The sequence below is a fragment of the Bemisia tabaci genome, chromosome 2 (genome assembly GCF_918797505.1).
Source record: "Bemisia tabaci chromosome 2, PGI_BMITA_v3".
NCBI lineage: Eukaryota > Metazoa > Arthropoda > Insecta > Hemiptera > Aleyrodidae > Bemisia > Bemisia tabaci.
The window spans coordinates 7,219,222-7,291,310 of record NC_092794.1 but is presented as its reverse complement, the minus strand read 5'-3'; the positions used below and the strand labels follow the sequence as shown (position 1 = coordinate 7,291,310).

Genomic DNA, 72,089 nt, shown 5'->3' with positions numbered 1-72,089 from the left:
TTTTTCCTCGTGGGCCTGCACTCACGCACAGAAATTTATGTTTAATTTTCCAGTTGAGCTCTTTCCGTTCCGCGAGCAGCGGCATATGCAAGGTTGACATTTTTATGCGAGAGTGAAGCGGGGCAATGCAGTTGAACGGACAAGGTATTTCTTCGGTTTTTGAGAGAATGTCCCGGGCTCCCGACTCGACTCCAGGTTAAGAGTCAGCTTTCCAGGGTATCGCGTCGTCACGTGCGTTTGATGTGAATTACTTCACTCCATTTACCTTCCTGTCGCGGCTTGAATTCATTAAACAAAATTGCTCCCGTTTAACCACGATGCCAAATTTGAATGAATCCAAATTTCCTGAAAAAAGAGAGAGTAGCCCAGAGTACACTGAAAAAAAAATCTCGGTGTATTTACTAAGAAAAGGGTAAAATTACCAAGAATTCAGGGCTCTATTTGATCCCAGTTTTTCTTGGTAAAATTATCATTTATGGAATTGGTAATTTTACCGAGAAATCTCGGTAAAATTATTGAACTTTCTCGGTAATTTTTCTGGGCCTTGGTAAAACGCCAATATTTTTTTATCGACTGTGGTAGAATTACCGAGATAAAATGGCAGAGTTACCGGGAATTGATTACCAATAAAAGTGGTATTCTTACCTGAAAAAAAAACAGTAAAAATACCGGTTTTTAGGTAAGCTAACCAGTCTGTCTTGGTAAAATTACCAATAATTGGCAAAAAAAAGTGAGATGGTAAAGGTACCAACGGACCTTGGTAAAAACGCCGAGAATTTTTTTTTCAGTGTAAAGTAGGTATGCCCAAAGAAAAGAGACCCTCCATTCGCCTCTTAGCGACAGGTGGGAGCTTTTACCTTTGGGGACTCAACATTCACTGGAAAAAAGAAGTCGCTCGGATCTAGAGTCCATACTCTTAAAAGCATTGACAAGAAAAACTCTTGCTTCGATCGGACTTTTTGCTTGAATCAAAAAGAAATCCGCCTACATCAAGAGGCTCCACTTGCTGATTCAAGGAGAAATCGGATTGAATCAACAGTATTTTTTCTTGTCAAGATTATTTAGAGTTGAAACTCTAGATCCAAGCGACTTTTTTCCAGTGTTCCCCTATGGGCAAATATAAGGGGGCAACAGTCATCTTCCTTTTTTCGACTGTTGACTTACCTACCAGGTGGATGATGAGCTTCGAGTGACGTCATGAGCCAAACAAGTTTCCCAAACTTTGTTTTGTTTGCAAAACGAAACTCCCAACACGTTGTTGAACATCAACCACGTAGGTAGGTCAACAGCTGAATTTTGAAGTCCCGAAAGTATGAGCTTCCACCATTGCCAAGATACGAGTGAAGGGTCTTCTTGTCCCCGAGTATGCCAGACATGTCGGTAATTTTGAGGTCAGGTGATGGAGCTCAACACCCAAAAAAGCAGTAAAGCGATGCATTCAAATTAGAGTCCCTTTTAGGGAGAGTATTGCCATCACGGTTACCATCTCTGATTGGCTCAGTCATCTTAGGCTTAGTAGAGTCTTCTAGGGCCCAAAAATGACGGACGCTGTAAGTAAATGCAAATACAAAATGACTCAAAATGTAGTTTTGCTTGCATATCGTAACGAGAACTTTACTCAAATGAATTATTTACGAAGCATTTACATAGTTTTACGGCTAGTCGCGTGCTTTTTTCGAGAAAAATCATCTTGGACGTAGTAAGGTTGGCAGCATTTGCCCGTATTAACCAAAATTTTGTACCGATTTTCCTCTCTGTGCACAGACATTGCGTTGAATGCTTATCTTCTTGAGCCATGGAACCTAATCCTATTCCACGAAAAAGACAAAAGAAGGAAAAGTGAAACTTAAGCTGTAATATAATGATTTTGCTGGTCCGAGAGATAGTAAAAACGAAGAAAACAAATTCATATGTGAACTTGAATGCAAATAGTCGACTTTAAAAGTTATGCCGTGTCTTTCGACCCGCAGGTACCTAACAATGAATTAATAAAAAACCACGTCTGTCCAATTTTCTGGAGATGTATGATCGGGCGCTTACATGTTATTGATGAAAAAGAGCGGATGCAACAACTTTAATTTAATATATAATCCGAAATAAAAATAAGATTTTGAAAGAAGCATCGGCACTGTACTTACACAGGCCTACGATATTCTGAATCCTAGGTGTCTGCAGTCTGTGAGCAGATGCAGAGGATTCATACGAATTTAACAAAACGCTCTATTACAACCGTGCGATCGACAGAATAATAATCGCATCGAATTTTTCTCTCCTTTCAATAACAGTGTCATCCACAGATATTATGAAAACTTTTGACGCAAGAGAAAGCGGCCAAGAGGTACCCACGGTCTTTTAATAGGTACCTTCCCATGATACTTTCAGCAGAGTAAATATATTTTATCAGTTTCTAGCATCACCCTTCCATTCTGCGCCAATTCTATCCTAAGCTCTAATTTCACCCCACACTTTGAATAGGGAAGTTTCATTATTATTGGCTTCCTCAATAATTCTGAGCATTTATTATTAATTTTGTATCATTGCATATATCGACGGTGTAAGTCGGCAATCACATAACTCGTTTGCGGTGTCTGAAAATCTCCGCCTCTATGTTATTTGTTTTAAAGGAGGACAAATTGACATCATTCTTTGAAGTTTTTTCAGAATTTTTTTCGCACACAGACAGAAAATCAAGGCCGTTTTAAAGAATTACCGTTGAGTAGTTTTCCGTTTAAAAATAAAGTATGACAGGAAGTCTGCGACGTCTCAAACCGAGTTATGTGATTGCGGACTTCTACCGTCGATATATTTCATCTCATTTTATATTTTTGCAAATCGTTTTTGTCTATCGATAAAACCTAGTCCCTAGATGAACCACCCTATTTAGACGTTTAACCCATGAAGGGTCCGCGAAGCGCCCTCGGGGGATGGGTCGCGGAGGGTGAGGTAGCCCCCTAGTTTTGATGGAAAATCATTTCGTAGCTTTTTTAAGAGTCAGTGTAACCAAAGATTACTAAGGACTCCAGATACCGCATTGGAATAAAACACGGCCCCCTAGTCCCCTGCAGCTCCAGGGTAGGCAACCTGTTTAGCGGTATGCCATACTTCGAGCTAACGAATATACTGTTTGCCGTGTGTTTGACCGGTTTCGCCGTGCTGTGCTAAGTTTGGTTAAAGATTCACTGTATTAAATTTTCTTATGTCTTAAATCGTTAAAAAATGCCGAAAAAACCAAAAAAAAGAAAGAAAAAAAAATCAATGCAAATAACTCTGCTCAATTTTCTGAGTCCATTTAAGTCCACTAGTGAGTCCACTAGTGATTAAAATGAACAATTTTCGCAATTTGCCGTTCATGATCTGCACATTCGAAGTGCAATTTCCCAATTTCCCATGCGCTTCCATTACAGGTGGGCTAAAGTATGGCATACCGCTACACAGGTTGCCTACCCTGGCGCTGCAGGCGACTGGAGGGCCGCTTCTTTCCTACGGCAAGTATACGGCGTGCGGTATCTGGAGTCCTTAGTAATCTTTGAGTGTAACCACGGCCGTTACGTACAAAAACGAAAGTGAGATCAGAAAAGTTTTGAGCTCATAACTCCGCAAAGCATCAATTAGACTTGACACGTTCCGCCAAGAGTTACAATCGGTCGGGGTTGTTCATTCTGCACGAGCATGCTAGCAGATGTGGGGTAACTCTCCCCCTCCCGGCAGAACTTACTTGAAAAAGTTCTTGCAAGATGAGCAATCCAGACAATCCCCGGCATAATTGAATTGGCGTGAATGTTGAAGCAAGGCAGAGCCCCCTGCACCATCCCCGGTACCCCTCGCTCCGCCCACCCACCCCTCGACGCACTTGACAGTCATATTTCGAAAATATCTCATGCTCCTAAGCCCAACATTGCTTATGAGCTCTCTTTCCAGTTAACTAAAAAACTCGGTGGGATTTTCTCCGCGTTATGAAGTGTATTGGAAAACTTCCATGCGACGGCTTAAAAACGACCTCGCTGTGAGAGTGTTTCGTAAATTCTGAGTGCGGATGCGGATGCTGCGCTTGGATTACATACTTCCTCGACAACTCTCTCAGCTCCGCTCCATCGCACTGCGCTCGGCTCCGGCGGAAAATTCTCGGAGAAATACCGACAGCGATGGAATAATAGTGGGGCTCTCGGAAAAATCAGGGGAGGAGGAACTGATGTCTTTCTTGTTACGATCGTGGGCTGTTGATTTCTTCCTTTTGATTAAAAAATATACGTTTTTTAAAGATAAAGCACAAAAACATAGCCCTAATGTACGAATAAAGACGAGATTTAATTAAAATATGGGTAAACAAGGCTAAAAAATTATTAAAACACTAAAAGGCAGGACGTTTCGAGCTGTTACCAGCTCATTTTCAGCTGCAAAAACACATAAAACAAGTAAAAAATTGAATGGCGACCTGACCTCAGCCGTTATCACGTAACCACATCATTGAGTCATTGAGTATCATTTGAGTGGTTACGTGATAACGGCTGGGGTCAGGTCGCCACTCAATTTTTTACTTGTTTTTATGTGTTTTTGCAGCTGAAAATGAGCTGGTAATAGCTCGAAACGTCCTGCCTTTTAGTGTTTTAATCATTTGTTAGCCTTGTTTACCCATATTTTAATTAAATCTCCTCTTTTTTCAAAGTTAAGGTGATTCGTCTCGGGTTTTGGATCGAACGGCGTGCGATATGTCGGTGGTAAAACTGCAGAAATAAGGGTCTTGGAGGACAAGGCGCAGAAGTGCAGTTTTCAGATATTCATGATTTCAAGTGAAACTAGTCTTAATGCGCATTCTGGGATTTTGCTCCCAAATTCAAATTTTTAAGCATCAAAAGGTCAGTTTAAATTTTCTTTTTGCCGTAAGGATCCTTGTAATTTCGAAACTTCAAACACGTATTTCTCGGAACAGCAAAAAGTGCGCTGATACGCCCTGTCCTACAAGCCCATCGATTGCGCATCTGGGTTTCCCGCGTTATTTCGACCTACAGGACGATCCTCTTCAGTTGAAACCAACGTTTTTTTTTAATCCATTGTAAATTATCGATACCGCTCATTTCGATTTATATCGATTGTTCCCTATGCATTGGAATGGGCAAAGGTTAAACTTGCCAACTTATGAGCTCGTAACTGCGCAGCGAGATCTAAGAGCGACTGACGGTCAACAACATGATGTACGCAAGGTCCACGCATAGCCTTTTCTCTAACGTAAAGACGTGACTTTATCCCCGCATGAGCCCTAGAAAGCATGGACGTATATTGAGAATAGGGCTCACCTTTGAATGTGGTTACATCCCGACGTCAAGGTAGGAAGGATATTCGGGCGGCTCATTTTGCGCCATGGTCATACTTGTAATTTTGATGCCATGTTACGAGTGACAGGAAGAGTTGTCCGCCGGGGTGACCCGGGCTCCGGCGACAGCAATTCACGTCGACAAGAATGCGATAATGCCTCGTTTTGCTGGTAATTAAAACTGCGGTTCTAAGCAGGATGCCATTCGGGGTCGCAGCGTACGCTCGGCGCCCCGGTGATTTATCTAAATTTCGCGCTGCGAGGAACGTCATCTATTTGTTTCGAATTAGGGGAGGCTCCACGGCGAGCCACGCTCCCACAAGCAGCGCGCGACGCCAATTTCAACCCCCCGAGGACTCGAATCTCAAACTTGACGAAGTGAAGTGTGAGGGCACTTTGAGAAAATCCGGCTACTCGTGACTCAATAGCCGGCCGTTTCATTTAATCGCGCTGCGCCGTAGCCGCGAATAATAAACACATTATTGATCTAGAGTCCAGACTCTTGAAAACATTGACATGCTAAGGAGTCTTGATTCATCAGATTTAAGCTTAATCACGAACCAAGCCTCTAATTTGAGCGGATTTCCTTTGATTTAATCTTAAATCTGATGATCAAGAGTCCTTTTTCTTGTCAATGTTTGCAAGATGTCTGGACTCTAGAGCCAATGTGTTTTTGTTCCGTGTAGCCGTATGTATACTTTCACATCTAGCAACTGCAAATATTTTAACTCCTCGGAGATCAAATTGCATAGTTACGAAATTGAAGGAGTTTTGAATACACGCACCGATTTGTAGCATTGCGCGGTTAATGCGTGGTATAGCCTCCTAGAGGTGTGTTTTTACGTGCCGACGAGTTCATAAAATGACCAGTGGCGAGGTATGAATGATCGATTATCGATATTTCCACATTCGAAGCCATGGTAAAGAATCGATTAATAAGGTATTCGTTGCGAACACCTTGTTTATTGATCCTTTTCTATAGATTTAAATGACAGGTCAATCGATATAGCACAAAAAATGCCGCGCCCTTAGAAAATGACGTGAATTTTTCACAATTAGACTTTCACTCGGTGCGAGTCTGATCGTTCTATAAATGTAATTATTAACTGAGAAATGTTGATTTTTCTTCCGTGTTAGCAGACAATCTATCCATACTATAAGCTCTGAGACCTCCTAAATTCGCATACATGATTTGCTTAGTTCCAGCGTTCTACGTGCCACTTTTCATGATTTTTGCGCGGCTTTCGACAGGCAATTGTCTTTAAATGAGCCCGTTATATTCAAATTTTGAAAATATGACCCAGGTTGTGTTGTATTACCTGGTAAAATTGCGAATTCTCCCATTTAGACGATGTAAATTTTTATTTTTTGTCACATTTCGTTTGAGCGTTCTACTGGACCTATTGCCGTGATATTTGCAGTCATCGACAGGTGATTGTCCCTAGATGAGCCCGTTGTAATCAGATTTTGGAAATAGTTCTCAGGTTTTTTATACAAGAGTGGATCAGAAAGCTTAGAAAGGGGGGCAAAAGTTGAATTTCCCGCCATTGAAAAATGGTGGGAATTTCAAATTTAGCGGAAAATTGAAAAAAGTGCGATTGAGGACAGGGGAGAATTTCACAAGCCGCCGCCCGCGGCGAACCATTGTCCAGAACTCAAGAATAGGAAGAAATAAGTCGGTTAGTGATTGAAAGATGACGAAAGTTTTGCCACTGCTGTTTTTTGAGTCGCCAATTTCGAATTTAATGTCAAATTGCCAAGATTTCAACACCCTGACCTATTATATGTGGACAAGTCTATGGCACGTTGCGGCGCGGCGTGCTGCCAGCTCGAAACGCGCACTGACGCCTACAAACCTAAGGGGATACTTCACGCATTGCGCAATGCGTGAAGTATCCCCTTAGGTTTGTAGGCGTCAGTGCGCGTATCGCGCTGGCAGCACGCCGCGGCTCTCGCGCGCGGCGGGTGGTGAACTATTTCTAGTGGGGGGAGCTCCCTGGCGAAGAAACTCGTATAGCTAATTTCATAGCGAAAAAAGGAGGTGTTTGCATCTTGATGAGGATTGTTTATCCCGTGACATTAGGTCGGCACAGCATGACCAGCAAAATCCGGAATTCGAGGTATGAAAAACGGACCATAAAGTCTGATTTTTTTGCTTAAATAAACTCATGACAAAAATTTCAAACGCTTTATATGGAATGACTCTTTTCCATAAACTAACATATTTCCAAGAAAATTGATGATAAAAGTCGTCCGTACAGACCTACGTCATCAAACAAATCCAAGATGCCCGAAATGCCAGTTCCCATGGTTTGACCCTTTTGAGGCGTCTTGACTCATCAGCGTTATCCAATAGCCGTATTGCCTCCATATTAACTGTGAAATAGAAACTGTTTCCTAGGCGCTGCGTATACAACTGACAACGATTATCCGAGAATTTGTTTCGGAACTTCAAAATTTGACCCTCCTCCCCCCCCCCCCCTTCAAATTTCAACAAAAAGATTTTACTACTGCGTTTTATGTCATATTGAGCCTATTCCAGGGATTGTAAAAAAGAAAGAACAAATCATAAAATTTCGTGAAATTCCATGAAATTTTACTTTGAAAAGTTTCATGAAATTTCACGTCTCTGGTGTCAATAGCCAAATTTAAAATCATGCTCTTCATACCCCCACCGTTCACTTCGCGAGATCATCTTCGTCGCGCGCGCTGCCTGTGAAACCGTGGCTTTAGACCAGTTTAACGCTCCACCCCTTCTTTAACGCCGTGCTGAGGTAAAACGCCGTATTGACATACAGCCCTTGCCGAATTTCCTCTGATAAATATCGAATTATCTGAAAACTTCGAGACCTTTTCTTTTAGACTTTTCAGAAAATGTGTGTCCTAGTTTTTTCTGGTGTCTCAGAGAATTCCACAAAAAAATATTCATAACTTTTCTTATGAATTAATATTTTACCGAGGGGGATTTAGCAACGTTAGGACACTCATATGTTGTTTTTCCTCAGTGATATCACCCACCGCGTTCGGGTTTCGGCAGCAACTCCATTCTCCAGTGTGCAGTGCTGTTCGGCCAAAATATCAGCGTGCTCCGCGGAACATTATAATCTGGAGCCTTATAGCGTATGTATGGCACAGTGTTGCCTAAGTGATGGAATTTTTTATGGAAATAATGCGTTAAATAGGTGAATTTTTACACGAACTGCCAACGTCCTCATAACGTTAAACGTCTAATTACTAGGTCCATATTTTAACACGAAAATACGACCGCGGGCCATCTCTCGTATACTTTGAGGCGAATTATTGTTGCATGGCTATGAGGGAATGAAAAAAAATAAAATAAATAAAACTCGGTTCGAGGCGAGAGGGGTGGAACCCTCAACATATTTTGCAGATTAAATTATTACCGAAAATTCCTTCTTTTCAAAACCGCGACTTATTCACTGCGCGCTGGAAACGGATTGTGCCTCGATGCTCGCAACGTGAGCAGCAGCGTGGCGTGCTATGCGATATATCGATTGATCTGTCATTTGAACCTAAGGAATAAGATCGATAAACAGGGTGCTCGCAATGAGCACTTTAAAAATCGATCTTTTACCATATCTTTAAATGAGGAAATATCGATAATCGATCATTCACGCCTCGTCTCCGAAACAAAATCCCATTGATATGAATCTGATGTGACCGACTCGGCTATAATTGGGTGGAGCGAAACAATAGGGTCATACCTACATGCATGGGGCGATTTGTGAAAAAACACTTATCGACGGTGAAATTGGAAAAAATGCGTTTTGCGGTTGCGATGTTTTTAAATCTCCACTCCTCTTTTATTTCATAAAATGAAATGCAAACCAGCACTGTATACGTATGGAGATGCATTATGCGTGGCTTTTACACAAATTGATAGAGGATCAAGATATAGCCGGCAGTGGCGTGGCGTGAATGATCGATTATCGATATCTCGCCATTTGGAGCTATGGTAAAGAATCGATTACTCAGGTGTTCGTAGCGAACACCCTAATAATCGATCTTTTTTCATAGGTTTGAGTGGCGTATCAATCGATATATCGCAAAGCACGCCACGCCACTGATAGCCGGACTATGGAATTGGTTGTTGAATTAGATTTACTATGAATGCATTTCAGAATATTAACTCCATCTTCAACATACTGAAAAATAACGAACCATAAACTACAATAAAATAATATATATTTATTATTGTAGTTTAATTTTTTTATTTTATTGTAGTTCATGGTAGTTAACGCCGTATGAGCCTTCAACCGTTGCCACATTTCCTTTGACAAATAAAGAATTTTTGGAAAAATCGTGAATATTTTTCGTCCAATCTTTTTAGAGAATTTTGTTTATAACTTGATCTAAAAATTCTGAAAATTTGAAAAAAAAAAAAAATTTAAACTTTCTCCAAAAATAAATATTTTCTAAGAGGAAATTTAGAAACATTTGAATGCTCATACAGTGTTCTTCTTTAACACGGTCGTATGGCGGAAAACTCCAAAGATACAATAAAAATGTCAGATATTTACGAATCAGAAATAATAAAAAAAGAATGAGAAACAGCAAAAAATGAAGATTATGAAAGAAAATAGCAGGAAATGAGAACAAGAGGAATTTGAAGAGGAAGAAGAAGAAGAAGAAGAAGTAGATGAAGAAGAAGTAGAAGAAGCAGAAGAATCAGACGAATGAGAAATTCTCATTCCTCCTGCTCCTCGATTTTTTCTTCCACTTCCTGTTCCTCTCCTTTTACTGTTTCCCCATTTTCCTATTCCTCTTCATATCCTTTATCTCCTACTCCTCCTTACCTTCCTCTCCCCTCTCGTTATCCTCCTCTCATTCTTTAGTTTTCTAATGTAACCTCATCTAGCGTGTGTCGGGAGATCAACAATTTTATTACGTTAAATTAGGGTTTAAATTCGTGATTTGACATTGAGAATTACTCTCGAACATAATTTGGAGGTCTTGTCGGACTTCCAGCATACAACATTTTGAAAAAAAATCAGTGGCTTCCTCCTACTGTGAGAGAAACGTTGAATTCGGAGGTTCAGCTGAGCTAGTAAAGGTGCATTGGTACTTTGCCAAAAAGCGGAACGGACGAGGGTAGGAAGAGGAATCGATTTTTTCTTTGAGAATGCGCAGGGTCCACGAGCTCATATGCTTCAATGCACGGGGAAAATATTCGGCCATTCCTAATACAGTGAGCTAGGTTTTTTTCTTCTTATTTTATCATTATTTGTAAACCATTAATTCTTAATAGAATGGACCATAGGACAGGCCACGAAATTGAGCACCACAGTATATAATTCCTTACCGAAATTATACGTGGAACGCGAAGGACGTATCATGGAAACTTTCCAAATTCAACTCGGATGAGAAGATAGCGTTTTCTGGTGCACGACTACACAGAGAGAAATGTCAGCACAAAAGTTTGGTTAACACGGGAACAGTTGACAGTTTCAAGAGAAAATGCCAGCTAATTTTCTTGAAGAATTTACTAAAAAAAACGATTGCTGATGAATACTAACGTCGTATACTTGGAATCGCAGGAATACATTTTCCCAGTCTCTCCATTATTTTCTGTGCTCAATTCGCCGCAAAATGTACTAAAAATGTGTGTTGGTTTGTGTTTCACTTCCTATATGAACCAAAAGTAACACAGGAAACACAAATATGTTTATCAGCGTATTCGCGATTTGAGGCAAATCGAGCACTCAGCTAATTTCGATCCATTTTACAACGGAAAAATTTTCTTCTGTGCTAAATTCTCTTTTGGACTAAACTCAACGTTCGATTAAACAAACCGCACATCGGCATTTTGTTTTATCGAAGTCGTCGTTAGATAAAGTGAACCTAAATTCTAAGGGATAGTCTAATTTTACTTTGAGCATTTTATCCATAACATCACCTTTGAGGGCTATTCGTTAATGATCCTTTCCTCTGTGTCCCTTTCACTATCTTCCCCCATATTAAGGTCCTTTCTTCTCCCCCTTCTCCCTTATTTAACGGATATTTGTTTAACAGTCCTAGATCCCCCTCTTCCTACAGTATCTGGTGTCAAATCATAAACTGTTGAACTGTATATTTCTTATGTGACGATGGACTAATTTTGATTAAACTGTAATGTGAAAAAGTCTGTTACTAAGAGAAAAGAGCGCTTTGAGAGTCATTAATGGAGTGCTCTGAAGTCTTTTGCTTTTTTTATTCTTTTTACAGAGAAGAAACGGTTGCACAATCTTAACATTCCGATGCACTTCGCTCCTTTGTATCAAAACTGGTGCAATGAAGAAGTGAATTGACAGAGTAATATGTAAATTCATTACAAAGCATTGAATTGCCAAGTTGTGCAGTTAAATGTTAATTTGCGCATTTTCCATTCAAGTTTGGGAACGGATATATAAGTTGATTTCAGTAATTTTCGTCGTAAGAATCGTGTTTTTACGTGAAATTCTGGTCAGGTAACATGTATTAGAATGCTTAAATTCGTACCTTGTCTAGTGTCCATTCTCCACGGGGTGTTGTTCATTCTCGTCTTTTGACTTTTAGAGAAATCGCGTACAATAAAGGTTTGGATAAAGTCGGTATACACAGGATCGAGATTCGTCAATTTAGTTCTGAAAGTGTATGTGCGGGTTTTTTTTTTTTTTTTTTTTTTTTTTTCTTTTTTTCTTTTAATAGAGACATAGCGATAATTTGTTTACTGCTCCAGCTGCTGTATTCATCTGGAACCCATTTTCTCCACCCATCGTGTTTCTGTCGTTTTCACGGAAACAAACATATTGAGTAGCACAAGCTCTCTCGCGAGCTAATGGAATTGAAAACTTAGCTTATTTGAATGTCATTCAAAATACATTTATTCATTCAGCTGCAGTTCCAGTATTCAAATCGATTCTCACCGTACGCCTGTGTCTTACTTGGTGTAATATGACTTTCTAGTTATTAAATTTTGGGGATTTTGCGAACATAACATAAACTACAATCTCAAAAGCAGTGGAAAATGCATTCGATTCGCAGCATTTTCCTCTCGTAAAAAAACAGACGGGTCTACCTCTTCTTAAAAGGCGTCAATCACAATTTTGAAGATGTTGCACAGACACGGTAGTTCCATACTTTTAAAAATTTTGAACAAATTTTGGATGCCTTTGGGTCGCACAGTGAATCGAGTCAATCAAAGAGGTCGGATGTGAAATTTTTGACTTAAATTGCAAATTTTGATGTTTAATCCGCCACATTTTAAATTTTAAGAGGTGCTGCGAGAGGAATTTTTCACGAGGAAACCAATAGAACCACTTTTAAAATCTCAATGTTTTGCTTTAACGAAGTTATACGCGTTTACAATTTCCAAATTTTGTCCAACCTCTTCCATTGAATTGATCCACTATGCGTCACTTTCGTCGAGGTTTCGACGATGCCTCATGTCTCAAACAGAAGAAAGAATTGTCCTCATCCTCGGAAAAAGGAATCTTACTGTTGAGTCAGGGTTTTCGGGGGATGGGGGGGGGGGGGTGTTGACCTCGTATCCTCAGAGATCTACTAGAAATTCTTTATATAAAAAAAAAATCTAAGGGATTTTATGTGACAAGTGTCTGACATTTTTGTCATAATTTGATATTGTATTCCAATCATTTTTTCCGCAAGAACAGTTCGAAGTTGTCCCTAAGACGTTTCAGTTTTCAAAATTGTTTCGCATAGGCAGATCCAGGGGGGCTTAGGGGGCCTACGCCCCCCCCACCCACCCCCCATTCGCCAGAGAAGAGGAAGAAGAAAAAGAGAAGGAGGAGAGAAAGAAAAGAGAAGGAAGGAACATAGGAAAGAGTAAGGAAAGATACTTGCATTTGATAATTATTCATGACAATATTGACTTAAACTGCACATCAGGTGCTTCAAAAATTCAAATATTTTCTGAGGAAGGCCCCCCACCCCCTTGCAACCCTCTCCCCCCTGTTTGAGGTGTCTGGGTCCGCCTATGCTTTCTCGGGGGAGCCTTCAGATCCCCCTTGGAAAGTTGCCTTCTTGTTCCTTTACAAAAAATATCCGGAAGTTCAGGCCTAAAAAGGACCCGTACAGTTCACAAAAACTCGAAATCGACTCATTGATTGAGTCTTTTGCGAACATTTTGGAACCGCACACGTTTAAATAGTCAAATCAAACCGGAGTTATGGCGGTTCAAAGTTCGCATTTAAAAGAATGTGATTTTGAGAGAAAAAAAAAAAACTATTTAAAACTTTGGTCAGTCGTGTTTGGGGTACGAGACTACCGGAGTATAGTGCAGATTTATGCTTTTCACGGAAAAAATAGGATAATCGCCACAACCAGCGGCTGGTCAAAAATTCGGTAGCTAACGTGCGGTAGTCGTTGCGATTACCGGGTTAGTTAAGTCCTCTACCGCGATATTTATCGTAACTACCGCACGGTAGCTGCCGCATTTTTAAGCAGCTGCTGGATGTGACGACTATCCTATTTATTTCCATGTTTTTTGACGCAAAAATGAACAGAAACGCTTATTTAAGACTCTTAAAGAATGTTCCATTGAAATCTCAAAATCCAATTATTCGACCGAACTTGACAGAAAATAATTTTACTGAAAAAGCTTCCTCTGTGGACTAAGGTCCCTTTCCCGTAGACGGTCACAATTAAGCATTCATATTATGCAATCGCGACAGAGGAGGAAAGCGTGCATCTAATTAAAAGGTCTGGACAACAATGTACACTGTCGCACATACTTTCAAGGAAAGTGAAACATTAATAGATGACTACTCCTACGTGAAACATCTTATTCATCCGATCGTTTAAATACTGTGTGCAGAGTGTGCTTTTCTACACGTAAAAAAAACCCGGAATGAATATAATCACTTTTCAATTTTAGCAGCGTTGGCCGAAGTGATGTTGATTTTAATACCTATCAGTGCATCGTTGTGTTATTTACGCGTGACATTTTTAATCACTTAGTGTTCCTCTGTTCTCTTAGAAAGCACTGAGTAGCTTGAATAGGAATATAATTCTTTCGTAACATTATTTAGTGCAGTTTTCGTTTTTAATTTTGTTTTCATCTTCGCATCCTTAGTTCGAGTAGTGTTGTGGATCCTATACACTACAAGACTGACTGGCGGTGTTGATTGCCCTGATAAACGTTGGTAAGTTCTTTTCCTGCTGCATGCCTAAAGCTGATTATTAAATAATAATTTTGCCTTTCGCATCTCAACCTACATTAATGCAAATATCGGGACTCCTTCAACCTCTGTAGTTTTTGAAAGATTCCGATAATTTTTCTCGCACTTCAGTATTCAGGAATGTAATGACCATGATTTAACACCTCTGTAGCAAATATTGAACACTCTATGATGATTAATTCTTGTTTTTTTTTTTTTTTTAATTTTCTATTCTTCTTCAATTTCCGTCACTAGAATATCGGCGAAAGCTCTGTTAGAAACATATCTTAGACCCAGATGCAAGAAAAAGAAAGGATACTGACCGATTTTTGTCACCAAATTTCAATTGGCCTTTTCGCTAATCCCACGCTTATTATCCCAGCCAAAATGACCGGATTAAAGCAAGATGATCTCCCTTGTACATGAAAAAATATTACATTTACTGCACTGGTGCACTGGTGCAGCCTCAAGTAGCACGGTGCGATGAAAATATTGAAATAAAATTGCGATTTAATGCAATACAAGTGCGATTTATTGGAATACAATTGTAATATTTTTACATTATTTGGTTAAGAAATGCTAATTTTAAAGAATCAAGAAGATGAGTTCCATGTTTTAGGAAGATACGCTATTCTCGATACACTAAAAAATTGCATCTTATTTCAATTTTATTGCAATAAATTGCAATAAGAGGTGATCCTTCAATCGGTAGATAGGCAACTTACACGACACTCCGACGCAGTAGCAATAAATTTACCATGTAATTGCAATTTATTGCAATATGTATAACTTGGGGTGTTCATACTCTTTAAAAAAAGATACTTAAACCGTAGTCAATGATTAATTACTCACGAGAGACTGTCTGATGTCAAAATTTGTTCAAGAAGGGGGGGGGGGAGTAAAAAAGTTAAAACAATCTCTAGTGATGGGTATTGACGTTGAAGAATTTCGGTTCCCATCTCCCTCTCTCAATATAATACTTGAATACGTAAGAATGAGACCGTGAATAATTTCTCTGCCGAGGTTAGGGAAAACGCCGTATGAGCCTTCAAGCGTTGCCAAATTTCCTCGGATAAAATACGAACTTTTAAAGAAACTGTTGGATATTTTCCTTTCAATTTTCAAGACAATTTTGAACACAATTTAATCTAAAATATCTACAAATTTCACGGGAAAATATGCATAACGTACCTCAAAAATACATGTTTCATCCGGGAAAATGGCAACATTTTAATGCTCATACGGCGTTTTTTCCGTTGCATGGCAGTTCTGACCTTAAGCTTGGAGTGCAGCCCGACCTTGTCTTGCATTGCGTCGCGTCGCGCCGTGACGAGGAATCGAAATGACCTGCCTTAATTTTATTCGATTTTCTTTTTAGACTTACCATGGCGACGTTCGGGCCGGCAGTGCATAAATTTTAAGTCTCGAGCGATTGCCCAGTGCTCATCCGAGCTTTGCATTCGTTTACACGTCCATTACGCTCAGAGTTGCTAAAAGAAATTTCATCGAATGAAATTTCATTAAATTTCACAAGAAATTTCATGAAATTTCTTTTTTCCCAATGAAATTTCTTTCGACCGACAAAATGTCAAAAATGCTTATTTTTTCTAACAGAATTTGTTTTTATTTTCAAAGAGAATAATATTCGTCAATTAGACCAGTTGGAGCGCGGTCTTCTCTCAGCTCTTCTCTTCTGGTCTTCTCTTACTACTCTTTCTCTTCTGGCAGTTCTGGCTCATCATGGGGAGGGGGACCAGGGACCCTAACCTCAAATTTCAAACTGTTAATTTCTGAAAAAATCAGAGACAAATGAAAAAATCATTTAAATTGTTTCAAAGATAGTTCAAGATCCCTCCCTTTTGTACCAAAAAAGAACGATATACTATTAGGGGGTACTAGGATTCTTTATAGTCAAGAAATTTGTTTTGCTCCAAATATGAAAGCTAACGTCTTACTTTATCCGTAAAATTTATTTTGGTGTTCAACCGGTACGGCTGTGTGTTCAACCAAAATTTAAGATAAAAAATTCAAAATTATGTTTTTGCTGTTTTACTCAACTTTCTGGGCATTTCTAAAGTTCCCTTTCACAGTTTACCACGTGCCTATAAATGAACTTAAGGAGATTCATAAGTTTCAAGGGTTTAATCCTGAATTCTGCGTGTTAAATGAAATTTCTTTTTATAATCTTTCGTGAAATTTCTTAACTCTGATTACGCTGCCAGTAGGCTAGACACTTTTCCACAGTAGCGATTTCCGTAGTTGGCAACACTGATCTTCCACCATTAAAACCCATGAAAAGTATCGATTTTAGGTGATGCAAGCTTTTTTGTGCGACAAATTTTCATGGTATACACGGAAAAAAAAGTGTCGGGGGATATCCCCCAAAATTGTTCTACTACCCAAATTTGTTGGATGATATGTACATTTCCAATTAATTTTGGTAGCACCGCAACTCTAGTTGGGGTAGTACCACAACATTTGGATTAGTGACTTAATTTATTGGTAAACTACCAAAATTAATTGGGATACTACTACAATTAATCTGGGTATTACCACAATTAATTGGGAATGTTGGGACAGTTGGGAGTTGGGACTCCAACATTTGGGACTTAACCCCTACCTCTTTTTTTCCGTATATTGACGAAAGGATCTGCAGAGACAGATTCCACTCGTCCTTAATCCCTGAATATTTGAAAGTCTTGAGCATGGATACGTGCACTAGCCCAGACCCGATGTTCATTCAAGGTTGCAGAATAATCAAATGGATTAAAGACCTCAAATAACTTAAAAAAGAGGATGTAGGGAAGAGAGGACTTAATGGTTAACACTGGGACAGTAGGGGTCTAAAATTAGGTCCCATACTTGACACAGGCGGATTCAGCAAAGTGACAGCATTTTCTTTTCTCCATTTAAATCTATGGAAATGCATCGATTCTTGAAGGGGCTAGGTGCTCCGACAAGAATCGATTATTTATCATAGGTTTAAATTCAGGCAATCCGGTGCTGCCAAATTGCTGGATCCACCGCTGATACTTGACGTCATTAATTGATGATCCATTCCAATCTCATTTACCTTTTTTAAAGTAATAAGGGATTTGCCTTCTCTTACTTAAAGGTGATTCCCGCTTCGAGTGGTCTATCGAATCTTCCCTCTCATGATCGGGCCATCACGGTTAATGTTTCTGTTGAAGCCGAGGACTTGGACTCAATATTAACGGGAGCTGAATGCGGAATCAAATCAGAGGGGACACAATCGGCGCGAGACATGGTCTACTGCTTCCCGGACGTCATCGAACGGATCTGCAAAAATGGCGACGAAGAAGAACCCGAAGAGTTGTTCCCTCCGCCGGAGCGAGCTTGCGCCTCTGCGCCGTCCGTCATACAGAAGTTCTATGAGGGCACCAGTGTCTTCGTCACAGGCGGCACTGGATTTGTCGGCATGGCGCTTGTCGAGAAACTCCTCAGGTTCGTTCAAATTAGATTTTGTGCATGAGCAGAGGTGGATCCTGCAATTTGGCAACATCCGATTGCCTCCATTTAAACCTATGTTAAATAATTGATTCTTGTCGGAGCACCTAGAGTCCCTTTATACTGAGAGTCAAGACAATTTGAATCCATTTCTGATTGGTTCCCGTATTTTAGGCCTCCACAATGTCACAAACGGGAATAAAGATTACATTTTCACCAACTGCAAAGATTATAATCTGGAATGGACCAGGGAATTACGGGTTCGGCAAGGAACAAACGGAATGAGAGGAGGAACGGAGAAAGGCATTTGAGAATGGGCCGATCAACGATTACGAAAAACGTTCAATTTCTGTAATCTTTATTCCGGTTTGTGACATCCATGAGCCGAATTGTCTTGACTCTCAGTATAAAGAGACTCTAGGAGCACCAGCACCTGGCCCCTCAAATGAACATATTTCTATCAAACAGAACTATGTGAAGGTGAGAAACATGGAGTGTGATCTAGAAAGCTGGATGAGAAACAATGTGGTCAGTGGGCGTGATTCCTTTCGAAGAATTGGAAAAGCGGGATTTTAAATTCAGCAAAGAGAAGTATGTGCCAACTGAATGCGGGATATATGAGCCGCGGGCATGGCACGAGGACGTTGTGGACAGGGCTCATGAGTTAAAGCGCACTACGAGGAGCCGCATCCATTTCCGTTGACGTCACTGGCGCTTTATTACTCTCATTCACTCATACGGCCAGAGAACTAAAGAGCACACCCCATATTTCTCACCTGCACATAAATCTATATGATAGAAATACGTCCAAATAATGGATACATTTCCATAGCTTTAAATGGAGAAAAGGCAATGTTGCCGGTTTGCTGGATCCGCCAATGTGCATTAGGCAAAACGGAGGGCTTTAATCTGAACTGTGTAGGTAAAGGAGGACATGTCAATGATGACTAAACTCCTCTGCGGGTTGATCATTGAAACTCCCGATAGATAAAGAAGATAATGATCAAATATTATGTGGTTGAGAACATTAATTAATCAACAGAGGCGGATCAAGCAATTTGGCAACACCGAATTCCCTCCGTTTAAACCTACCGTTAAATAACCGATTCTTGTTGGAGCACCTGGCCCCTCCAAGAATCGATACATTTCCACAGGTTTAAATGGTGGGAAACAATGTTGCCAATTTGCTGGATCCACCAATGTTAATTAATAAAAGCGGAATAGCCATATCGACAGCGTAAGTCTGCAATCACGTATCTCGTTTGCGGTGTCTGAAATACTCCGCCTCTATGTTCTTTTTTAATAAAGGAGAGCAAATTGACATCATTCCTCCAAGTTTTTGCAGAATTTTCTTCGCACAGAGAAGAAAAATCACGGCAGTTTTAAAGAATTCCCCGATAAAAATTGGCGGTAGAATCTGTGTTCCAAAATACCATATACCCAAAGCCGGCTGTAATATTTCCAATAGATTCTGTAGCCGGCTGTACAATTTCTTATAGTCTTTTATAGCCGATGGCGATTAAGCAACAGCCAGACGATAAACGTTACTAAACGTTACTAATTACGGATACTAGGACTTAGTTAGTTTTTGGACAACCGCTCTCTTTTTGTGCCGTAGTATCTTGATTTATTTTGCGAGGAAAGCTCCGTACTTTTGAAGGATGACTGTCATTCTTAATATGTTAGAGCGCCTTCAATTTCTTATGATACTGTGCAATACCTCCGGTGTAAAATAGTTGCTTCAGACGCCGTGGCACGCTGCGGCGCGGCGGGCGGGCAGAGAACGCGAAACGGGCATTGGCGCCTACAAACCTAACAGGGATACTTCACGCATTGCGCAATGCGTGAAGTATCCCTGTTAGGTTTGTAGGCGCCAGTGCGTCGCCGCTTCGCTTTGTGTTAGGCTCTAATATTTAATCTTGCGGAGTCAGCGTTTTTCAACTCATGATTTTAAAATGTTTGCACATCCTGTATGGATTATTCTTAATTTAATTGATGAAAAAAAAATATTTGCTACCTCTGCAAACCTCTGCTTTTCGAGACCTTTAAAATACCAATGGAGATGTTGCATGTGTGAGGAATTTGCGATTTGACTGTTGATTCTTCTGTAAAAGTTCGCGAGAAACACGATGGTGCTAGTAGTTTTCTCTGAAATCATCTCCCAAGCTCAAAAACAGCTCTCAAGTTGAGGCCAAAATGGAGGGGATATCCCACGCTATCCTGAGAGTCCACTTCTACATCAAAACAAACTCTCCATACAAAGATAGGGAGCAAATACATTAGCACTGATGTTTTCAATTTTGGAGTCCCCAAATAAAGTGGCAGCCCTGTTAATGTATTTGCTCCCAATCTTTGCATGGAGAGTTTGTTTTGATGTAGAAGTGGACTCTCAGGATAGCGTAGGATATACCCTCCATTTTGGCCTTAACTTGAGAGCTTTTTTTGAGCTTGGGAATAGATTTCAGAGAAAACCAGTGGCACCATCGTGTTTCTCGCGAACTGTTACCCAAGAATCAACAGTCAAATCGCAAATTCCTCACACCTGCAACATCTCCATTTTGCAAAGAACGAAGGATTGGTTCAATAAAGTCCGGGATATCTAGAAAATTTTGCCTCTGCTTTTCGAGACCTTTTATAATACCAATTATTGATGAAGTGAATCTTCAAGTGATGGCGGAAAAGAAAGTTAAGAGCAAAGGGAAAGGGTATATCTCCTGCTTTTTCTCTATTAGTTTAAATTCGCTGGATTAGGTAGATAAACAGGAAAAAAAGGAGAATGAAGAAAAACTTCTTGAGCGATTGGTTTTACGAGCGAATTAAAGGGAATAGTTTCTTCCGAGGAAATCATTTTAAAAGTCTCAGGTTAAGTAACCTTTGAAATTAATGGGAGAGAATATAAATTGAGGAGCTCATTGAAATATCGACGTATAAATAATCAGATTGGCTTGCCTTTGGTGCGCAGAATCTTGTTTCAAGAGCTCTCTTTGACGCAAGGACACGCTTCGCATTCTAACGAAACTTCTCCCGTAAAGAAGCGGATATTTCTCGGGCAAATTAGCCTTTATCAGTCCAAGCGCACTAAATCTTCGGAATACATTAACGAAGAAATATTTACTGTCCGAGAAGGAGCGTATTTTTATAATTTTTTGTCGTATTTCAATAACATTAATTTAATTTTGAAAACACCACAATAAAAACAAACGGGGAAGTTCTAATTATGGTAAAGCGCTCAGCTGTTTTCAATGTAGGCGCGTTTTTAAGTTTCCCGAAAAAGATGAGCAACGATGAGTGAAAGAATTCGCTCACCAAAATTTCAACTATCAATTTTTAGAAAACTAATTACAGAAAAACGATTATCGTCATCCGCTCTTTGATATCAGATGCTTTAAATAAAGGTATTATAGATTAGCTGTGAAAGGTTGGCGACAAGGGGTGGAGGAGGAGATCAGAAGGTGCCAATTGCCTGATGATCTCTGGGAGGATAGGGGGCAATGGCGATTGGGCGTCGCAGAGCGCGAGGCGGCGCTATAAAAGCGACTTTATGTATGTATTATAGATTAATCTATTGAAAATTTCTTTCTTTCCATTCCTTTTCCTTCTCATGGTAAAAACCAATTAACATCCAATCCTCAGTGTGGATGTACAGTTATTGTCACACTGTCACATTGTTAAATTTCAAAAAATTGCAACCGCTTAGTAAATACAAAAATAAAATCTCAAAAACTTTGCAAAATTTTTGCTCGGATCCTTACCCCTTCTTAGGATGTCTTTTCGTCATTCCTTCACATCAAATGCATAAGTAGTAGGCTTTTCATTGGCACGCGGAAATTGACACCAGTCTTCAAAGTAATGCATATCGCGATTTCAAAATTACAACGTTGCCGATTTTCTCTTGCTGAAATAATAATTTTTGAAAAAAATTATGAAAATCGTCAATTGCAATGGTTAAAATCGTCAGACCACATTATGCGAGGAAAATTCTCCTGAAATTTTAAATTACCAAGCATTGCCATAAAAGGATTGAAATTTCACGTGTTTAATTGATTCGTAGGACGATTAAAAGCTGCCTCTGAGAGGTTTAAAGGCCCGGAATATTCTTAATCAATTCTAACTATGTCTGTTGGCGTAAATTTCATCACACTTTCTTGTAAAACATTACGGTAGAATTGATCTAATCAGATTGACTTAATTTTTCAGGTCATGTCCAGGCATTAAAAACATATTCCTCCTCGTAAGAGCGTTTAAAGGAAAGTCTGCTGAGGAAAGGGCGAAAGAAATGTTCTCAAATCCGGTGAGTGCATAACCAACAAAATCCACGCACAGATGAATCTAAAGTAGAAGATGGAATGAAATCAAATTTGCCCAAAAAGTGAAGAGTATCTTATGAAATGCTGTTTAAAAGAGTATAAAAATTTTGTACCTGTGCTTTTATTCACTTGAGTACGTCTCCTATGACTACATTACCAAGGTGTATTTAATGTGTTTTTTGTCATTCAGTGAATCAGCCCTATCGCCAGTGTATGTCTATGACCAAAATGCAAAACTACGTATCTCCATAGCTACGTTTTAAAAGTTTCACTCATATTTTATTGTTTTGAAAAAAAAAAAAAAAAAAAAATAACTGCATAGCTTGAAATTTATACAGAATATTCTTCTAACTTATATGGAAGAAAAATCAAGGAAGTTTTTAAGAAATTACGTTGCCTAGTTTCCCGAAGAAAAAACAAAGTATGACAGGAAGTCAACAACGTTGCAAGCGGAGATACATCGTTCCGAACTTTGGCACTTTTGTGAAAAGATGAAAGTGCTCTATTATGACTGAAAAATGTTTCTTTGATTACTCCAAACATTACCTACTATCAATAATACCCACCCTTTTTTGATCACACGTTAGTTACGTCGATCTGAATTAATACAAGGAAAGGAGAAAAATAAATAAATAAAAAAAGTGAGTAAAAGAGTTTTGGCACAGCTATTGGTAGATTTCTGGTGATTTGATTTCTGAGAGGGGCTGTGCGCGCTCACAGTAAGATGAATGTTCAATTAGTTTCAGGAAACTATTATGTTTTAGTTGTTTGGACCGCTGCTGTCACATCATCCAAAAATCATCGAGAAGGTGATAGTGGTGCCGGGAGATGTGGGGAAAGATGGCTTGGGAATCAGTCCCTCTGACATGAAATTACTTAAAGATGAAGTGAACATTATTTTCAACGTGGCCGCAACCGTCCGATTTGATGAGCCGATCAAGGAGGCATTTTATATAAACGTGATCAGCCTGAAAACTATTTTAGCTTTGGCTAAATCTATGTCAAATTTGAAGGTAATACTTTCACTATACATAATTTCATGACTAACATTTTTACAGTGTCGAGTTTCTCGTTTTTCCCTATTCCCCTTGTAAATAAAGAGCGCACAAAAACACGGTATATATGAATGTGAAAAAAAGGTTTATCTGTTGCTTCATTGCTCGGAAAAGAAATTCACCCCAAAAAAATTTTCAAAGCGTGAATTGAATTCTGAATCAACCAGAATATTTCATCAAGAGCATTATGAAATTAGTAGATATGTATTCAAAGCAACCTTACAAGTGACGTGATATCAATAAGCGATCTATTGTGATACGATGCACTCTCTTTGGCACAGATGTGATCCAAATAAAATTTAAACATTTTTTCTCTTACATTTGAATCGTACAAAAAGGAAAATAAGGTTGTAATCCCGGAAAAAAATAATTCAGATAAAATTTTGGTCACCTGTCAATAGGTTTTCTGAATGAGCTCGAAAGTTTGAAACTTTCCACGGTAACATCAATAGTAAGTTTGAAAATCTTATGATAGGTACATCTATTATTTATTTATTTTTCATTGTTGATTCATCGTAATTTTCAACTGGAAACATCGATGGTTATCAAACGAACGGTAAAAATGTCTCTATTTTCAATTTAATAAATCTACTTGGAATAGTTGGAGATGTTAAAAGTTTATTCTCAAACTCTCTTCGCTACCCCCGTGTAATTTTTAAAAAAAATTCTAGATTACCCATTTCACGCTCTAAGTCAGGCATCAATACATGCCAAACTCCTACAAATTAGATTTTAGTGCTATCATGAACCTCCTAAACCAAATTGTATGTATGAATTTTTTTATTAGTTCCCTCCAGAATGGTTAATTCCTCTCTTTTTTCTGTTTAATCTCAGGCTTTTGTTCATACCTCAACGGCTTTCAGCCATTGTCACCACTCTTCCCGACTTATCCAAGAAAAATTCTACCCAACTCCATATACGGAATCTCAAATTGAGACTCTTCTAAATTCGACTGACGATTACACCGTTGGTTGCCTTTCTAGACTGTAAGTTATTACCACGAATTTTTTTCGCCCTATTTTTAAACTCCAAACTGGTTCAAACACTGCGGTATACAAATTATACTAATATAAATAAAACTGGTACTGAACAACGCTCAGCACCATACTGTATTGCGACGATAAAACGCCGTATGAACATTCACGCATTGCCGGATTTCGTATGATCATCACATATCAGAAAATGTCAGTACATATCTGCTTGAATTTCTAGATAAATTTACAAGGAAAATTTTCTGAAAAATTTGAAGAATAAAACTCATAGTTACCCAGAATATTCTTGTTCAATCAGAGAAAATTTGATAACGTCGGAATGTTTATACGTCATTTTTACTTGGCACAGCATGGTCAGCATTATCAGCTTAGATGGCGCATGCTATGATCTCAGAAATCTCCCAAAACGCCTTCCGAAATTGTGATACCTCCTAGCGGTACTCCAACGTTCGAATAGTTGCATTACGCAAAAAGAAATTGTTATTTTTGGCTCATTTTAGAAACAACTTATGTAACATGATAGTTTCCCATGTGTAGATTTGTGATTTTGTAAATGAGCCAGGAGCAATGATTATTTTTGCCATCATGCATGCCAATTTCAACGCCTCCCGATTAATCATCACCGGAGATTCAACGATGATTCTTTTTCTTCCACTTCTTCTTCTTCTTCTTCTTTTCTTTTTCTTCACGCGACTTTTGTCCTCTTCACTCTGTTTTTGCTCCGGTGTTTCGGTTTGAACCTTGAAAATCTAAAATTAAGTTTAACAAACTTCGAAACCATCATATCGCCTGCCTGAAGGACTATAAAAAGCGCCAGTATTTCAACTTCTCGGGAGTCATCCCCCCCCCCTCCCAAAAAAAAGAAACAAAAAAAAGATTTTTGACGGCTGGTTAATAATCTTAGATGAGGTTGAATTTTTGCACATAGGCGTGAAGTACGCTCAATGAGTGTTAAAGATAACGATTGTTTTTACCAAGAAAATTGAGGCTCGTGATCTTTGTGTTTGGTTCTGAATCCTTAGAATGGAACATGACCAAAAGGCAAAAGAAAAAGTCGTAAAAATGTATCTTCACATCGTAAAACTTGGCGCCTGTAATACTTTTTCCTAGACATTGCGCCTGTGGAACGCATTTTCTTCAATTTAAGTACAGTTCTTCCAAGAAATAAATAATTTTCATTAAATAAAAAGTATTTCCCTCAGATTTAACAGTATGTGAGAAAATTCTAGACGCTCGAGAACTCAATTTCAGTAAAAATCGTGGAAAATATACTTGGCAAGGGACAATGTGAGAGGTAGCAGAGGATGCGGAAAGATTCACAGCCTCAAATCAAACACGAAGTCCTTTGATTTTCTTTAACTCCATCAAGGATCTGAGGTTATGCCGCGGTGCATAATGAGAGAGAAAGATTTGGAAGAGATTACTGCAAAATAATATTTCGTTCTTTGCAGTGACTTCTCACTCCCCTTTTCATGGTAGAAGGAATGCGCCTTGAGCAAGATTCATTCGTAGTGATACAAGATTAGTCATTTATTCAATTTGTTTCAAATGAACATTTCCCTGGAGTTTTTATTATTGTTTTATTTATTCATTTTTCTAACGAAGACTTATATCTCAATGAAGAAAGGTATACTTGAAAGAATATCTGGCGTCTTATTTGACAATATACATACTTTAAAGGGGATATGGGATAATATTATAAAGTATACAGATATGCTTGATTCACTTAGCATTCAGGCTCGTTCTATCTGATTTTGCATGCGGACCATACTGCCGACGTCGGGTTTGTTTAATTCACCCTTGACACGTCTTCGATAACGATTGTTTCAATGTTTTTAAAATCAAATACAAATCATTCAATTACGCAAGGCATGTTGCATGCATGCTGCCTTGTCACAATTGGACTACATTTTGCATTTGGGAGTTACATTTTTTGGCTTACCCGTAAAAACACTTATGTGCATTGGAAAACTAATACTACATGTGTTGTTCCTTAGCTGAGCCAAAAATTATAGTTCCTGATTGCAAAATGCAGTCCACTTAAAAGAGGGTTACTTTGAATCCATCCAACGTCTCACCGAATAGGTGATAATGTATAGTTATGTATGATACAATGAAGTAGAAATATGGTTGGTAGAGTGCTTTGGGTTCATTGTATTTGAAGTTAACTGTGATGAATTAATGTTCAACACCGGATGTGTGTAATCCGAAGTAAAACTGTACTCGGCGGAATATTGAATATATATTTTTTTTTACTTATGTTTCGTCTAGTCATATAATTTGTGCAGACGGTTAGAATTTTAAGAGGAATATTTAATATATTGAAATAAAAGTGTCAATTTCAATAGTTCTTTAACGCGATCTCTCTAAAGTACCCCCACCCTCTCCTAAAATATTAAAACCCCTCAAAATCACGTGAAATGACCCACGTGATGAGTATCCGCGGTCAGGTATGATGCGGGTACAGATGTCACCATCGGTCATTAACGTCTCTTCTGCGTAATAATAAGATATAATATGAGAAAAAATAGTTTCAACCCGTAGATGCACAAACCAGATCGAATTGACCAGAGGCATGCAAAAAAAAAAACGTGCCCCGCAGGTAATTTAGGATCGGTCGGGTACATACGATAGAGTGGAGCATTGCGAGTTCACGCCTCTCGCCATCGCGCCTTCAATTTTGCAGATGCCACACGGACATCCATCAAGTACGAATAGTTGTATCTCTGCGCCGTCGTCAACGCGCGTCCTTTTCCTCGCTCTGTTTTCGTATTGTGTGGGTTCCGTTTGTCTTATTCGGATCGGGGGCTTGGAGGACAGGGCACATGAGTGCTGTTTTTGCTATTTCGAGGAATACGTGTTCAAAGTTTTATAATTTCATGGAGCCTTATAGCGGAAAGGAAGTTAAAAATCACCTTCTAATGCTTTAAAGTTGGATTTAAGTTGTGAATGTTTCACTGAATATACTTTCAAACCAAACTTAGTTGAGTGTATGAATATCTCAATTGTCTCAAAAGCTGCACTTATGCGCCTTGTCCTCCTAGCCCTTCAATTGCATTTTCTACCCTTCAAATATCGACAAAAAATGGTGAAAAAGAAAGAGGAGGAGGGAAAAAACTTCCTGCATTTTTTTTTAATTGATGCAAACTAATTTTTAAACAGTATTTTCTTACCTCATTGCACATTTATTTTTACGTTTAATTAAAAAGCATATGTTCTGTCGATATATTAAAAAAAAAATCGCTCAATGTAAACAATTGCCCGTTTCAGTGTTTACCAGGTGTAACTCAGGGAAAGTAACAGTATACCTGGTTATAAGACTTATCGTTTTTCAGAACATCGTTAAATGACATTACAGGCATTGCTATCGATTCTTCGGTATCTATTTTATTTTATCCTTCGGAACACAATATTGTCATTGTCATTTTAAACGGCGCGCACACTGAACCGAGTCATTAGAAGAAGTCAGACAACATCTGGAAACATTGAAAGCTCATGTTCTCGAAAATATGATAAAAGAAGGTTTAAGAGTGGCTTCGTTGGTTTTTTCGTAAAATCTTCTCTTAGAAAAAAAACGAAATAAACATAAAAATTTGAACCTTTAGCCAAAGATTTCATATCCGACCTCTTCTCTTGGTTCGTTCCACTGTGTGGTGAGACATTCATACCCGGAAAAAAAAGCACGAGGTTGTTGGATAATAAGGACATTTCCAAATAATTATGGTAGTACCCCAATAAATTAGGTAACTAACTCGAATGTTGCGGTACTACCACAATTAATTAGAAATGTCATATCATCTAACAAATTGGGGTAGTACCACAATTTTAGGGGATAACCCCTGACACTTTTTTCCGTGATACGTTAATGATGAGATTTCCATCGTTTCTCCGGTACTATTAATGTCATATAGAAGTCGTCGCTCAGGTGAGCGTACCAAAACGGCAAAATTTTTATGAAAACACTGAAATAATGTAACTCCTGGACGTAACTAATTTACAGTGTTTTCCGCTGAGCGCATTCGCCATGTCCTAAACTTTTAAAATCTTCTCTCCTGGTGGAGACAAATGCATGTGCAATTTTGGCGTGGTGCCACTCTGCTTCTAGCAGTCCTAGCAACGTGATTTCAAGCTCGATAAACTACAAATTAACCAGTTGGCAACAGAGTTGAATCATTCCTTCGCAGTACAACGTGTTTAAACTACCTTGACTTGGACACGAAAAAGCAGAATTGCTGCCCTAAAGTGGGGCAAAACGAAAGCACATATAAGTCAGGAATAACTTGGCCAGGAATTTATATCGGAGGTGCCATCTTTCAGTCCACTAAAAATTAGTGAGGGATGCGGCATTGTACTTAAGTGTAGGTTAAATCGGTAGAAACAGCATAGAAGAGGTGCTAAAGTTTGATGATGAAACTACCGAATCTCGGATTTAGATTGTGGTGTTCACAAATTTCAGCTCTTATTTTATTTTTGTGAAGAGAATACCTATTAATTTTTTTTTTTTTTTTTTTTTTTTTTTTTTTTCACGAAATCTTGGAGAATATATTGTCAGAAAAACATAAAAAACTCAAACGAAATCTTGTACAAAAATAATGACTAGGCCCTTTATAGTGAAGTAATATACAAAACGCTGCACGCACAGGATGGGTGAGATATCAGATAATGCGTAATGTAACGATAACGAGTGACTCTTGTCTGATTTTCAAAGTAATTTTTGCTCTGATGTCTTCAGAGATTTTTATGAATTGGCGTCTGAGAAAGAAAGCTCCCAGCAGAAAACTTTCACGCTGTTCTTTCGTTAGTTCATCAGCTTCAGTTATTTCTGTCATGCCTTATAGATGACAACCCTTCGTTAATAGATCTACTTCAATTTTTGGAGACGTTTGTAATTTTAGTGATGGAAGGGAGGGGAGATCGAGCAAAAGAAAGTTATCAGGGAATAGGGATAAAGATTGAAGAGGTATAAAAAACCATCAATTTATGTATACGTATGTCTCTACTCATTTCTTTCCATCATGGTGTATTATGGTCTCAAATATAAGTTATATAAGAAATTACTAATTTGTCATTTTTTCAAAAAATACAAGTGGCACTCTGCACTGGTTTTTTTTTTCTTTCAAATTTCATCACATAAATATATTTTTGAACTGTTGGCAGAATTCTCGGTAGTATTCCTAACGCATACGCACTAACCAAGGCTATGGGCGAGGAGGTAGCTCAAAAGGAAATGTCAGAACTGCCAATTGCTATTTACAGACCATCGATTGGTAAGATATGAACCGTCGCTGTTACATGTCAGTAGTATGAAAAAAATAAATTAATTAAATTCCAAATTGTTGTAAAAAAGGAAAAGGAATCAATATGATGCATTAAATAACATAATCCTTGAGAAATAAATCGACCAGGCTCAAAATTTTGCAAGCGGACGGAACATTTGCCGCACGTCTTCTTTGCAGTGTTTCGCATTAATGATAACTGAAGCACGAGAAAAAATTCGATAATCAACTCTAAAAAAAGAAGTGATTAAATATAGTAATTAGATAGATTTAAACTAAATACGCTCAACTACATAAGGAGTTATGCCTTATTTCCGCTTAAATTTATTTTTTCAAAACAAGGAAGCGTTTAAAATTCTTTTTGAATTTTTTTTAGTTTATCGTATTTTTTATTATACATATGAGGGAAATCTACAAAGATTTTAAAAGCATTCTGTTACTTCGTCACCTTTGAAAAAATTAAAAATGAGAGGAAGATAGGCTATTAAACGTGGTTAGGCTGATCCTGATCAAATCCTCGCCCCTTTGACTTGAGGGCAAATCTCACACGTATTTCCACATGAACCCTGATTTACTTATAAATCCATGATTTCTGAGGCTCATACGGAAATCGAAATAGGTCCCCGAGTCAGAGGAGCGATGAAATCCGTCCCATTAATATTGATCAGATGTCAAATTTGAAAGAAAATACCGATTTCTTCGTTTTAAGGTTGGACTAAATTTTACGATATGGAACCACTATCTCTTGTTCATTTCAAGAACAGTACATGTGCTATAAGTTTCCCGACCCAGAAAATCCAGAAATATTCATATTCTATCCTACCGTGGTAAGGAGAAACGTCGTATGAACATTCGAGAATTGCTAAAGTTCCTCCGGTAAAATGCTGAATTTTGAAGAGAGTCATGAATATTTTCTCTTGGAATTTTCAGATAGTTTGGATTTGATTGTGAATAAAATTCTTCGAAAAGTTGAGGAAAAACGCTCACAGATTTCCCTTAAAATTTATATATTATCAAAGGAAATTTCGCAGCGTTTAAAGGCTCATACGACGTTCTTCCTGGGCACAGCAGTGTAGCAAACTGAAGTCCATGTAACCCTTTCATTGCTGTGCTAGAAATCCTGACGCTCAGTCTCGTAAATAAAAATGCGCTTTGCATTTTTTTGTTCAAATTTTTTTTATGAATTTTAGCTGTGTATTTTTCCAGTTATGAATTCGAATAAAGAGCCGCTTCGAGGGTGGAATTGCTCATTCCAAGGTGCCGGTGCATTGTTCCTGGGGATCGGGCTCGGCATTCTGCGAGCTATTTACGTGAACGCAACAAAACAAGCAGAGATCGTTCCGGTCGACAAATGTGCAAGCGCGCTCGTCGCAATTCCTTGGCATCTCCATGAATCACGGTGAAAAAAACATTCATAAAATACCTTCCGCAGTAGAGTAGCTATTACATTAGATCGATGTTAAGCTGGGAGCATTCTAAAATTTTTCAATTGTAATCAACGACCACAATGAACCGAAGACCCTTTACGCCATTAAAAATCACCATTCAAATCAGATTTACTCATGAAAATATTATGAAAAATTGTTATATTTAACTACATATCGACGGTGTAAGTCGGCAATCACATAACTCGGTTTGCGACGTCGCAGACTTCCTGTTATACTTTATTTTTTAAACGGATAACTACTCGACAGCACCTCTTAAAAAGGCCGTGATTTTTTTTTCTCGGTGCGAAGAAAATTCTACAAAAACTTCAAGGAATGATGTCAATTTGTTCTCCTTCAAAAAAATAACATAGAGGCGGAGATTTTCAGACACCGCAAACGAGTTATGTGATAGCCGACTTACACCGTCGATATGATTCTTTAAATTTGCACCTGAAATGAATGGAAAATCAATAAATAAGGGCCTTGGAGAATAAATGGGATAAGTGCAGTTTTTGCTAAAATTTCAACATTATATAGAGCTCCGTGGCAGTGATAGGGAAGTTCAAACTAACTGTTTGATACATTAATGGGTTTTGAGGATTGAATTTCTCCTAGGATATATATAGCAACTAGTTTCAGCTGAAATCACTTATTTCTGCTTTCAAAAACTGCACATATCCCACTTGGTCTCTTTGCCCCTTAAAAATGAAGTTTTTTATAGCAGCAACAATGATTCTTATGGATGAATCTTTATGGAAGTGAGGCACAACCAAATAATTACAATTTACCATCAGTGTTCAACCTTTAACCTATCAAATCTCTACTCATTTATTTCAACCTACATGTGATTTATTTGATTTTTTCTTCTTATATTTTTGTACCACAAGAAAAAAGAAAGGAAACCTGACTCCGATTTACAATCACGTCAATAATCGATTTCCAGTGACTTGGGGACAGACGTATTCTTACCTGCTCTATCATATACGCTCACAGAAACTGGCTTCGAAGTTTCAAGTTTGGGTCATGCGCACTTCCTTTGAAAGCAATCGTTTTCTATACAACTTAAAATTCTTCCTCTATCATCTCCTACCGCTCCCCTTTTTAACAATGGTTGAGAGATTGCAAAACCAGCCTGCTAGGTGAGTATTTTGTGCATTAAATTTTGAACCTCTTAAATAAATTTATTTTTCTCTCTAGCGGTCAATTTTTCTCAATAACGATAATTATTCACAATTTCTTGTTATGAGTGGTATTCCTACTTGCACTACTACCCTAGTAAAAGTGAGTCAGCTTGACGTCGAACTTTGGAACAGAGTTATGGGGAAAATTTTGGAGAAAAATCCTCAAATTCGATGAGCTGCAGCGTCGAAAAAAAAGCATTTTCAAAAAAAAAATTTACAAAACAAAAAAGTCTTACTTTGACCCAAAAAATCGATCCTTGAAGACTGGCGAATTACCCTTAGGGCACCTTGTATATCAGATACACAACTTTATCAATTTTGAGAACAATACAATAAAAGAATTTTGAAAAAATAATAGCAGTTATTTACACAACTTCTCCACACTCACAATTCTATAATCTAAAAACTTTATTTTTCAATGTTTTCATTCATAATTTTTTCATTTTAACACTCCTCTGCAGGTTGCATAAAATTTATTTGAAAATGGCACTCCTGGGAAACGTGCTCAGTGATTTTACGCAAAATAACTGGAACTTTGAGGACTCTAATATCCAGCGTCTCTGGGCCAGCATGTCAGTTCCGGATCGGCACCTTTTTGACCTAGAAATATCCAACAACCTGGACTGGTTCACCTACTTCTCGTGCATTAGTAAGGGTTACGGACTTTACGTAATGAAGGAGACGTGGACGGATCTCGAACGCTCAAGAAAAAAGTTCCACACGTAAGTTTTTACCATACTTCATCAGTGGCGTAGCGTTTTTTTCGATATATATCGATTAATATGCCAATTAAACCTATGGAAAAGTATCGATAAACAGGGTGTTCGTAGCGAACACCTAAATAATCGATTCTTTACTATAGCTTCAAATAGGGAAATATCGATAATCGATTATTCGAGCTTCGCCACTAACGTTACAATGGAAAAAACTTGGAGAACATTTAATTGCCATTCAAGAATTTCCTCGAGAAAATTTTAATTGCTTTGCAAACAAACATTATATCTGAATCAAAGGGAAACTCTATTGAGCGTTTTCTGCGAGAAAATTCTAGTTTTTCTTTCTCTTGAATCAAATACTGTTCCTTTCAAAACAACGTAATATGTAAGTGTTGTGTCACAGTCAACGTGAACGATGAGAACCGTCAATCTGCTCTGTTCTGTTTCAGGATTTTAATGTTGGATAAAATGCTGCAATTTTTTATCAAAGCAATCACAATCTATCTTGTGTATTTTGCTGGAGCTCTACTCTACAGGCGGTTCAATCACGCTCTAGCCGGAGTTTGGATTCAGAATTAGTTAACCAGCTAGATTACATTGAGTTACCTCAGCTCTCAGTCTTATAAAATTTGAAAAGTATTCCGAAATAATTCATGAAGACAGTGTTATAGCTGGATAGCGTCAAGAAAATTAGTCAACGTCTACATTGAGAATTTTGAGAAGGACCTACGTGCAAAAATCGATGGCTAAAGTGCGAAGCCACGTATCTTAATTGTGGTGTTTCAAAATGTCCGATCCTATTTTATTTTTTCGAGGAGAAATAAGCCGTTTTTATAGCTTGAAATGTTTACAGGATGTTCTGCTAACGGAGAAGGAAAATTGTACCACTTATTGAAAATAGGAACCACTCTTTCTGGTTCATTTTAGAAACAACATTTATGCCGTTAATTTTCCTTTGCAGAAATGTGCTTTTATGGAAAAGCCAGAAATAGAGGTTCCCCATTGCAAAATGTAGTCTAATTAAGGAAGCTTCCGACGAAATTACGTTGACTCGTCTTTCAAGGAAACCATGAAGTATCACAAAAAGTCTCCAACATCACAAACGGAGGCAGTGGCGGATCCAGGAAGGGGGAGGGGGGAATGTTAGCCCCCCTCCCCTCGGGCCAAAACAGGAAAAAAGAGAGAAGGAAGAAGGGCGAAAGGGGGGAAGGGGGGAAGGGGGAAGGAAAAAAGTGCTCCCAAAAATTTACAGAAAGAAATGGTTTCAAGACAGAACTATATACCGAAAGTTTATCAAACCAAAGGTTACTTAACACCGCAGAAATAAATACCAAGTCCATGTACTAAAATTAAATTACCTTGAGAGAGGTATTATTCGTCAATTTTCAACTTTTACATTACGTACAAAATCTATATGCTAAAACTGCTTAAAATTCAATCTGGGAGGGCCTATTTTTTTTAAAAGTTTCTGGGCCTTCAGCATCAGCAAATGGCCCCCCTGCGACTCACCCTGGATCCGCCACTGAGCGGTGGTACGTGGTTTTGTTCTTCAGCAATCAAAATGTGGGACTGTTCACGTGTATGTTCCATCGGAATTGGGACAGTTTGAGCTTCACCGGGATTTTCAGGGATGCCGAAATCGGGGTGCACTCATTGCAAAAACCATCTTAAAAGGCTCCATTAAACTCAATAGCCACTTTGGCCGCTTTTTAATCTCAAACCCTTTACGGTTAAATGTAACCCAAATTCGTCCACCCAAAGGAGCAGGGTTCCATCCGAAAATGTATCAATTTAGATGTAACTGGATGACTTAAAACTACTCATTTGAAACTCATGTATAATGTTTTTTCAACCAGCGAGGCAGCTAATTTTTTTAACAATGATCAATAAAACATTCCTATCTTATTTTTCAAAATTACCGTGTTTTTTTGTGCTCTCTATTTTCCTTATATTCGCCTCTGAATTCAAAGTTCCCAGTGTAAGTGGATCAACTTTACGTACTATGAGATGTCTTCTTTCGGCTGTTCGTCCCTATAGGTAATTAAAAAAATATCCCTTACAGCTTTGCGCAGCCACCGATTTTGGAGGGTTTAGTCTTATGCGAGCAGTTTAATTAATTGACTTTATTGCGGTCACGAGCTAACTTTAACAAGGCAATTTGTATGTGCACCCTGTCGCCGCTTAAGAATGAAAATGACACGCAGGCTAAAAGAGTGGCAGTAATGAGTGGGGTAGGAGGGGGGAGGGTGGAGCAAGTGGAATCATTCAGCCGTTAAACCCCGTATCAAGGATACCACGGTGTGCGGTGTGCGGTGTAGCAGTACGTACGGAGAGAGAGAGAAAAGAGAGAGAGAGGTTTCGGGGTTTGTGGTCCAGAGCGCCGGATGTCAACTCGACCAGGAAGAAAAATCAACATGCTAAGCTTTACCTCTCGAATTGTTTGAGGTAGCGTCGATGATGAAATAATCACGCTCAGACAAATACTAAAGTTCTCATGCTGCTGTGCTGAGTAAAAACGTTCGAGTGTTGATAAATTTCCTCCCAGAAATATTTATTTTTGAAGGAATTTATGAATATTTTTCCTTGAAATCTTCAGACTTTTCAGATCAAATTACAAACTCAATCCTCCGAAAAATCCGAAAGAGATATTTTCACCTGTTTACACCAGCATACTCAACATGCTTCATATTCGGATCTTTTTAGCTGAACATTAAGAATCAAGCATATAAAAACAAAATCATTTCGATTATTTTAGAATTCTGTGACCAGCGCATCTGACCAATTGAATGAAAACGTATGAAACTCATCTTGTTACCTTCCGGCCAAAGTATCACAAGCACCATGCGTCGTTTCAAAATTTTCGCCGATATTTTATTTTATCGTCACCTCCTTGGTAAAAATTGGCGATAGGAGCTGCGTTTCAAAATACCATAGGAGTTCTTATAGCCGACTGAAGAAGGCGATAGAAAATCATATAACTGGCTGTAGAAAGTGGAAAATATCATACGGCCGGGCTACACGAAGCGATAAAAAATTATACAGCCGGGCTATAGTTCCTATCGCCGGACTTTACACTTTATCGCCTGGCTGTTGCTTTTTTGCCATCGGCTATGAAAGGCTATAAGAAATTGTGTAGAAATTCGTGTGCTTTTTAAATCCTAAAGTTTGTACGGAATTTTCTTAATAATTACAAAACGCACATTATATTTTCCTTTACTACATATTTTTTTTCATCAATTAAAACGAGAATAATCCATACAAAGTGTGCGAACATTTCAAAGTCATGAGTTGAAAAACGCTGACTCCACGAGATTAAATATTAGAGCCTAACACAAAGCATAGTAGCGGCGCACTGGCGCCTACAAACCTAACAGGGATACTTCACGCATTCCGCAATGCGTGAAGTATCCCTGTTAGGTTTGTAGGCGCCCATGCGCGTTTCGCGCTGGCTGCCCGCCTGCCGCGCCGCGCCGCAGCGTACCATGGCGCTTGAAGCAGCTATTTCAAACCAGAGGTATTGCACAGTATCATACGAAATTAGGAATATAGGAAACATATTAGGAATGGCAGGCATCCTTCAAAAGTACGGAGCTTTCCTCGCAAAATAAATCAAGATACTACGGCCAAAAAAGAGAGCGGTAGTCCAAAAACTCACTAAGACCTAGCATCCGTAATTAGTAACTTTTAGCATACACTTTATCGCCAGGCTGTTGCTTAATCGCTATCGGCTATAAAAAGCTATAAGAAATTGTGCTGCCGGCTATAGAGGCTATTGGGAATCTTACAGCCGGCTGTAGGTCTATGGTATTTTGGAACACAGATTCTACTGCCAATTTTTACCAGGGCTTCCAGCCAAAGTATCACAAGCGCCATGCGACGTTCCAAAATTTCCGCCGCCATTTTATTTTTTCACAGAGAAATTGTTGGTTGAATCTGCCTGAAAATTTCACTGAACTTTATCGGCAGCATTAAGAAAGCTCAGTAAAACTTTCGAACAGCCTTGTTGAACGATTTCTCTGTAACCTTCAGATGAGAAGTTTTCTGGTGCCTTTTCCTTCCTTCCCACCCGATGAGGCCTTCCAACTGGATGAGGCTGATTAACCGATCGTAGCCAAGGTGAGGGGGTCAACGATGCGGGGTGGAGGCGGCGAGAAGGGCGGCAATTCGAGGGTCCATAACGGGCTGAATAACTGTGTACAATCACTATTATTCACACATGCCACAACAATATGACTTGGTACACGGACCTCGGCTGCTGGAGTGGTTCCCGAGCTCCCGACTCCCGGCTCGCATGAGCGATGACATGCCACCGGCAGCCACAAAGCATCAATCACCACCACTTCGCTGCAGCATGAACCGCCTCCGTCCCCATCCCGCCTCCTCCCCCCCCCCGCCCCCCGCCCACCCGCTAGCCCTCCACCCGAAAGCAACAGTAATTTCTATTCATTACCGGTATTTAGTTGTTTCTAATCGCTAGTTTCGCACTACTGTCCCCGGCCCGGCCGCAAATTCACGCGCGTCAACACACACTGTGAATAAGAGGATTTGACAAAAATTAAGAGGCACGTGTTTTTGGCCTTGGGGGTCGACAAGTCTAGAGTCCCTTTAAAATGAGAGTTAAGACAATGTGAATCCATTTCTGATTGGTTCCCGTATTTTAGGCCTCCCCAGTGTCACAAATTGGGTTTCAGGACATTCCACGACCACGCTGCAGCACATAATAATATAAAAGAAAAATTGCAGAGGCTTTGGAAATTATTAAATTTTACACGGATCCACCTTAATATTTACGAAACACACATTATATTTTCCTTTAATACATATATATTTTTTTTGCGAATTATCCATGTAGAGTGTGCAAACATTTCAAGATCATGAGTTGAAAAACGCTGACTCCGCGAGTTGAAATATTAGAGCCTAACACAGAGCGATGCGGCGTGCTGCCAGCACGGAACGCGCATTGGCGCCTACAAACCTAAGTGGATACTTCAAGCATTGTGCAATGCGTGAAGTATCCACTTAGGTTTTTAGGCGTCAGTGAGCCTCTCGCGCTGGCAGCACGCCGCTCCGCTCTCTTAGGCTTTAATATTTATACTCGCATAGTCAGCGTTTTTTAACTCAGGATTTTGAAATGTTTGCACACTCTGCATTGATTATTCTCATTTAAATAGATGGGAAAAATATATGCATCAATTTATCAAAGGAGAATAATAATATAATGTGTGTTTTTTAAATATTGGTGGTTTCGTGTCAAATTTAATGATTTCCAAAGTACTTTAATTTTTTCTTTTACATTTTGTGCTTTTATTGTGCTGCAGCGAGGTGTACGCGCAACCAAACGCTCAAAATTTGACGTATTTGATTCTACTAGATCGATGTACAAATGGGTTAAAACTAAAGATTGTGTACTTCTTGGTTTTTTCCCCTTTTATTCATTTTTGCAGTTTCTGGAAAAGGGTTTACAAATATTTGTTACGTTTTAAAAATATAAATATTTTCAAAATGAAGTAATAATTTCGTAAAGAAAAAATTAAAAAAATAAAAAAAGTACCTATACACATATAAGGTACATCGAATATTTTAAGGATAGAAATAAAACCAAATATTCACCAATGACAATTTAAAAAGATTCAAAAGGAGAAAGTAATAACATTTCATTTAGAAAATGAGCAACCATAACAATACCCCCTTCTCTCTCAATTTCTCATTTCCATATTGTGAATATAATTTTACATACCGACTAAAATATAACGCTCGAACCAAGTCACCGTTGCTTATTTTACGTGTGGGCGTAAACTAAAAGAATGTGCGCGGACAAAAATCGTTGACAAAATGTCCTGAAACCTAAAAAGGCAGGCTCTGTTGCAGGCTCTTGATCTTACAGGCTCGCAGTGTGCACTGGCTGGATATTCTGCCGTGCTAAAGAAGAACGCCGTAAGAGCCTTCAGACGTTGCCAAGTTTCCTCTGATAAAAACCGAATTTACTGAGAAAATTTTGAATATTTTTTGTCCAAAATTTTCGGACTATTTTGAACACAATTTAATCTAAAATATCGGAAGATGTTTCAAAGAAAAATGTGCGTGAATGTCGTCAAAAATACATGTTTTATCAAGGGAAATTTGGCAACTCTCAAATGTTCATACGGCGTTCTTCCTTAGCACGGAAGTATTGTGTACACTGCGGGTGGCAGGTCTAAAGTGGCAGATACACATGTGAGTAGAACACGTGTGTGTTGAAAGTGAAACACCAATAAGCAACGAGGATTTTGCTTGACGTCGAGCGATCTAAATCCTAATAATCCTTGGTTGATATCTAACTATGGTAGTAATGTTTTTTATGAATAAATTCAAACTTTCCGCTCACAGAAGAAAGAATATTTTATTAGGGTTAAATTGCACGCTGAACGTCACTATGACAGTCTCAGCAATATGAAAATATGGCAACCTTATTCTTGACGCCTTGGCTCAGCTATAGGAAACTGTACACGCTTTGAACAAAGGAGGATGGAGAAGAAACAATGCTCGATTGAGTAGTTTGCTAAAGCCATTCAAGAGCGAGGCGTGAATGATCGTTTATCGATATTTCTCCATTTAAAGCTATGGTAAAGAATCGATTATTAAGGTGTTCGCTGCAAACACCCTGTCTATCGATCCTTTCCCACAGGTTTAAAAGGCAAATCAATCGATATATTGCAAAGCACGCCACACCACTGAAGCCATTGTAGTGCGAGATATTTGACTCGCGCAGGGCATTGTTTTTCTTGTGACCGGGTAATTCAAATTTCCCGTAACTAATGTACCAAAAAAATGTTAACATCTTGGCTAGGAGTTAATTTCAGTATTTTCTGTTGCGCAAATCGTACTCTACGTAAAATGCTGGTGAAAAATCATGTATTAGTGAGTGCTTAAATTGTAAATTCGTACCTTGTTAAATGGTCCATTCAATCTAAAGAAGCAAACATAGAGGACTTTCCTAATTTTTCTCGGAAAATAATTTTATCGGGAGAAACGATGCAATGTTAGGATGCTCATACGGAGTCGATACACAAAATGGACCTTCTATGCCCCATTGCCCCATGATTCGATGCCGCGATTATTCCAACACAGCGTGGCTGCCGTTACACGCATATTAGGGCTTGCAAGACTGTAGGAATACTTTACGCATTGCGCCGAACAGTGCGGTCGGCGTCAAGCGCATATTAGCGCCTACAAGACTGCATGAATACTTCTCGCATTGCGTCAAACGCAATGTAGTAGGTCAGCTGGCTTGAAATGCATATTAGCGCTATTCATTCTTGACTCATTACTCCGATTTTTACCATAATTCAAGGGAAAATATGTATCCTCGTTGCAGCGATTCAGAAATGATGATATTTCATTTAGTTTCGGTTGTACATACAAAAATAGAACAAACGAAAATATCGCGTCGAAATTTTCTATGCCTTTATTTGAGATCATTTAAAATTCGCGGAAACTTTTCAGGAAAACTGTGTGTCGCTCTTCAAAAATATTGATTAAAAATCGAACAGAAAAGTGGTGCATAACGTCGCAATCAGTCTTCGATAAATACGTTTTATTCCGTGTGCACCCGTCGGCTTTTCAATCCATTATTCTCTTAAATAATGTGAATATGGTTGTTCTACGATTTTTTACGTGTAGTTTTTTTTCAGTGTTTTGCGGCACCGCAGCGGTCATAGGCCCCTAGTACTTCATTAATTTTATTACATTTAATTTCCTGCCATAGTTCGGAAAATCCCTCAGACCCTTCGACAGGATATCGTCACCTTCCAGGCAAAGTATCACAAGCGCCATGCGACGTTTAAAAATTTCCGCCGCCATTTTATTTTTTTACAGAGAAATTGTTCAACGAAGCTGTCCGAAAATTTCACTGAATTTTCTTTGTGCTGCCGATAAAATTTAGTGAAATTTCCAAACAGATTCAACCAAAAATTTCTCAGTAAGGAAATAAAATGGCGGCGGAAATTTTTAAACGTCGCATGGCGCTTGTGATACTTTGCCTGGAAGGTGACGATATATCCCCTGCCTAGATGCGCCGAATCTTTGTAGATTAACCCACGAGGGGTCCGCGAAGTGAACCTTAGAGGGCTCGCGCCCTCGGGAGGTCGGGCCGCGTAGCGGCCGAGGTGTCGCTGTTGCCCCAGCTTTATATTATGTTCATAGGGGAAACCAAACATTTTTACCCCAAAATTTACGTGATCTTGGTGGGATACCTCGTTTTCGTTGGAATTTGACAACGGTGTGGGTGTAATTTTTCGCCGCCCGGCGGCCCAGCCTCATCTGCGGCGGATCCACGGAAGAAACAAAAACTATGCCAGGACGGGGAGGAGTCGAGCACGGGGGCGAGAGCCGTGAACGTGAAGGGGTTGAATAATTAGTCAGAATGTCCACAGCAGATCTCAGCCTGGGCCCGGTGTTCTGTTGGGAGTCTGCCAGACTACATGGAAGCCCTTTTTTGCCTTTGAACCTCTCTTTTTCTCCCTCCGCACCGCCATACTGCACTACTGAGCTGGTGCCTTCGTAATGGAGCTTTTATCGCCATCCTACTTGGACACCAATTACCTGATCCTCGCTTATGTAATGATCTTAATTGAAATCTTAACGGTCCGTTCGATGCACCAATCCGATGCACCCGGTGCTTGTATTCGGCCACTATTGGAAGTAAACGTGGTAGTTAATCCGTCGTTTCCCGTACGAAGGGACGTAACTCCATTCCAAGGTTGCCAAATTGCCTCAAACAATCCAATCTTTCTACAAGAATGTACTTGCTCAATTTTTATTCATAATTTTCCTGCCTTTTGCACGAGATCAGAGGAAGAATCAGTGAAATTTTCAGTTAGAAATGCCCAAGATTTCCTCGGTAAACATGGAATCTGCTAGGGGAAATTCGGCAACATTGAAATGTAGTTGCGTTCTTTCATGATGGAAACGACAAATTTGACTACATTTTGCAATAAGGAACGACTATTTCTGGTTCATTTTAGAAACAGCATATGTTTCATTAGTTTCCCTATGCGGACAGGTGCTTTCATGGATGAAGTAGAGGTAGTAATTCTTAATTGCAAAATGAAGTCTAATTTGCAATTATTTCCTCACAAATTTGGCCTTTTTCAGAGGAAAAACGTAACTTCATCCCAGGATTTTAGAATCGACTCAAACCATTGAATTTTCTTACGGCACATGACATGAATGTATTTCAGTTCAAAAATTTTCCGATTCTCGCATGTCCCAGAGAGAAAAACAGTGAAATTTTCAAGTATAAATGCCCAACAGTTTCCTAGTACGTATACAATGTGCAAGAGGAAATTTTTCACTGTTCAAATATAGTTACGTTCTTTCGTCTGAGAAAAGACAAATTGTTTGCGTGCATTTTTGGACAATGAGTCCAAGTCCTGGTTGCAGGCTCATGAGGAGGTATCTAAGTCCACGCCATTGAAATATATACAGGGTGATCCAGACCACCCGTCCACTATCTTTTTCTCAAAAACGGCGGAGAATTGAGCTTCGGGACCAAAACTTTCATGGGGTAAATCGACCCCAAAGAATCGAATGAAAATATTTTCAGCCCCCCAAAATGGCCCCTTGGGGGGGTTTTGGGGGGGAGCCCCCCCGTTTCTCGAAATTTTCAAATAGGAAGGGTATGTTTTGACTTTGGATTCGAAATCTACGGCAAAAAATAAGAACATTTTACTCTTTGCACTTTTTCCCTAAACCCCCATTTTTTTGAGTTATGGGGCATTTACGGGCCTTTTTGGGGCGATTTTCAATTCGATGCTGTAAGCGGCCAAATTATCCAAATTTCAAAATCTAAAAATCCCCTGAGAGGAGAGGTCAATACCTTTCTATTGATGTGCCACATGACCCCTGTTGCTCAAAAATTTTGGGGGCCACGACCCCCCAAAAATTTTGGGGTTTTGGAGGGCCGTAAGTCGAAAATTTCAAATAGCAAGGGTATGTTTTGATTTCAGATTTGGATTCTACGCGAAAAGTTAGGTAGAATTGATATGGCGCAAGGCTTGTTTGCTCCAAATTACTGAAGAACCCCATTTTCCCCATAAGAAGCCGTGTATTTTTGGAGAAAATAAGGGGCAAAAAAAATTTGAGAAAACAGGCCATGCGCCATATCAATTCTACGTAACTTTTCGCGTAGAATCCAAATCTGAAATCAAAACATACCCTTGCTATTTGAAATTTTCGACTTACGGCCCTCCAAAACCCCAAAATTTTTGGGGGGTCGTGGCCCCCAAAATTTTTGAGCAACAGGGGTCATGTGGCACATCAATAGAAAGGTATTGACCTCTCCTCTCAGGGGATTTTTAGATTTTGAAATTTGGATAATTTGGCCGCTTACAGCATCGAATTGAAAATCGCCCCAAAAAGGCCCGTAAATGCCCCATAACTCAAAAAAATGGGGGTTTAGGGAAAAAGTGCAAAGAGTAAAATGTTCTTATTTTTTGCCGTAGATTTCGAATCCAAAGTCAAAACATACCCTTCCTATTTGAAAATTTCGAGAAACGGGGGGGCTCCCCCCCAAAACCCCCCCAAGGGGCCATTTTGGGGGGCTGAAAATATTTTCATTCGATTCTTTGGGGTCGATTTACCCCATGAAAGTTTTGGTCCCGAGGCTCAATTCTCCGCCGTTTTTGAGAAAAAGATAGTGGACGGGTGGTCTGGATCACCCTGTATATTAAAGAAAGGTGGAGGCTACAGTGTAACTATCTCCAGGTTTATTTTTCTCGCCTTGTCTTCATTCTTTTGTTCTATGTTCTTTTTATTTTATTATTTTACCTCATTAAATAGATAGTTATGATAATATGAAATGAATGAATGAATGAATGGTAAAATGAATCTCTCTCATCATACATATTATTTACTCTTTCAATTCTCTCTCTTCTTAATTTCCTAATCCTCACTCTCTTCGGACTTGGTTTACACCTGTTTGCGAGGACCGGTTTTTTCGAGAGATTTTCAATCATACAAAATAATAAGGGTCGTATTATAGTATTATGTTTTTTCGTAGGTAAAATAATAAGTGACATCAGACGGAAATTGAATGATGAAGTCGAAAAATTCATATCTCATTTATTCACCTATTCCTACTTTTAAAAATCTTCAGTTATATTTTACTTTGTTCTTGCTAGCGTTTTTCCTCCTCTTTAAGTCAAACGGACGTAAGTCATAGACGATTGTAAATCATTGCACATACGTGAAAAAACATCATTTAGATAAAGTTTATTGAAAGAATATGAATGGTTATAGTAAGTAAGCGATAATTTTTTTCGCGAGATGGACTATGCCTATCCTTTTTAATTGTTCATCAAGAGGCCGTTCATAAATTATGTCAGGCCGAAATTCGAATCTCTGTAAATATTTTTTTCATCGAACCTATACATTTTCTCAGGAATATTTTCGACGAAATTTTTCATCTCTGAATGCAAATGTCAATGCTCGGATGAAAGAGGCTAATGTTGGGGTGGATAAGGATGTGCGGAAAGCAGGGGGAGGGGGGGCGGCGGGGGCGGCAGATGGGAAGGATTGTTGATGGCGGTTGTCAGGGGCGGCCATTATTTTTCACAGTCAAAAACAGGACGGAACGGATAGCACGGGCGGTTGATCGTTCAATCCTTCTTGCCATTATTCTACCGTGCTAAGGAAAAACGCCGTATGAACATTCGAGAGTTGCCAAATTTCCTTCGATAAAATGTTTAATTTTTGAGGAAAGCTGCGGATATTCTCCCTTGAAATTTTCTGGAACTTTAGGTGAAATTGCGAACAAAATAATCTGAAAAATTGGAAGAAAAATATTTACAAATTTTCCCGAAAATCCGCGATTTACTATAGGAAATTTGGCAGCGCTTGGAGGCTCATACGGCGTTCTTCCTTCCGAGTATTTTCCTCCCGATTTTTCCCGACTCAGCTCTTCCAGTGGCGTGGCGTGCTTTGCGATATTTCGATTGATCTGCCATTTAAACCTATGGAAAAGGATCGATAAACAGGGTGTCCGCAACGAACCTGTTATTAATCGATTCTTTACTATGGTTTCAAATGGGGAAACATCGATAGTCGATCATTCACGCCTCGCTACTGATGCTCTTCATTTCTGCAGCTTAATCCGCCGATTTGAGTTTCGGGGCCAGCACCCGCACCGGGTTTCATTCATTTCGCCCTTTTCTCCGCGTTGTCACGTGGGGTTGTATTTAGAGTCTTCCTTTAACATTTTCTTCAGGAAGCACCATATCAGTGGCGTGGCGTGCTTTTCGATCCATCGATATTTCCCCATTTGAAGCTGTGGTAAATAATCGACTATTAAGGTGTTCGCTGCGAAAACCCTGTTTATCGATACTTTTCCATCGGTTCAAATGGCAAATCAATCGATGTATTGCAAAGCACTGCCCCGTATCGACGGTGAGACTCCCAAATCACGTATCTAGTTTGCGGTGTTTTAAAATCTCTCCAAACTCCTTTTGACATTGAAACATTCTCAAAGTTTCGTTTCAAAAGCTAAATCAGGAAAGATTGTTCGTTCGTAATTTCGCACCTAATTTCAAAAATATTATTCGTGAAGAAAAAAGAAACAGAACTAAAAGAAAATCAAAACGAAGGACAGCTTGTTGAACTGGGTGAAATGACTCTCTACAAATCATGCTCAGATACCTAAATTTTGCGATTTCGAGGAACGGCCACGTAGTAATAAATTTAAACAATTCATTAATGCGTCTCGCAAAACATCGACAGGATCGCGATAAAACTCAGTAATAGTTAACGTCATCAACACAGTAGATAACGTTGGAAAACGCTTGGATAAGAAGTTAGAGAAACAAAGAAAGTGTCCTCAGTGAGTGGCGCATGCGATGACTTAACGCCTGGATGCAACTATTCGGGCTCCTTGGATGTCCGTGTTGCATACGCATGGAAGTGCAGGCGTTTTGAATTGCCTGGCACTCAGCGCTTCACTCGCGGTGCGGCAGTGTTGGCGGGCAGTACTGCAAGGATCCAAAAAGAAAGAACGCCTTGAATTCTTCGTTTATACCACAAACACATCTCATAGGCACGAATTTCTAAAAAAAATCATGCCTAGCACAACGAGATATCAAAATTGGAGTACAGAAATCACACCCTACATTTTTGTGCAACTATTGTCTGAGAGACGTCCATTCGGCACTTTTTTCAAGTTTCTTTGTTTTTTACCTGTATTTCAGCAATCTAAATCGACAACGCTGTTTTATAAAAGCATATAATAAAAGTGTATGCAGCGAGTAATCCTTCAGGAGAAGAAGTTCCTTTTTAATGACGCGAGTAATGTTCCAATGGAAAAAAAATTATAAAAACGTCATTTTAATTAAGTTAGCATTCTTTATACGCAGACTTGTGCATTTGTGATGTTAATTTCATTTTTTCTTGGAGTTATACGATTCGTAGTTAGGTAGTAGAATGAAAAGCAGCTTCTAATAAAAATAAAATCACAATATTTTTTCACGAGAATGTCAAATAAAGACTCGTTTGATGTACTGTAAAGATTTTACGACAACGTCCATGAGTATAAAATATATGTAGAGTACATGTGGCAAATATCTGAGGGTTAAATCTCTTACAAATTAACTTCTCTCAGAGAGACAGCCTGGCACTCAGTATACAGTCTCCTTTACCATTAGTCACATCCTTTGCCACCCAAATGATCGTCATTGTATACAAAAGCCAAGAGAATCGCACACATCCTCTTTTTTAAAAAACTTTACACTGTGTCGATTAGAACCTCAATTTACATCTAAAATTTATTCTAGTAGTTCCATTTTTACGATTTGTCTCGAAAGAGAGAGTGCACCTGATGTCTAAATTATACGTGAAAAAAAGGCATGAAATTATCTCGGTGAAGGAAACAACTGCACATAGGGAAAAATTCCGACTGAATTAAGAGAAAATTACTCTAAATTTTTACCACTAAAATTCTGGTTTGTCTTGAAAATAATTTCAGTTGTCTAAGAAAAAGGAGGAGGTGTCCGCATGAAGGGTAAAAATTCAAAACGCGAAAGGTCATCAGGTGCTGAGATTGTGCATGGTTCTCTTAATCGCAAAGTAACCTGAATGCTTTTGCTCTGAGAACTTTTATTAAAAAGATTTCCCTAAATTTTGGTATTATTCTCATGAGACGCGTTATCTGTCTGAAGTGACTAGAATCCCATTAAATGGGAGAAAAATTGCCAGATGGCACTTATTAGATTTTTTAAACTTCCATTCATCAGGTGTTCTAAGGAATTTGTCGGCGGGGAATATGTGCTTGTAGATCTTTTTGATTCACACAGTAATTTCTCTTGATATGAAACGTCTTATGCGCTCAAGTCTTGTATTTCTTCATTTAATATTTTTCTTCGTCAAAAAATAAAACGGCCTAACTCTATCTTTAAACATTTTAGAGGTTTAAGTTGGCAAAAATACACAAATTCTGTGAATTGTATCGATTCAAATGCTGCTCTACAAATATAAAATATGTAAGGAAATTATGCAACATCTCAATATGGTTTGTTCCTTTTACTTTCATGAGTAGTCGATCCTCCACCTCCTCGTGGCATCGTGCTACGTTCCGGATTCTTTTGTGCCCTACCTCTGATACTATTGTTACCACACGCGCAACGTGGCAACATTATATTTAATTGATATAAGGAGTTTTCATTTTCATAAAAATCCGGCTCAAGCTACCCCTCTTGCTCTTTTTCATCCCCTCCCACCTTTCATTAAACCTTGACGAAATTGTAAAGCCACAAAAGAGGTGATAGAATTTTGTCGGATAAAATCGAGCGGTGATGCTGCCGAGTAAGATGAGGGCACATGGAAAAAATGTGGCTGACAGTCCGTCCATTGATGTCACATGTTAAAGGAAAAAGAAAAGCCCGAAAAAGGTATATCCACCCCATTTAACAAATATTATCAAAAACAAGATTCATCTCTCTTATTCTCTACCCCTCTAGACGATGGACTACACTCACAATTGGAATGCATTTTGCAAAAAGGAAGCAAGAGCATTCCAATGTTGCTAAGATTGTGTATCTATATTCATTCAAGAAAATTGCTGAAACCATACAAAAAATTAAATTTACAAAAGTAATTTTCGTCTTTAAGTTAAAGTTTCTTGGGAGTAAATATTAAATTAGTTTAGATAATCTGTGTATATTTGCAAGGCAAACAAAGTTGCACAATCTTAGCGACATCGAAATGCTCTTGGTTCCTTTTTGCAAAATGCAATCCGATTAATATAACTCTTTAGTAACACAATTGAACAAATGGAGAACAGGTCTTTGACATGCTTAGGAACACATTTTTCTCAGTTCTTTCTTCATAGTCTTTTCTTACTGTTAAATTTCCATTAGCTCTAGTATAGATTTTCCGTGGAGCACGTGTATTTCTCATTGGTTGAATATTTCTTTCGATAAAGTACAAAAATTCAGATTGGGAAACCTGACTGAACTAATTACAAAAAATTAGCACAATATATGATACCAAGGAGTTTTTAATTTGGATTGTGACGTAATCTATCCAGAAAACGCGTTCTAAATATTTGAAAAGACTGAAAAGTAAACTGGCGACAATACTATCCTCGTTATCGTGAAATTACCGACCAATTAGAAGGAAAACGGGCAAGTGCGGCAAACCTGCCTTATGGAGCACCTCCGAAGCGGGAGAGATGGAGAATGTGGAATTTCACTTGAGCTTCGTAGCTTCGTGCCGATAAATCACGGTAAAGAAAGGAAGAAAGGATCCGCCTGGTGTTAACTCGCGGGTCGCAGCGCGGCAAACTGGGAAAGAGGGAAGGTATTTCGCGAGGGTGACTAAATCTCGCAGGGAAACTTATTCATAGTTGAGCCATTAGTCTGCGGCTATTCCCGGATTGGAATGCTAAATCTCTGATTTATCGCAATGGAAATATGTTCTCGGCGTTGTCTATAGATTCCCAATTGAGCAACCTCCCGGCTGGGTATTCCTGAATTGAGGGGCTTGGAGGACGAGGCGCATGAGTGCAGCTTTTGGAAAAAATTTAAAATTTAATAATATCAAGTAAAACTAGTCTTAATGCGTATTTTGAGATAAATTTTTTCTCAAATTCTAATTTTTAAGCATCAGAAGTGAATTTGAACTTTCTTTCCGCCACATACGGAGAAAAAAACTTCGTGCGTGGGACCCGAAGTTTAGATCATATGGATCTCTGAAGTTTTCGGATTGAGCATCTGAACACTTTAGGTCCAGCTGCTGAGGTTTGGATCACACATCTGAAACTTCAGTTCTTACACCTGAAGTACTTCGGTTTTCACATCCGAAAAACTTCGGTTCTCACATCTGAAGTACTTCAGATGTGTGATCCGGACCTCGACATGCTAGACCTAAAGTGTTCAGATGCTCAATCCGAAAACTTCAGAGATCCATATGACCTAAACTTCGGGTTCCACGCACGAGGTTTTTTTCTCCGTGCATAAGAATCCATGTAATTTCGAAACTTCGAACACGTATTTCTCGAAATATCAAAAACTGCACTTGTGTGCCTTGTCCTCCAAGAGTCTCAATTATTATAATTAAAAAAGTTCATGCGCCATCGTATGAATCCATGTTTCCTTGAAATGTCTGTATTCCTGGTTTTTTTGGCGGGCACAACCTTATCGCCGAAAGGCTACATTTGTTTACTTCTCCTGGTAGTGGCGCAAATTTAAATTCCGTTAATGGGGAATTTGCACGCAAAGTTTTTAGTTGAGTTAAAAGTGAGAGAATGCATCACCTAGTGACGTAATCTTGTGGCATTTCCAAAGCAAAGAAATCGAGAAGAATCGAGTGAACAGCCAAAGATAGAGAGACGAAATCAGGCCTCGTTTTTCAACTTTCCGCCCGTATTTAAGCGACACATCATTGGTGGCGTAAAGCGGATTACGCGTCATCGCGCCTTCAATTTTGCAGACGCAATATGGACATCCATCGAACACGAATAGTTGTATCTCTGCGCTGTTAGCAACGCGTGTCCTTTTTCTTGCTCTATCCCCACGTCGCGTCGTGTTGGTTTCGTTTGTCTTATTCGTAGTGGTGCTTCAAGGGCTATGTGAGCAATACAACCGAAGATAGGAGAGACGCATTCGGACCTTTTTTCAACCACGACGCCGCATAGGTGGCAAAAAGCGGAGCATTGCGCGTTCATGCTACGCGCCATCGCGCCTTCAATTTTGCAGACGCAATATGGACATCCATCGAGCACGAATAGTTGTATCTATGCGCCGTCATCATCATCGCGTTTTGATGCATCTCTTATTATTGAACTTCGAGAAACGTTTTAAGTTTGCTCATAATATGCTATGATGCGTCCAAATCAATAATCATTTTAAAAGGAGGAAAATAAGAAAAAAAAAAAGGTTGGTTGCCCCTTGAGCGCTCTGAAGGGCACAAGTCTGAAACTTGGTGTTTTGGCGGGAGTTGTGTCGTGTCGTGGTTTTTTTTTTTTTTTTTTTTTTTTTTTTTTTTTTTTTTTTTTTACGACTGCTCCTGAAAATTCCAAGCCGCGTCAAACTGACCCGTTTCTTGTGAGAAAGTCACATATGATTGATCAGAAGAGGGATGAAAAAGCGCCAGTATGTTACCAAGAAGATGATCATGCCAAAAAAAGTATCTCTAACCTTCAAATACATAGAAATAATAGAGGCAACAACTTTAAAACCTATCAAAATGAATGTCGTTAAATAGGGTTAGTTTGACCTGACTTGGGAGTTGGCGAATAAAAAGTCTTGGGCATCCACAGTCAAATTTGCGAAAATTTTTAACACAGAACTAATCCGATGTACCTATTGCAAGCAAAGTTTGACCGCGGCCGGCATTCTTGCCAAATTGTGCTATAAATTCAGCATAATCCCCCCATTTAACTCAATGTAAAATTTTCAGAGTTTTCCACACAACCCGGCAACTTTGACGGCCGGAATAACCTAAACGTGTCCGATATTCTAGATTTTAAAACTTAAAGAACCCTATGAGAACTTTGAAGCTCCTTCAGAAATCTCTCCTTCAAATCCAGCCATTCCGGACTGTTCGTAGTTTTTCTTCAGGGGGAGGGGGCCAGAGGGGGCAGTGCAAGCAGATAAATCCGGCACTACCCCCTCCCCCCTTTCGCATACCTCCTCCTCCACCCTCTCGAAGCTTGAGAGATAATATTTTCCGTCCTTTTTCAGTGCTTTCATTATTCGCGGAGCGGCATTCAGGAATTATCCGGGAAAAACAGAGAAGTTTATCGAGAATTTACATAATATGGGAGTGATTAGCCCTGCGGCCCTGGAGCGGGACTTTGAAATGGAGCCGGAATTCATTAATAATAACACTGCGGGAGAGGTGGTCCTCTCAAAAGCAGCTCATGATCGTTGCGGTGGCTCGCGCCGCCCGCTCGCCCCAAGAATTTTATTGATGTTCGAAGCTTTGGGGACTCCGCTCGAAATTAATTTCATACACCATTGATGGCCTGACGAGAGCGGAATTAAAGTTGTTTCGCCAAAATATTCGCATGCGCGGTATTTTAATTTACTCGCATCGGGAATAGCGGGACCTCACTTTTTCACTGAACACCTTTGTATTGACTATACGATGAGTGAAAAAGTGCAGTGATTTCGAACGGTTAAAAAACGGGTCAATCCCGTGCCCTGACTAGAGCACCTGACTGCTGAGGATAAACGCCGTGTGAGCCTTCGGACATTTCCGAGTTTCCTTCGATAAAAACCGAATTTACTGGGAAAATTTTGAATATTTTCCCCCCAAATTTTTCGGACTATTTTGTACGCAATTTAATCTAAAATATCTGAAGATTTCAAAGAAAAATGCGCGTTAAGGTCGTCAAAAATACATGGGGATCACAATCAAGGGAAATTTTGGCAACTCTCGAATGTTCATACGGCGTTCTTCCTTAGCATGGCAGAGCAGTGGCGATTCTCTCAAGTTTGTGATATATAAATTTGCTCCGTTTTTATTTTCTCGAAGCAATCTATATTTTGTTGTGATTAAATGTTTCATGCAACCGAAATATTCGCACCTCCGCTTGCGATTTTGCAAATCATCGCTCTTGTTTTATTATTCCACAATAAAAGTACCATACAATTTCTCTTTAAATTTTCTTCATTCAGTTAAAATTCTGATGCACCCTGAAAACTGCGGACTAGAATTATGAATAGTTTTTTCTTGAAACTAAACGGGAAAAAATGTTTCTCGGGGTATAATTTTGGATTAAAGCGTCGTTTCTTGTCGGCAAAAATTGTTTCTCTCCTTTTTTTTCAATTAAATACGCGCAGATTTATCTTAAAGTCAGTGTTTTTCAAGTTAAGGAAACGTTATTTTGCTATCTTTGCGGTGTTTTAAACTTAGGATTCTTTATTTTGGCGTTCGTGATACTCTTTGTTCAGACCTGAAAGCGCTTATGATAAACCGTTTTTCACCTCTGTACCAAATTTAAATGAAACAATATGACGATAGATGTTTTTGGAAAAATTATGATATCTGACTGTTGGATTGTTATTGTTAAACTGGGAAAGTTTTGAGCTTCAAAAAGTCACTCTATATTTTAATTAATCAACAAAGGCGCTTTCAATACTTTGATTGAAACATGACAATTCAGTCGAACTTGAACAAATCGCCGAGCATGCAAGCGTTTTGACAGGAATTTTGTAAAAAAAAAAAATGTTTTCTACCTAAATGAATGAAAAAAAAATCATGAAAGTATTACCTGCCAAGTGAGCACGTCATTGCAACTGTGGCCGAACGTCCGACCTATACCGAGAAGACAGATCTCAGCTGATTCGGTCATTAATATCTGTTGACACAAGTGTGCGTGGCAGATTCGCCACCACGTCGGAGACAAATTCGCCCCGATCCTCCCCCTCCCCGGGTGCCCTCTAAAGCCCCCCCCCCCCCAATAAGCCGCCAAGTCTCCCTCCCCTCCCTTAAAGCATCGGTGCCCACATGTATAACTTTTTCCGCTTAGCCTTCGACGAAAATGATTCAGGGACCGACGGAAAAGTAGCGATCCTCACGAAGTAGCAATACTGGATTTCGAATATGTTTATACGTATTTGGTATTTGTATAAAATAATCGACATTTGAACTAAATATTGAAATTTGGAACTATAAATTTTAGCCCGGTTTAAAAACAACATATGTGTCATTAGTTTCCCTATGCACATAAGTGTTTTCCCAGAAGAGCCAGAATTTATTGTTCCAAATTGCAAAATGCAGTTCACTTATCGAGGCAGGCTGCTCCAAAGGGGAGTGATAATTTAAAAGGGTTTGGTTATAACTTAGGTTATACGAACCGGATAGCTCTGCGGGCATTTTATTGAAATTGATAGACAAAGCGATAGACAAAAAAGAAAAAGAGAAAATGGAGCGATCCTATTGGTGAAGGCGGGTGGTTCCAATGGACAAAAGAGGTAAGTAATAGACCAACGAACGGCAACCCACGAGAAACCCTAAATAGTTAGTCCATCATTTTCCCTCTTTATCCACAGCAACCACCCGTTTCAATCAATAGGATCGCACCATTTTCCGTTTGCGTTCCCTGCTTATCGCTTCGTCTATCAATTTCAATGATTAGCCCGCAGTAGGCGCTTTGCGGCTCAAGAGTCTGAGCCTTCAGACGAGTGAATCAACCGTTTCAGTTGATAGAACTAAACCTCAATTCGGTGAACTGAAGGTTCAGCTCTACGAATCGAAAGACTTTGGTTCAACCGGGGCATGTTTGATATCAACCGTAGTTGAACTTTGGCTCGTTGACACGGAACTGGTCGACAATCGAACTTTTTTTTTTCCAATGCAGTTCCGTGAACCTGAAGACGTTCACGGAACTGCATTGGGAGAAAAAGTTCTATCGTATGAGCCGAATGTCCGGTGTTATATCGAGTCAACTATTCCGTTTGTCAAAACTTTATGGTTTGTGGGATCGAAGCTTTAATTGGTGTGATCGAGCACTTGTCATCAGTTCGGTTTAATCGAAGAATTCGATCTCACAAAACAGATTTTCCACCACACGAACTGAAATTCCTCGTCAAAGTATATTAGCGCCTGCAAGACTGTAATAATACTTCACGCACTGCGCCAAACAGTGCGGTCGGCGGCTCGGCGCTGCGTATAGCCTATATCAGCGCCTACAAGACTGCAGGAATACTTCTCGCGTTGCGCCAAACGCAGTCCAGTCGGTCAGGTGGCGTGTCATCTACTCACCTTGCACTTTCAGAATATTAAATGGAAAATACAAAGTTTAGTAACCCGTGCGGTTCGAATAACCGAGGGTTTTTTCTCCGTGTAAATGGAAGTTGCCAACTTGCGAGAATCACCAGTGCGATGGACGCGCCGGGACATTTACGCGGCTCCGACGAACATCAAACGTTTACCCGGCCGTCAGGTTGTCGTCGGGGAATACTTAAGCGCCACCTAATGGTCCTTCGAGTGGCCGGATAACACTTGTTCACACTCCTGCGATATACTCGAGTATTCCCTCTCCGCGTTTGTGTACCTCCCAATCTTCTCACCATCTCTGAAGGAACCCGAAGAGGATATACCGTAGATTTAGAGAGCTTGGAAACTGGGTCACGTTGCCGGAGGAGGAAATGAGGAGGGGGAAGGTTTACTGCGCCCCCTAGACAATTTGTCTTTTCGCTTCGAACGAGTTTTTGACTCATCACTCAGCGTGGTTCCATGAAATCGATTTTAACCTTTTTTCATTTTTGTTTTCTACTAAGAGTATCTGGCCCGAACTACCGAAAATCAAAATCAAAATTTTTCTCACCCGTTTTCTGACCTCAACACCTCCCTCAGAAAATACCACCATCAAATTTTTTCTGCCCTTAAACAGACGAACTTCCAAATTGAATTTAATCTTGCCCCGTTCCCCGCTTTTTGACTTGTCGTTACTCTCTCTGCCTTTGTTCCCTCCCTGCTAAGTGTCACAATTCGATCACTAAAAATTCTTAAGATGTATAATTATACATCTAAAGCACCAATTGCCAATATTGTTTGAATGCACCTTTTAAAAGTAAATCGATTTACCATCCATCATTTATTAGTGTTAGAGTTCTTTCAGGGGAGAGTCAAAACGATTCGAGTCCTAATGTCATTTGGACTGCATTTTGCAATTTGGAACTATAAATTCTGGCTCTTCTCGAAAAACACTTATGTGCATAGGGAAACTAATGGCATATACGTTGTTTATAAATCGGGCTAGAAATTATAGTTCCAAATTGCAAAATGTAGCAATTGCAAAAATGTACCGGCGACGTCCAAAGCGGAAAATCTGATAATGCCTTAAATGAAAACGCTGAAGTGAATAACTCCTTCCTCTGGAGAGGCGTTCGCTATGTCTCTCCGATGTTCGGAGTAGGTACACTCAATGAGAGGATCATTTTTCGCAATTGCAGTGAAGCAGGCGCCGATGGAAACGCATTTATGTCGAGCCCTAATTTTGTTAAACTCAAACGATCGGTTCCACTTCAAAGTCTCGTCGAATTTGCGAAAATCGAGATCCGTCGTTTGGGGTCGTTCCTAAATTACGGAACACTAAATTTGCAGTTTTTGGCACCCCCCCCCCCCTCTATAACGCTCCGTAACGCTGTGCTAGAGCTCCCCTGAAAAATTACGTAACTTTTACGCGGCCCCCCTTCCATTTCGATAAAACATAATCTAAATATCACCTTAAATTTATTGAGCAAGTTGACGTTTCTATGTAGTGGGAAAAAGTGAAAGTACCTATTCTGCCGTGCTAAGAAAAAACGCCATTAGAGCATTCGAATGTTGCCAAATTTCCCCTCAGAAAATATCAATTTTGGAAGAAAGTTATAAATATTTTTCCTTTAAATTTTCAGAACAAAACCCCCCGAAAAATCGGAGGAGAAATATTCACGGATTTTCTTAAAAATTCGTTGTTTTTCGAGGGAAATTTGGCAACGCCCGATGGCTCATACGGCTTTCTTCCTCAGCATGAGTATTGATTGCAGCGAAATTTTTGAGTTCTTGTAAAACGTCTAAGACGGACCAACGGAAAAATTCTACAAACGTGAAAAGAACACGGAAAAAAATGTTAGGGGGTTATCCCCTAAAATTGGTGGTATTACCCCAATTTGTTGGATGATATGTTCATGTCCAATTATTTTGGTACACCCGCAACTCAAGTTGGGGGAGTACACGCAACATTGGTCTGTAACCTAATGAGCAAATACTACCAACAATGAATTGGGATACCGACCACAATGATCGGGGGGTAAAAAAAGGGTATATAGGGGTAGTACCACATTAATTAGGAATTCCAGATCATCCACAGGTGGAACTTAACCCCTATATCTTTTTTTTCCGTGAAATAAAAATCACTTGAATTCGTTAATTAAGTTTCGCTCAAACCCCCCACCCCCAGTAAAGCCGCGTAACGCTAGCAAAGACCCCCCCCCCCCCCCCCCCTACTTGGAGGCGTTATGTGACTGAGGGACGGCGCCCCTTAGTTTTCATCAATGATTTGTTAGGTAAAGCTGCCACCGAAGTTGTGTGAAGAAGTTGTGCTACCAACCCATCTCCTATCGAGGAACGTAATAAATACCTGAGCTCTCCAAGTGACGACATCAGTCTTGCAGTGATGGGCAACAGTTAAAACAAACACACGGCGACGCAGTTATGCACTGACAGTGCATTTCTTGAGTTAACCATATCCGTGTTCAAATGTTTATTCATTATAAGTGTCAATCTGGATCCGCTCTGTTAACAAAAACAAGTATATAAGCGCGCACCCATTCGCTAATGAGGTGCTGAGTGCACCGTATGTGATCCGCGATGGTCGCCTTCAGAGACGCAGTGCAGGTGGCTGCAGTTCTCGCGTTTATCTTGACACAGTAAGTCTTTGCCTAAATAAACAGTAAGAGCTACACAGTAAGAACGTACTGACCTTTTTATGGTGGTATTTTCAGGATTTCCTTAAGGTGATTCGTCAAGCTCAAGTGACGTAGTCGAACTGGCATGCGATATGTCGCATCGATTAGGTAAAAAATCTCGGCATATTTTGAATTTTTTGCAAAAAAAAAGGACGATAGCCCCTGCGCATGAGCCTAAAGAATCATTCTAAACCCAAAAGTCGGCAAAATTCAGAGAAATGAAAGCAGAATAGTGCTTGGAAAAAAACCTATCGCATTCGATACAGAAATCGATAGCGGAATCGAATGCGAGGTTTTATGCAAACACTATTCTGCTTTCCTTTCTCTGAGTTTTGCCAATTTTTGGGTTTAGATTGATTCTCTATAGGCTCATGCGCCGGAGCTATCGTCCTTTTTTTTTTTGCTAAAAATTCAAAATATGCCGAGATTTTTTACCTAATCGATGCGATATATCGCATGCCAGTTCGGCCACGTCACTTGAGCTTAACGAATCACCTTAAACCTCACCCAATCAGAATATAAAATGGAAGCCTCTCGAGGGAATGGAGCAGTTTAAGGAAAAACTGTGAACATAACCCTGCTACTCAAGTATAGCAGAGATCGCGATGAGCTGCGATTTGATCGGAGGGTGTATCGCGATTATATCAACGTCGGTTTATTGCGTTATTACCGGATAAAAATTGCGATTTCATCGCATAAATTTGCAATAAAATTCCGATTTATCGCAATATTATCGAACAAAAAATCGTGATAAATTTGGACGTGAACTTAGAGAGATAAAATTGCCGCAAGATTGAGGATAATCCCTCGGATGTTGATGAACCTAGCGATTTTATCGTCAAAAATCGTGAAAAATCGCTACTTAATTTCAAAATATCGCAATTTTCTCGTTGTGAAAGGCTACTTGAGAACATTTCCTTCTTGAATGAGGCTTCATGTTGATGGTGAAACATTTCAAAATCTTCGTTGTTGTTTCATTTCGACGGTGAAACTACCAAACCACATATCTCGTTGGCGGTGTCTAAAAATTCTCCGCTCCCATTTTATTTTTTTTGAAGGTGAATAAATTAATATCAGTCCTCAAAGATTTCCTAGAATTTTGTTCGCACATAGAAGAAAAATCTCGGAAGTTTTCAATAATTGAGGGGCTTGGAGGACATGACGCATAAGTGCAGTTTTTGAAAATTGAGATAATAACGATTTCAAGTAAAACTATTCTTAATGCGTATTCTGAGATAAAGCTCCCAAATTCCAATTCTCAAGCATCAAAAAGTCACTGTGAACTTACTTTCCGCCATAAGAATCCATGTAATTTCGAAACTTCAAACACGTGTTTTTCGAAATAGCAAAAACTGTACTCCAAGCCCTTCGATTGACTTAGATGACATTTTTATTTAAAAAAGAAAGTATAACAGGGAATCTACGACGTCGCAAATTAAAATACGTGGTTTGGTAGTTTCACCATAAAAATCCAGTGAACCAGTTTATAAAAACCCAGTGAACGTTACTTTTCAAAGTTTTCACAAAATATTTGCACAGGACAAGATGAGAAAAAAATCAGTAATAAATCCATGAAATATTACGCTTGTTGGTTTTCATCTGGAAAAGTATATGTTTAGCAAAAATCCTCACCGTCGCAAATCGAAGTACGTGTTTCTCAGCTTTTGCGTCAATATCGTTTACATAATTGTTGAGGGAGAAAGAAGAGAGATTGTTGAAGGATTGTTGTTGTTTACCAGATTACGAAAAAGAAAACTCTCAAAATTGAGGCCATAATGGAGGGGTATTCCACGTTATTCTGAGAGTCCACCCATATATCAAATCAAACTCTCCAAGCAGAGACAGGGAGTATACATCAACAGAGATGCCACTTTCGCGTCTGGGGACTCCAAAACTGAAAACATGACAACCCTGCTGATTGCTCCCTATCTTAGTACGGAGATTTTAACTAGATCCAGAGGTGAGCTCTCTGGGTAGCGTAGAATATTCTCTCCTTTACAGCCTCAACTTTGAGGGATTTTTTTGAGCTCTGACGTTTGTTTGAGAGGAAATCAGTGGCACCACCGTGTTTCTAGCAAAATTTTACACAGGAATAAGCATTTAAATCGCAAATTTCTGACACATGCAAGAGCTCCATTAATGACAGCGAAGAAAAGCGTGTAACTAATAAATAACTAATAAACTAACTGATAACGGAAGAAAGAAAAACAGATGTGGATGTGAGAATTGGTTCTCATGTACTCTATTAGCTCCGAGTCCGAAAAGGACCTTAATTTTTCCCCGTTCATACCCCAGTTACCCTCAAAAACGAGCTCATAGCAAAAATTTGTACCGGCGCGCCTTCAATTTGTACGATACTTCACGCCTTACAGAGAAGTTCGTTTAGTTGCTTAACCCAACGTAACGCAACTCGGAGAAGGGAAATTTTACGTTGGAATCAGTACTCAACTCGCAATCGACAATGTAAGTCGGCAATCACATAACTCGGTTTGCGGCGTCGCAGACTTCCTGTCATACTTTTAATTTTTAAACGAAAAACTGCTCAACGGCAATTCTTTAAAACTGCCGTGATTTTCCATCTCTGTGCGTAGAAAAATCTGCAAAAACTTCAAGGAATGATGTCAATTTGTTCTCCCTCAAAAAAATAACATAAAGGCGGAGATGACACCGCAAACGAGATATCGACGGTGTTAGTCGGCTATCACATAACTCGTTTGCGGTGTCTGAAAGTCTCCGCCTCTATGTTATTTTTTTAAAGGAGAACAAATTGACATCGTTCCTTGAAGTTTATGCAGGATTTTCTTCGTACAGAGAAAATAAATTACGGCAGTTTTGATGAATTGCCGTTGATTAGTTTTCCGTTTAAATATATAAAGTATGACAGGAAGTCTGCGACGTTGCAAACCGAGTTATCAGTTATGTGATTGCCGACTTACACCGTCGATTGCTATTTGAGTACTAATGTCAACGTAAACTCTCCCTTCTCGGAGTTGCGTTACGTTGGGTTAAGCAACTAAACGAACTTCTCCGTAAGGCGTGAAGTATCGTACAGATTGAAGGCGTGCCGGAGCAAATTTTTTTCAAAGAGCTCGTTTAAGGGAATCTGGGGTATGAGCGGGGAAAAATTAAGGTCCTTTTCGGACTCGGAGCTACTAGAATACACAAGAACAACTCTCACATCCACATCTGTTTTTCTTTTTTCCTTGATTGTCTTCAGACCTAGGTTGTCCTCCGCAACAAAACGCAAGCAGAGAGCCATCAAGGATACGTTTTTCTTCGCTGTCATTAATGGAGCTCTTGCATGTGTCAGGAATTTGCGATTTAAATGCTGATTCCTGTGTAAAATTTCGCTAGAAACACGATGGTGACACTGGTTTTTTCTCACATAATCATTATAGCTCAAAAAAAATCCCTCAAAGTTGAGGCTGTAAAGGAGGGAATATTCTACGTTACCCTGAGAGCTCACCTCTGGATCTAGTCAAAATCTCCGTGCTAAATTAGGGAGCAAGTAGATCAGCAGGGGTGTCATGTTTTCAGTTTTGGAGTCCCCAGACACCAAAGTGGCATCCCTGTTAATGCATGCTCCCTGTCTTTGCTTGGAGAGTTTAATTTGATATCTGGGTGGACTCTCAGGATAGCATGGGATATCCCCTCCATTACGGCCTTTTCGAACTCGGAGCTAATAGAATACTCGAGTGAAAGCCCTGGATAGACGATCAAATTCCCGAACCAATTCCGATCAAAGTAGCATCAAAGCGTCGGGAGTCATCAGTCTTAAACTCATGAATTTGCTTCATTTTAAAATGAAAACTTGGCAGAAATGTTTCCTGTGGCAGGAAATGATGAATAATGGCACTCCATTCTGATCTTACTTTGAACAAATAAGTGCGGCCCGTCAAAATTTGATGGTAGATGGTGACCATCAGTCATCAGCATGATCGGAATTGGTTCGGAATTTGATCGTCTATCCAGGGCTTAAGTCGAAATTCCTGACACATCCGTCAATGAAAGCAATGGATTTCAGATGCACCTCAGGGGAGGAGGCGACGGCGAGGCAGAAGCGTGGCGGGTTGGCGATGCTTAGCTTCGGGCAGAAGCAGCAGGTCGTCCAGGAGACGGAAACGGTGACGACAACGACGACGACGAAGGTGGTGCGGCGGAACGACGTCTTCGGGTACAACGAGCGGATGAGCAAGCCGCCGCCGCCGGTCTCAGTGTGTCGCCGCTACGGCTACGACTCCGAGGGCCTCTACTCCATCAAGGCCTTCACGAAGCTCCTGGAGAGCCTGAATAAGGCCCAGTGCGACATCGTCCAGGAGATCATCTACCCGGCCGACAACAGCCTGAGCCTCCGGGACGGCGACACCGCCGACTACATCGTCGTCGGCCTCGGGGTCGCCGGCTCCGTCATCGCCAGTCGCCTCTCCGAGATCCCCTCCAACTCCGTCATCGGCCTCGAGGCTGGTGGCAATCCCAGCTTGATCACCGAGTTCCCCAGGTGAGTACTTCGCCGTTTCAGCCTTCAGACGTTGGTAAATTGGACGTTTTTATGCTGAAAAGAAGGAGAGACGGGTGGGATAGAAGGAGAGACGGGTGGGATAGAAGGAGAGAAGGGGTGGGAAAGAAGGAGAGAAGGGGTGGGAAAGAAAGAGAGACGGGTGGGAAAGAAAAAGAGATGGGTGGGAAAGAAGGAATGTGCTCGTTAGTTGAGAACCGCAAGGAGGAATGGGAATTATAGAGCAGCAATGACGTCAACGTCGACGACCGGCACAGGGGAAGACGCACAGTGGATCGAGTCAATAGGAGAGGTCGAGCATAATTAGGAAACTTTAAGAGCTTATTACTCCGTCTTTACAAAATTTTGAGATTCTAAAAGTGGTTCAACTGGTTTCCTCGTGAAACTTTCTTCTATAAGCACCCTTTAAAATTTAAAATGTGACGAAATAAATATCAAAATTTGCAGTTTTAGTCAATAATTTTATGTTCAGCCTCTCTGATTGACTCGATCCACTATGAGACAGTCGGGGACCTGTAACTCATGAGCCCTGTCTCTAGTTACTTTTAGCATAGATACGTCCAATTTCCTTTGATAAAATATTAATATTCAGGGAAATCTATGAATATTTCTCGGATAATGTTTCTGAGAATTTTATTCGCGATTAGATCTGAATTATCTGAAAATTTCGAGAGAAAATACTCGTAACTCTCCTCGAAAATACTAATTTTATTGGAGGTTTGGTAACTCTCTCACAGTAGCACACAGGGATGCAAAATGAACTTTCGTTCTTGATGAAATTCTCTATTTCATTTTTTTCGGTTTTTCAGGGACAGTGTATGCAATAATTATCAGGAAATTCTTGAAGAAATTTCCAAATTTGACTGATAATTTTGTCCTCCAAATCTTCAAAACTAAGATTTTACTGTTTCCGTGCGCTCCTCCATACTGAGTCCATTGCAGAATTTTTAAAAATATTATGAAACATGTTAAAGTTTCATACGTAAAGTTTCATGAATTTTTTTGCATCTCTGGTAGCACACTACCGTATCGACGGAGAGCGCTGTACTGTATGAGCTTTTGAGAGGCCTGGAAGATAAAGCGCTTAGGTAAGTATGATTTTTGAAAAAAAAAATTGAGATATCAATGATTTCGAGTAAAGCTAGCCTTAAAATTTATCCCGTAAAAAATCCACGGCTGAAATTCAATTTTTAAGAACCAAGAAGTGAGTTTGGACTTTCTTTCCGCAATGAGGCTCTATTTAATTTTGAAACTTTAAACACGTATTTTTTGAAAAAGCGAAAATTGCACTCATGCGGCTTGTCCTCCAAGCCCCTCATTATTACGTTGCCAAATTCTCTCGTATGAAAAGTAGATATCTGAATAAACCCGTCGCTATTTCCCTTGGGATTGAACTCTGAAAATTCAGAATTCTAGCCTCCTTCCCCCACCCATTATACCTCTCTTGCATACCTTTCATACAGGCCGGCTACCCTCGCCTTTTTGATAAATTATGTCATGTGAAGTCACGTCCCCATTTTTATTTGAAAACGATATTTTTTGTCAAAATGTTCATCAAAACTATCGTCATGCGTCACTCCTGCAATGTGGCACGTTAGCGCGCGAGGCGCGACGCGTGTCGCTGTGAGCACAAGGACATCCAGTGCGCCTTCAATTCATTAAATATGCAACAATGGCAGCCGTCAATCACGTGTAGTCGCATCTGTAAAGGCGTTGTTATCAATATCGTGCTCGCAGATTCGTTAAATTATAAAGTCGCGTCGCTTGCATTTTTCCCCTAAATACTAATGTCTTCCTAAGAAATTAATATCTTAAAGTAGGGGCTTGGCGGACAAGGCGCATAGGTGCATTTTTGAAAAAAATGAGATATCCATGAACTTAACTAAAACTAGGTTGAAAGTACATTCTATGAACAATTCACAACTGAAATCCAACTTTAAAACATCAAACAGTCAGTTAAACTTCCTTTTCGCCATGAAGTTCCATGTAATTATGAAACTTTAAACACGGCATTTCTCAAAATAGCAAAAACTGCACTTGTGCGCCTTGTCCTCCAAGCCCATCAATTCTCCTTTTGTGTCTAGTGTCCCACTAGTCCAAACTCAGCCATACGACGAAATTCAAGACAAAATTCAAACACTAAACCCCTAGGCTCTTTTTTTTAAAGTTCCCATATAGACGTGTCAATGTTGCCTAATTCCATCAATATGTCTCAATGGAGAATTTGCATGTAAATTTTATATTGCTTCACCTGAAAGTGCTCAAGGAGCTGATTTCACAGTATTTTTTATAATTTTTTCCAGATTTTTATGGGAAATAGTATAAAAATAGATTTAAAAGTGAGAAATTGCATCGCTTAGTGACATCATCCGGCGGCATTTCCCATTTAAATACACACGTATTTTAGCAGTTAGATCATTTGGACGTATTTCTGTCAAATAGAACTAAGCGCCATAGGGAGAGGAAGGTAGTTGGGGGGGGGGGGGGGTTGTATTGGCGGCGGATCCGGGCGTCGGGCTCATTCCGCCATATACCTACTAGCAATGCTTTTCCATGGCGCTTAGTTCCATTTGACAGAACACGCTATCCGGCATTCTAAATTCTTCAAAAGGAACTCAAATTGGCGCTTAGTTCCGTTTGACAGAAATACGTCCATTTAGTCATATCCTCTCCAATAATTGTTCAATTCATGAACCAAAGGTATCCTTGTGTTCAGTTCATAGTAGTTTTCATTTAAACACGAAATTCATCAAATTTTCGACACCTGCAAATCCTCTATCGCTTAATCCCATTCAACTGTTTAAGATTGTTTTTATTTTCAAATGACTTCAGGCTATGGACAGAGGCCGCAGACACGGAATACGAATGGAACTACCGCTTGAGGGCGGACAACTACAGCTGCCTATCATCCGAGTACCAGCGCGGGAAGCTGTACAAAGGCCGCGGTCTGGGCGGCACTTCCGCGATCGACCTGATGATCTACGACCGTTGCATGACATCCGACTACGAGAAATTCAACGAAATCGGTCTCCCGGACTGGGGCTACGAAGCCTGCCTGAAATACTACATGAAATCGGAGGACGCCAGGTGCGAGGAGATCTTCACCAAGGTGACGACCATCCGGGCCTCGCACAACTCCGGAGGCCTCCTCACCGTCGACTCCTTCTACAACAGCCAGACCGTCTCCATCCGCAAGTCGTTCGGCCAGTGCATCTCCGAGCTCGGGATGACGAGCAAGGACGTCTTCACCGAGATCGACCACGACGGGTTCGCCCCCTCGTTGGCGCTCATCAAGGACGGTCTCCGTGTCAACGTGGCCAGGGCCTTCCTGAGCCCGCGGGAGGTGCGGCGCCGACCCAACTTGAAAGTCTGCAAGTTCTCCTACGTGACGAGGCTTCTTCTCGACGATGCCAACACCAAAGTCATCGGCGTCGAGTTCCGGAATAGGCTCGGCGACCTGGTCAAGTTGTACTGCAACAAGGAGGTGATCCTGACGGCCGGCGCTATCGAGTCCCCGCACGTCTTGCAGAACTCCGGCATCGGCGACCCGGTCGACTTGGCGCGCGTCGGCACCATCCTCCGCAAAGAGCGTCCCGGCGTCGGGAAGAACCTCCAGATGCACCCGCTCTTCCCGGGCGCCATCATGACGTTCAAGACGCCGCCGATCGCCCAGTGGCCGGTCGGGGACATGCTCTACGAGCTCATCGCCCACCGCAAGGGCCCCATCACCAACATCGGACTCACCAGCTACACCGGGTTCGTCAAGACCAACACGAGCGACGTCCCGAACCTCCAGATCATCCCGTACTACTTCTCCAAGGAGGACTCTCTCTTCCTCAACGGCCAGCTCGCCGTCTTCGGCTACGACGAGGCCACCCGCAAGAAGATCCGCGAGATCAACCGCGAGAGCTCCATCGCCATGTTCGGCGTGTCGCTCATGTACCCCAAGTCCGTGGGCTCCGTCTACCCGGAAACGAGCAACCCCTACGACCACCCGGTCATCGACGCTAAGCTCTTGAGCGACCCGGAGGACATCTACTCCATCTTGGGAGGAATCGACTGGGTCCGAGGCCTGGAGGATTCCCCCGTGTTCCAGAAGTTCGGCGCCAAGTTCCTACCGCTGTATGTCGACAACTGTCTCTACCCCATCGGCTCCAGGGAGTACTGGATGGAGGCTGTCAGACACCTGACAGTTCCGCGGAAGCACCCTGTCGGCACGTGTAAGATGGGTCTGCCCGACGATCCGCTGGCAGTCGTTGATCCTGATTTCCGGTTCATCGGACTCGATAACCTCCGCATTGGTGACTCCTCCATCTTGCCCAGGATATTCTCGTCCGACTCCAGCGCTGTTACCGTCATGATCGCTGAGAAATGCGCTGATAGAATCATGAGTCAAATTTGAAAGCTTGCCTGATATGCTTATGGAGTTTTAAAATATATTGCCTGTTAGCATGGACCCTCTCTCAGTTTCTGTTTATCCTCTTTTTTATTTGAGCGCACTGCCTGAGTTCCCCATTTTGTATGAGTTGTTTCCCAGGACGTTTCGAAGAGATACCTCCGCACCAGACATTGCACTCGGTGTCTACCTTTTGAAAGCTTATTTAAAATTCTGTCTCATTTTTACATCACGTTATATCTATAAAAATTTGTCATATTTCGATTGAAGAATAAAACCAACATCTTGTCACAATAAATTTCTTGTTCTTATAACATCCATGGATTGTGATTGAAATATTCTGCAGCATAGTAAAACGGTTAATGAGAGTCGGCAGGAGGAGAGGCACGAGTCCGAATTTTTCTCGGCCGATCGGCTATTGTGATTAAACGTAATCTGAAGTACATGTCACTCTCCGGCCAAAGTATCACAAGCGCCATGCGACGTTCAAAAATTTCCGCCGCCATTTTATTTTTTCAGGGAAATGGTTTGTTGAATCTGTTTGAAAACTTCACTCAATTTTATCGATACCTAACACAAAGAAAATTCAGTGAAATTTTTGGACAGGTTCGTAGAGCAATTTCTCTGTAAAAAAGTAAAATGGCGGTGGGTATTTTTAAACGTCGCATGGCGCTTGAGATACTTTGGCCGGAAGATGACGATGTGTGCACATATGTTCATGACCCTAGTGCCAAAATTGAACAAGATATGGTTACTTTTTAACAACATGGTTTAGTTTCGTCCATTAAACCATTGAAAGAAAAAAGATGCATGTACCTACATTCTAGCCACGCAGTGAATAGGTAGATGATTCTTAATTTGACAGGTAGACTTTAGTATCTATATCAAGCGTGTATAGAGAACGTGTAATATTTTTCAACCCATAAACTATATCTTACCTATTTATTTTTTCTTACCGTAACTTATATTCAGCTAGCAAACTAACATTTGAGAACTCTTTAAGTAATTCGAATTTTTCGTTTAAAACAATTTATAAGTCTCAAATTCGGCACCTTCCTTTATTTTAAGAACAGTAAGGAGGTAGTCGAATTAGGACAAATATCATTTTAATTTTTTAATTCCCCTATTCTTCCTTCAAAAATTTTTTTTTCCAACTCATTTCCCTTCCCTTTATTTTAAATCTAATCCCAAAAAACCTGACTCTCATAAGCAACCCATTCTACCAAGAAAGGGCGTGTAACCCGTCAAACAGAATTCTCTTGGTAATACTTGTTGACGCAGTACCTACCATAACCCAAAAGTTAATGGAACTTAAAAGTTGAAATATTTTTTATCATCACTGAAAAAAATCTTGATTTAAAATGCATCAGGTTTTAAATCACAACGTCTTGAAACTTTAAGCACGTATTTCTCGTAACATCATTTTTTTTACTCAAAGCCTGCCCTGGTAAAAATTGGCGATAAGAGCTGCGTTTCAAAATACCATAGGAATTTTTATAGCCGGCTAAAGAAAGCTACAGAAAATCGTATAGCTGGCTGTAAAATGCGGAGAAAATCATACGTCCGGGCTATACGAAGCGATACAAAATTATGCAGCCGGGCTATAGTTCCTATCGCCGGGCTCGACACTTTATCGCCTGGATGTTGCTTTTTCGCCATCGATTATAAAAGGCTATAAGAAGTTGTGTAGACATTTGTGTGCTTCGGAAATCATTAAGTTAGATACGGAACCACCTTGATATTTACAAAACACACATTATATTTTCCTTTAAAACATATTTTTTTCATCTATTTAAAATGAGAATAATCGATACAGGATGTGCAAACATTTCAAAATCATGAGTTGAATAACGCTGACTCCGCCAGATTAAATATTAGAGCCTAACACAAAGCGGAGCGGCGACGCACTGGCGCCTACAAACCTAACAGGGATACTTCACGCATTGCGCAACGCGTGAAGTATCCCTGTTAGGTTTGTAGGCGCAAATGCGCGTATCGCGCTGGCTCCCCGCCTGCCGCGCCGCAGTGTGCCACAGCGCTTGAGGCAATTATTTCACACCAGCCAGAGGTATTGCACAGTATCATACGAGACTGAAGGCGCTCTAATATATTAGGAATGGCAGGCATCCATCAAAAGTACGAAGTTTTCCTCGCAAAATAAATCTAGATACTACGGCTCAAAAAGAGAGCAGTAGTCCAAAAACTCACTAAGTCCTAGCATTCGTAATTAGTAACGTTTAGCAAACACTTTATCGCCTGGCTGTTGCTTAGTCGCCATCGGCTAAAAAAGGCTATAAGAAATTGTGTAGCCGGCTATAGAAGCTATTGGAAATCTTACAGCCGGCTATAGGTCTATGGTATTTTGGAACACAGATACTGCCAATTTTTACCAGGGTGTTTCCACCCACTCTATCAAGTTACCTGATTGCTAAAGTCAAGGAAGTATACCTCTACGTGTTGAAAATGGTTTTTATTGCCTAGATTTTGATTTTAAATAAATGAATAAAAAATAAGAAAAATAAGAAAAATAAGAAGAACTAAGAGATGAGTCCAGTCGTGAATAGGTACATTCAACCGCAGGAGCATTACTAGGGCCGGAGAGGACCAGGACCTTCCCCTCCCTCCTGAATTTTAGATTTGACCCTCCTTAGAATTTTCGGCCAATTCCTATTGGGAATACTCTTCAAACTGTTGAAGGGAATATTTTTTCTCACCTTACGGTCTTCATATTTTTAGTGTCAAGCTCAAGTAGTTAGAAAAGAGCCACTTCAGAAAAAAATCGGCTCTACTAATTTTTTGGAAAAAATTGGTGCCATTAATTGACGGAAGCGGCTTAGGCGCTTCAGTGGTAGGAAGGCTATTTCTACTTAAATCTTCCGTCACATTCATACGGCGCAATGATACAACTATTTGAACTCTCCGGAATGCGTGAGGTATCATGCCGCATTTGAAGGCGTTTTCAAAATAGCTTAGTTCCGATACCCGGATTATCGTTTTGCAATTTTGCATAGTTCATATTCTTTTGTTGTATTCCGTACCGCTCGTTTATTTTTAATCCTCGTAGAAAAACCACCCATTTGTAAATACAATTCTAGCTGGAGCGCACTTCAGCTATGCATTCACCACTGCAAAAATGTTAACGGAAATCGAAAAGGCCAGCGTGCATGAAGGCTATTTCAATTGTAATCTTCCGTCACATTCTTACGGCGCAATGATACAACTATTTGAGCTCTCCGGAATGTGTGAGGTATTACGCCGCTTTTGAAGGCGTTTTCAAATCAGCCAAGTTTCGATAGCCGGATTATCGTTTTGCATAGTTCATATTCTTTATTTATATTCGGTACCACTTGTTTATTTTTAATCCTCGTAGAAAAACCACCCATTTGCTAAATACAATTCTCGCTGGAGCGCACCTCAGCTATGCATTCACCACTGCAAAAATGTCAAAGGAAATCGACACGCCCAGCGTGAATGAAGGCAGGCCCGCCACAAGGGGGGGATACCGGGTCCCTGGTACCGGGGCCCGGGCCCTGGAGGGGGCCCGTGTTTCCGTGAAAAACCACTACGAATTCACATGCAACCCTTGTTTCGTAAGAAAAAGTGAAAAATTTACCCTAAAAATTTCGCAAAAGGTGAATAGATTTTCAGAAACACGCTGGGGCACTGTAGAATTCTTCTTAAATTTTCAAAGAAATATACTTCTTGGAAAATGTCTATCTATTTTCAAGATTTTCCGTACAGAGGGATATTTTTAGTAACTTCGTTTCGTTTTCTTCCGTCGTTAGATGCTAAGAGTCTCCAGTCTGGGCATCCTCGACTTCAATGGCTCATGGCTCAACTCCCTTGCCATAGACATACGAAGGGGGAGTCCAGGGGGGCCTGGCCCTTTTAGAACTGAAAATAGTAGCATGTGCCCCTCCCCCCCCCCCAAAAAAAATAAAAATTTTCCAGATGTTTTGAATGCAACAATTCGCAAGTATTTTGTGCTAAAAGTATTAAAAAAAAAAAAAAAAAAAAAAAAAAAAAAAAAAAAATCCCGCAGAAATTAATCGAAAAATTCTTTATGGAAGCTTCAAAATGCGTCCAATTAGTCGCATAAATTCTAAAATTTCTCTGGGGATGCCCCTCGGACCCCCCCTCCGTGCTTGGGGCCCGGACCTTAAAACTGGTACCAGGGCCCGAGATGGGATGTGGCGGGCCTGGTGGTAGGTATAACATGTACTTTAGGCTGGGAATGAAATTAAAGTGGAAAGTAAGTGGACTCCATTTTAGAAAAGTCGATCTCTCCGATTTTCTTGCATAAGTACCGCAACTGCTATATTCTAGGGGGCGGTGGCCACCCCCGGCCCAATCCTAAAAAACTCCCCCTAAAAGTTCAAGTACAATATGACTATAAGCTGATGCCGCACTTATCAAAAGTATGTACCAAAATGACATTTAAAGTCTATCTGTGCGGCGCGGCGTGTCTCTGGCATTCGTAACACTGTGCTATTTTAAAAATTCGCGCTTTCTTTCGAATTGAGTCACGGGATTCCGTTCTTGCGCCGCGCGCCGGTACACCTACAAATTCTAACCTCAAACAACAATAAATGTTATCAATTACGTATTTACGTTAGGTGGGAGGTGGGAGTAATGAGTAGAAAACAGATATACACCTGTACCAAAAATTGTCTCATTCTCGTTGTCGTTCCACAAATTCTACAATTCAACAGTTAGTTATTGTTAAGTAGTCAGTAAGTAAAGAGGATTTTTCTCCTAGTACATATCTTGTCTTCAATTGTAGAGGTTTGCTTTGATTTTCAGGTGTATTTTTCGAATCAAAAGTAAGTGACTCAAATTGGTACATATTCCTGAGGAATTTTTTCCGTATTCTCATCCGTGTTTTTACTTTCATGAACTTTGGTTTGTCGGAATCCTAGACTCCTGCTCATTCTTATTGTATGTATATTCAATAATTACTCGCAGTATAGGAATAGTCAGTGCGCAGGCGAATGTCCGACATAGTTTAAGGAATCATGTAGTAGCAAGCCAATGTCACAAGTGATTGCGCAATAAGTGAGGACATGTGACATTGCAGTTCTCATGCGACAAAGTTGCCTAAGCTGTCATGTCAATGAAGACGGTGCAAATGATTCATTCAAATTATTTTACCCTGTGAATTAAATGCCACCAACATTGGTAGCTTTGGACGAAAGAAAGTCCAAAGTAGATCTTGATGAATGGCTTTCTTGTGCTCAACTACAGCAGGATATGAGTTTTAATCAAACTCTTTTCAAGATTAATTGTATTTGTCCTCCATTTCCTCCCTTGGCCAAAGAAACAAACCAAGAATGCCTCTCTAATCAGTATGATTTCGCATTTAACAATCACCTATTACAAAGGGGATAAACTAAAGTTGTGGCAGGTGTAAGTAATAAATCTTTTAAAGTTAACATATCAGGAAGTCTGAGAGAATGTAGGTATGGAAAATTTGGCTAAGTATTATTCATAACTATTGTTGAGATGAGATGAGAAGTAGGGCTGAGTGGCGGTTTAATGATTCCCAAAGAAATATTGACAGTGTAACTACTAGACCACGTAGCTCAGTTTGTGAGGTCGCAGACTTCCTGTGATACTTTATCTTCTAGATGGAAAACTACTCAAGATCAATTCATGAAAACTTCCATGACTTTTCTTCTCTGCGTGAAGAAAAAATCTGTGAAAACTTCAAGAAATGATACTTATTGGTTTGTTCTTTTTCACAAAAATTAAATGGGATTGGAGATTTTTAAACACCGCAAACGAGATACAAGGTATGGTAGTTTCACTGTCGATATGTTGGTATATAGTAAATTAGATGGAGATTTACAGTGCCAATAGACTTGGAGCTTGGATGTCCAACCGACAAAACCAGTTCAATCTTTCAGTTCCCTCCTGGAGTGTATTTTAAGCCATATTTTACTCAAAATGACCAACATTCCAATTTTTCAACAGTAATCACCCAACTCATTTATTCCCACAAATATTTTTCATGACCGTACTTCAGAGAATTTAAGAAAATTATTAGCAATAGGTTCTTGCTCATTGTATGTTAAGACAGAAGTCAAAAAAGGTTTTTGTGGCCATCCACTAATGGTGCCATCTGATTGCATGTATGACCCGTCAAGTGGTGCTGATTTGGAGCGGATCAGTGTAAATGGACTCTGAGCTTGTATATCAAACTTCTCAACATACGATGAACAAGCTCTACTTCTATTTCAAGAGGTATTAAATCTTAAAGAATTATTTATTTTTGACTGTAGTGTGTATGAGTAATTGAAATTGTACTTAACCTTTCAGGATGGACAACAGAGCGTTACAAGAAGATGAACTTTTAGTCCTGGAAA

The 72,089-nt window shown here is 39.9% G+C and overlaps 3 protein-coding genes and 1 long non-coding RNA gene across 6 annotated transcripts in view; 3 read left to right on the top strand and 1 right to left on the bottom strand.

The window, feature by feature from the left end:
* Window positions 1–13,816: 13,816 nt before the first annotated feature.
* LOC109032834 (fatty acyl-CoA reductase wat) lies at window positions 13,817–35,113 on the top strand. Its single transcript, XM_019045137.2, has 10 exons — window positions 13,817–14,451; window positions 17,582–17,931; window positions 22,132–22,225; window positions 23,006–23,254; window positions 24,131–24,282; window positions 29,446–29,555; window positions 30,771–30,963; window positions 31,879–32,130; window positions 32,634–32,894; window positions 33,338–35,113. Exons 2-10 carry the CDS (start codon window positions 17,732–17,734, stop codon window positions 33,465–33,467), a joined length of 1,641 nt encoding a protein of 546 aa, XP_018900682.2. The 5' UTR covers window positions 13,817–14,451; window positions 17,582–17,731; the 3' UTR covers window positions 33,468–35,113.
* On the bottom strand, window positions 17,795–52,705 carry LOC109032836 (uncharacterized). Of its 2 annotated transcripts, none has more exons than XR_002008962.2 (3): window positions 52,630–52,705; window positions 21,687–21,829; window positions 17,795–17,926 (listed from the first exon to the last, which is right to left on the bottom strand). It is a non-coding gene; the product is annotated as an uncharacterized lncRNA (long non-coding RNA). The 2 variants fall into 2 exon arrangements; XR_002008963.2 differs by having other exon boundaries at window positions 17,845–17,972.
* Window positions 52,706–56,529: 3,824 nt separating this feature from the next.
* LOC109032833 (glucose dehydrogenase [FAD, quinone]) lies at window positions 56,530–66,040 on the top strand. The gene is made up of 3 exons (XM_019045136.2): window positions 56,530–56,773; window positions 60,837–61,310; window positions 64,161–66,040. Exons 1-3 carry the CDS (start codon window positions 56,715–56,717, stop codon window positions 65,728–65,730), a joined length of 2,103 nt encoding a protein of 700 aa, XP_018900681.2. The 5' UTR covers window positions 56,530–56,714; the 3' UTR covers window positions 65,731–66,040.
* A 4,270-nt stretch (window positions 66,041–70,310) lies between these two features.
* LOC109035388 (E3 ubiquitin-protein ligase RNF14) overlaps window positions 70,311–72,089 on the top strand; it is an 11,753-nt gene continuing 9,974 nt past the window's right edge. Inside the window, exons 1-2 of one of the 2 annotated variants that reach the window (XM_019049000.2) lie at window positions 70,311–70,457; window positions 72,043–72,089. The exon at window positions 72,043–72,089 is cut by the window's right edge and continues 132 nt beyond it. In XM_019049000.2, coding sequence (XP_018904545.2) covers window positions 72,044–72,089 — 46 coding nt within the window. In that variant the 5' untranslated portion in view covers window positions 70,311–70,457; window position 72,043. Of the gene's footprint in view, window positions 70,548–72,042 lie in introns of both variants that reach the window. The other variant, XM_019048999.2, reaches the window with a different exon arrangement.

Excerpts from the sequence above, each read along its gene's own strand:
- LOC109032834 (XM_019045137.2), top strand. The coding sequence starts at position 17,732 with ATGGTCTACTGCTTCCCGGACGTCATCGAACGGATCTGCAAAAATGGC. Across the intron at positions 24,283-29,445 it reads GTTGGTTGCCTTTCTAGACT|AATTCTCGGTAGTATTCCTA; the intron begins GTAAGTTATTAC and ends AACTGTTGGCAG. Across the intron at positions 32,895-33,337 it reads TCAAGAAAAAAGTTCCACAC|GATTTTAATGTTGGATAAAA; the intron begins GTAAGTTTTTAC and ends GTTCTGTTTCAG.
- LOC109032833 (XM_019045136.2), top strand. The coding sequence starts at position 56,715 with ATGGTCGCCTTCAGAGACGCAGTGCAGGTGGCTGCAGTTCTCGCGTTT. Across the intron at positions 56,774-60,836 it reads CTCGCGTTTATCTTGACACA|ATGCACCTCAGGGGAGGAGG; the intron begins GTAAGTCTTTGC and ends AATGGATTTCAG. Across the intron at positions 61,311-64,160 it reads TTGATCACCGAGTTCCCCAG|GCTATGGACAGAGGCCGCAG; the intron begins GTGAGTACTTCG and ends AAATGACTTCAG.